This window comes from Ammospiza nelsoni, chromosome 12 (genome assembly GCF_027579445.1).
Source record: "Ammospiza nelsoni isolate bAmmNel1 chromosome 12, bAmmNel1.pri, whole genome shotgun sequence".
Taxonomy (NCBI): Eukaryota; Metazoa; Chordata; class Aves; order Passeriformes; family Passerellidae; genus Ammospiza; species Ammospiza nelsoni.
Genome location: NC_080644.1, coordinates 7,462,219 through 7,528,953, shown reverse-complemented (window position 1 = coordinate 7,528,953; position 66,735 = coordinate 7,462,219). Strand labels below are relative to the sequence as shown.

The window sequence follows — 66,735 nt, the reverse complement described above, 5'->3', positions numbered from 1 at the left end:
GCCACAGCTTGTGAAAAGATGCATTGTTTTTTAGTGTGCCAATTGCTTAAGATCAGTACAGAAGAACAATGAAACAGCTCATGAATATTGAAATATATGATTAATGGTGGAAATTTCAACTTCTGGCTAGAAATGGTTTCTTTTAAAATCTTCCAACCCAAACATAAATCACTATCCTGGAAACTTTCTGTGAAATATCTTTCCAAATTGGGAAACCCTTTATTTTCTCCACAGCCTAAGGAAATTGCTTTCAAAGGGTATGACCAGGAAGAATTCTACCTTGATTTTAGCACTCAGCATCTCTGTTGCTTCTTTCTCTCGCTTCAGGTCCTCCATTTTCTTCTCCTTCTCCTTCAGCAGCCTCATCTTTTCTTCTGCTACCAAGCTGTGATCCTCGACTATAGCTTTCTTCTCAATCTCCAGCTTTTCTTGTTGCTCCCTCCAATAGTCATCTTTGTCATCTCCTTCATCGTCACCCTCTTCAGTGTCCTCCTCCTCTTCCCCACCCTCCCTCCTCCTTTCCCTCCTCTTTCTCTTGCCAATGGACCGTTTTTCCAGCTGTGCCTTGAGTCGAGCAATCTCTTCCTGGAATTCCCGCAGCAGAGCCTCCTTTGGATCCTCGTTCACCTGCGGTTTGTTCTTGATGTTTTTGGCACGGTTGGCATACCTCAGCGTGGTCAGGGTCTCCTCTACATTGTAAGAGGCAGGGCCTATATTGGCCACCATCACAGTTTTGGCATTGCCACCTAAAGAGTCCTGAAGCAGCCTGGTCAGCTTGGAGTCCCGGTAGGGAATGTGTGTGCTTTTGCCATCCACCAGGGCAGAGATAACGTTGCCCAAAGCTGAGAGGGACAGGTTGATTTTAGTGGCTTCCTTCAGCCTTTCCCCCTGTGCTCCAGTCTTTGCCTGCCTCTCGCTGCCCGCCAGGTCCACCAGGTTGAGCTTCCCCACACGGATGTGGTTCTCTCCATCCAGCCCCAGCTCGCTGCACTCGATCGTGATCTGGAAGATGGCGTGAGACCGAGAGCTGTGCTCGTTCATGTTGGTGGCACCGACTGAGCGGTTCTGGTTTCCCAAATTCATGATGTGCTCTATCTCTTTGACACTTTTCGTGACAATGGTGGTCAAATCCTTAACAAAAACCCCCGTGTCTGGTCTCTCCTTCAACTCCAGCCGCTTGGACTGATCCTTTGATAACAAGTCTCTGATTTCTTCTTGGTATATTTCCAAATAAGACGCTCTAACTAAGTATTGCTGATTTTGAGATCTAGAGATGTGGGTGAAGATGTGCTCGAATGAATTGGGGATGACCCCTCTCTTCTCAGGATCACCACGCACCCCTTCCATCGTGTACGTTTTCCCTGTCCCAGTCTGCCCATAGGCAAAGATTGTCCCATTAAACCCCTGCAGAACAGAGTCCACCAGAGGTCTGAAGGTCTCATCGTAGAGCTCGACCTGTTTGGAATTCCAGTCATACACAGCATCGAAGGTGAACGTTTTAGGCAGTTCATGAGATGATCCCCGTGGGTTCTTCACTGAGACCTGCCCTAACTTGACATCCACATTGACAACCTTCTCATAGGAAGCCGTTTGCTCCTTGCTGTTCATGGGCCGGCAGCGCACGACCACCCGCACGGACTCGGAGTTCTTTGCCTTGGACATGACGGCGGGGCTGGGCCTGCTGTGGTGCTGCTGATGGATAATGCCCTGCTACACACCTGCAACAAAAACAAAGCAGGGATGTCTGAAGACAGTTTTCTGCAGGGGACAGCTTTTCACAAAGCCAAAGACTCGCCTCATCAATTTGAGCAGCATTTTGATTTCATTAAGTTGCAAGGGATTTTGAAGCACTAAAATAATGTGCAACACAAAAACTCTGTAAAGGCCTGAACTGAGACAGAATTACTTTACCAAAGCTGTGCATCAAATGGTATCATTTTTACAAGCTCTGCTTCAAAAACTCATCATCACAGATCACACCTTCAGACCTGGTAAAGATCCTTTTCTTGACCCTTAAAAATTATAATAAACCTTTTTAAACTATTTATGAAAATAATACTTTGCCAATCATTTGCTTTACAGTCAGGCTTTTGTTTTAAATATCCCATTTTGAAAATCTAGCACAGCCTTGCTCTCTCTGGAGCAAAAGGCTGCTATTATCTTTTCTTTTGGCAATAGACTTTTATCAGGATTCCCCACAAAAGCCAGCGCTGCTCAGCTACACTGACCTACTGCCATCACTCCTGCTCTGGTGGTCCAATTGCATCAGGTCTACAGGACTCATCATCAACCTAAACTCAAGTTGTATAAACCCAGATCACAGATCCAACTCATTCATGAGTCTGAGAAGAGAGAGAGGACACACTGGAGCATCCTCCAGACATCAGCAAGATGAGCTGCCACTGAAAATGGAGCAAGAACCTGTGTTCCTAAAGTGCTAAGGCAGTCACTGCTCAAGCCTCACACGGCAGATCTCAACGGCACAACTTGGGGAATGCCATGCAATTTCTAATAACCCTTTTTATTTCCAAAATATCTTCCAAGAAGAGCCCTGAGGTCCCTCTGCCAACTAGAACTAAGTGTAAACCTAATACACACAGGGAAGCCCAGGCAGTGCTGGCACAGGCTCAGGTGTGGCCTCCTTGAGATGTGTTCATTGCTCTCTTCCCAGCCAGACCAGCAGGAAACAGGGATTTTTGTCTAATTGTTTTTCACTTGATAATTGCACGTCTCAGGAGAGCTTCTCCAACAAGGTGGCAGAGAACTGCAGGGCCAGAGCTACTGGATGGAAAAGGAAGCACAATTGCAGCCCAATATACAGACAGTCAGACTGGCAAAAAGTAAAAGAGAAGTAACAGATAAACATGGTTCAGAATTGCACAGAAACCCCAGTATGGCCTCGGGAACTTTCTTGGGTCTGTGAGGGGAAACTCTTTGCTTCTCACTCTTCCCATAAAAGCACTGAAGTGGACACTCATTCACAATTCACCCTGCACAGTGAGTTCAAACTGTTACAGGAATTTTAGGTAGCTACTCAATAAAACCATTTCCCTTCTAACTGACAGCTCCAGATAAAGGTGACCTTCCTGTCTGACCCACAGCAAACACGAATTCTGGAGCACAAACACAGCAAGAATAAGTGAAACGAGGACAAATCTTGGCAGAATCACAAAGAACAACTCTCCCTCTGTTCATCCTGAGGACTTGTATACATTAACACACGCTTCCCCTTCCACAGCTCCAAGAGACATTCCAGTAATTCAAGTTCACAAGAGACAATTTTCTGACAAGGTCACATGACAACCACTGTGTCACGTATCTGCATGTTCACACTGGCAAATACTCAAACCAGGCACAAGTTCTGACAAGGAGAGCATGGATTTATTTTATATATTGAATATCTAAAATACTATTCTGATGAGAAGTGCTGCTTTTGTAAGGAACTATGACAAATATTAAATGATCAGAGTTAAGTTAGTCTTGCTAGAGCTACACCTTGACCAAAAATTATATTGCACATTTGCTGCTCCTCTGGGTGTACCTCCTCACCATCAGCTTTTGACACCTTTCCCCATTTCACTTGCAAGTCTCTTTTTATTGTAACAAACAACTGATTTTACCCCTGATGTGGGCTATTTTCATAACAACCCATCCTGAATCATCTCCAATTATTTTAGCTACTGTGGTGAAGTTTACTGGAAGCATAACAAATTATGGTTCTTCTCAGATTTATCCAAGTGTGTAACTGGAAAATAAAACCAATTAGCTGGCAGTGTTTGTATTCCCCAGGAACTCCTGGGCAATGTTTGAACTGCCAGAGTGGCTGGACATGAATGGCCAGAAAGCTGGGAATGCTGCCGTGCCACCCACTCTTCTCCATCAAAGATGGGAATTTTTTCATTAAATTAGTTCGGCCAAAAGTGACCTGGGCCAGGTCCCTGCAAGTCAAGGTCAAGGTCAAGGTTGAGATGGATGCACTTGCAAATGTGCCCTGGTGACCAAGAAGGGAAGATGGGCAGAAATGGAAGCATTTTTATTCATTTTAGTCAACACTGAAATAAAAGTTTATGCCTGAAAGAATGAGCAACACCACAACCTGAATTCAAGCTGGGGCAACCACTTTTCCTCAGAAACTTGCAGGATTGGGAGGTGCTGTCCTGGACAGCTGTGCTCACCCATGCCACCTGCCCTGACAGGTGACATCCCGAAGCCGCTCTGCCTCCTGCCTTCAACATCTCTGAAAGATTTTCTTGGAACTGCCCAAACCCTTCCCTTGCATCTCCACACATCCAGAGGTACCACTCAAAACATTCCATTGCTTCTCGCCATTCAAATCTTTCAAATATTTGTGGTTTCATAATGTCACGGTTGAATTGTGTCCTTCCCTCCCTCCCAAGCCAAGCCACCCTCGGCGCTGCTGTTTTCTTCTCCTCTCCCTGCCAAACGCTCCGCAGGCCGGGCAGGACATCCCGGTGCTGGAGCTGGCCCGGCGGTGCCACCTGCGAGCCCTGGTTCCACTCGGCGTCTGGGGTCACCTGTGGTCACCTGTCACCGCTGTCGCCTCAGCACGGCACCCCGCCGGTGTTCCCTCCCCCGGGAGCCGCGGATTCACCCGAGCATCACCCACCGCCCTCGCGGCTGCGGCACCGGGCGCTGCAGGGAGGGGACCCGGGGACAGCGGGGGAAGGACCGCGGGGGAGAAGCAGCGGGAGCGGGGGACACCCACCCGAACGGGGCCACCCGCCCGCGGCATCGCCCCCGCAACCCGGCCGCGGGCGGGTCCCGCCGCCTCCCGCGCCCGCTGCCCCGGCCGTGCCCACGGCTGGCACCGGGAGCACCGGGGACGCCGGGCTGGCAGCGGCCCGCGGTGTGCCAGCCCGGAGGGGTCGGGGATGCTCGGGGCGGGGTGCGGGCGCGGTGCGGGGCCGGGCCGGACTCACCTGCGCCGTCACCATGGAGCCGCCCGGGCGCTCCTCCCGCGGCCCCGGAAGCGGCGCGGCCGCTCCGCCCGCCCGTGACGCGCTTCCCTGGCAACGGCGCGCCCGGCCCGCCCCGCCCCGGCCCGCCCCGGACAAAGCGGCCCCGCCGCCAATCCCCAAAATGCCGGATTGCCCCAGCCTGGGCAAAGCGGCCCCGCCGCGGGCATCCTGCACTTCGCCAACCCCGAAAATGCCTATTTAACCCCAACCCGGACAAAGGGACCTTGCCGTGGGCATCCCGCCGCCGCCAATCCCGAAATGCCGGGATTGCCCTAGTCGGGACAAGGAGCCCTGCCGTGGGCATCCCGCACTTCATCAAACCCGAAAATGCCAATCCTGAAAATGCCAATCCCGAAAATGCCGGGATTGCCCCAGCCCGGACAAAGCAGCCCCGCCGTGGGCATCCCGCACTTCACCAAATCCGAAAGTGCCGGGATTGCCCCAGCCGGCAGGTCTCTGCCCCAGCCAGGCTGGGGTTTTTTAAACCCTCCAAAGCTCGGGAGTATTTCCAAGGAGAAAAAGACCATAGTAAAGAAGGCATTTAAGAGTTAAAGCTCCTTAATCAGAGCTTTCTGGATCACAGCATTGCACAGCAGGCTGCAGCTCGGGTACCAGAGATTCCTGCAATGGAGGAAGGAATATTGGTGCACTACAAGTGAATACAAAATCAAGTTTTTATTAGTACAAAAAATACCTTATTTAAAAAAACAGAAAAGAAACGCCCCATCCCAACATTTGGTTTTAATACTTTGTCTTCCCAACAGTGTGGGGACAGGCTTCCCCTGCTCCACAGCAAGGCAAGGCAGCCCCAAGGGCATCACCTAAGATCAGTAAACTGTATGACATAAGGAAGTTCAATCTTCAAAAGCCCAGCTTCCAAAGGCCCTAAAATGGATAATTTCCCCCCAGATCCCATGATTTTTTAAAGCCAGCCCTAAGGAAACAAGAGATGAGTTTTTGCCACACTGACACCTGGGGAATCTTCTCACTTTGCCCACTTTTTCTCACTCCCCTGAGCCCTCAAACTCCTTCAAAGCTCAGAAACATTTCAAGAAGGAAAAGACCCCCATAAAGAGAGACATTTGGAGTTAACTGCTCATAACAGCCTTGCCTGGACTGCAGCAGTGCACTGGAGGCAGCAGCTCTGGTACCACAGACTCACCCAAGAGGCATTTCTGAAAAATGAACCGTTCTGTACTCAGTCTTTGGACCGGAAAATGAAGTCATAGAAACGCCAAAAGGCATGGGTCAAGTTGAGTCTCACCATGTTGGGATTATCAGTGTTACCAGCATCAAACCACACAGGCCAAACAGAGGGGTTTGGGCCGTTGCTTCCCCATCAATGAATAATTTTCCAGAGTTACCTCCACTGGGAACTGCCCCAAACAAGGGTAATGCTCTCAGAGGGGTTATCTCATAAAGTACAAAAACAAAACAATACCATAGACCCATGACATACCCAACTCCACTACAACTATTTTAATAAACTTGGCTCAAAGTTTCTCTTCTACCACAGACCTGACTGACATCAACAGCTACAAAGCTACAAGCCCTGAACCTCCAGTTCTGGCCTGGCTGTGACAGATCTCCTCCCATGTCCTGCACACACCTTGCCCCAGGCTGCTCTCAGCAGAGAGGCTGAACAGGCAGCTGCCATGTCACACCACGTCCCACTGCACTCCTCCAGCACCACCAGAGAGATCCAGGGCCCCACAGCACAGGGTATGGAACCTCTATGGACAGGAGAAGGGACACTGAGGCACTGTGGTGACACAGGTCTGGTAAGACAACTGCAGTCCTTGATAAACCCCAGAGCTTTTTCAGTGCTGAGCTTCATCTTGTACGCCCTTTCCAGGGAACCTGATGTGCCTGACAGAAGTTTTATACTCAAAAAGAGCCAATTATGGTCAGTTTTGGACATGGAGCTTCAAAACATCTCCAGGTGAGAGTTAAGAATTAACAGACAAAGAAAAGAGGAGGAAATCTGAGCAGCTGCTTCATCATGATTGCTGGTGAATCCCAACTACTGAGAATCGAGAACTATAAAAGCTACATCTTAAAAATCTATACATAGTTTATAGTTTCCCATAAACCACATGATTTAAATTCCCATCTGAGCTCACACTGGAAACACAGGAGAGATCAGACAGAACAGTCTGGAAGGGACTGTGAGGAGCATTGGAGGGCAGGAGCTCTCCCACAGCCCAGCAATGACTGCCCACAGGGAATGCTGCAGCACCAAGGGCCCAGCTCAGAGCCCTGGCACCAGGGAGCTCCTCATCCTCCTCCTCCTGTGGTCAGAACTCATCCCGCAGCCTCGGAGGGTGGTCCATGCCAAAAAACGAGGAGGGTTTCCCATGGATGTCACGTTCTCTTTTCACAAAGGCAGTGAAGGAAGAGACACAGTTCCCAATGAAGTGGTCGGACTGGCCAAGGATGTACAGATCAATCTGAGGCACTTCTGGCTGCAAGCTGACAATCTTGAGCTGCAGAGAAACGAGGAGAGCAGATGAATCCAGTCAGCTATTATCACAATCCAATGTCTTGGCATAATGTTAGAAATTGAATACACAACAGAAAGAGAGTGAGTTTTGTCTTTCTCTGCCCTATAACTCATTTATGATTAGATCAATGTCAGAGCATTTCTGAAAATCACTTAGGTTTATTTAATTTAAACCCTTTTCATGGAAATATTTACTACCATGCCAGACAATGCTCTTCAATCTCCTGGGAAAAAAAAGAATTTTACAGGATAATTTTTATTGCTATGAGCCAAATTCACTTTGAGATGCCATTATTTGGCTGTGAATACCCTATTCCACAACTGCCTGTCTGCTATCCATGACAGCCTCGGGCCAGAAGCCAAGGAAGGTTTTTACCCAAGCACTCCTGCTAGAAGATATTTCTGGAACACTCACCTTTCCCTGGAAGAACTGCTGTATTTCTGTTGTGTAGGGCTCAGAATCAGTAGCAATATAAACAGATTTAGCTTCAATCTTTGCCACCCAGAGCTTGAGAGCCCGTTTGATCTCTCGGAGGTCTGGCAGGCACATGTCCATGGTGAGAGGCACGGCAGCACTGCGGTCGTAGCCCACGCACTGCGGTGAAGCCATGAAGTGTGGCCCAGCTGTCCCATCCTTTAACATGTTGCAGGCATTTTTCTATTGGAAGAGGAAGAGAGAATCACAGAATCATCAAAGTTGAAGATCTCTGAGATTATCAGGTCCAAACTTTGAACAGATACCCCACACCCACTGAACCTTATCAGAAAGCACCATCTCTACTTGTGTTCTGGACACTTCCATGAACGGCAATTCCACCACGGCCCTGGACAGGCTGGGCCAGTGCTCAATCACTTTTTCAGTGAAGAATTTTTCCCCAATATTCAACCTGAACCTCCCCTGCTGCAAGCTGAGGCCATTTCCCTTTGTCCTGTTCCTGGGAGGAGAGGCTGAACCCCACCTCACACAAACTTTTTCATACCACATTTAAAGGAGAAAACACCACCACATCCCCCACCTCTGCCTGTCTGAAAGAATGCCAGCACCACTGCTAACACACAGGGAGCTCCTGGATGGCAGCAGGGATCAGGTGCTGTCCCAGCACAGCTCCTTTTTGAGCAGCTTTGCCCACACCCCATTGTGCCGTACCCAGTCGGAGCCAATTCTCAGGTGGATTCCCACGTAGGGCCGGAGCAGCAGGGACTGGATGTAGGATTCCCCCTTCTCCACCATTGCATCCGACCACTTCATGTACTTCTGCAGGGGCCGGTGCTCCTCCAGCACAGGGAACTGGGCTGGAGCTCCAGGTAAGGCAAGAACAGGGTGCTCAGAGGCTGGAAACCTACAGAAAATCAAACACAGAGGGCTGCAACGTGACCTATCCTGCACAAAGATGCTGTGAAGATTAGAGCAGAAACAAGGAACATCCCAAAATATGCAGCATTTATTGCTCCAAATTGAGATAATTTTAGCTGGTTTGCCATTTGAACTGAAAAAGTCTCAGGGGCTGTATTTTGTCTCAGACCTTTTATCTGATAGACAATAAGAGAAAAGCCTCAAATGTGCAGTGAGGAGCTACCAAGCAATGGGATATTACACTTTCACCCCAAACTAGATCAATTCTGTCACCTAAAGTCACTCATGTCTCTGAAAACACAAATACAGTTCATAATTCCCAAGTGAGAACCAAATTCCTTTTGATGATTAATTACATATTTAATAAATACTTGATAAATTAAATATTCCTGGCTCAGAAGTCAATCAGCCTAATAGAGTTCATACCTAAAATATTGCCCACAAGAAGTGCTTAGCAAACATTTAATGGAAAAAGCATTAATATTTTTAACTATATTACTAATTAACCACTTCAATCTCTCCCCCAAAATGTAAAGTCACAATACACAGTCACAGCTGCTTTCATGAGTGACTCTAAATGCCCACAGTGACCTGCCAGCACTCTTGCATCTTCTTGCTACCTTTGGATCCAATGGTCCTTGTATGCAGGACTGAAGGAAATTCCCTTGAAGAGCTCAGACTTATCGAAATCCACTTGGAACTGATCCCAGAAGGGACCAAACGGATTTCCATCCTGCCAAGAAAAGACAAGAGCTCATTTAGTGCATACACAAAGCCTGAAAGGTGGATGTGCAAAGATCCTGAGGTTTTCCATCCTGCCAAGAAAAGACAAGAGCTCATTTAGTGCATACACAAAGCCTGAAAGGTGGATGTGCAAAGATCCTGAGGTGCAAAGCAGGAGCCTGTTCCAGGATGGAAGCAGCTGGGATACAACAGCCTGTTTGATGGAACAGCTCCACAGGAAGGAGACAGCGAAATACATTTATATATTTAGCTTCAATCTTTGCCACCCAGAGTATACAGGAAAGTTACTGAGAAGGTTGCAAAGGTTGTCTTAAAGAACCAGCACACCACAGTTCCCAAACTTGTAATTAAGAGAGGTTGCTTAAACATCAGCTGGGAAACAGAGAGCAAGAGATAAACTACATTCTCAATTAAATCTGAGGTGATAAAATCTACTTGCACAGACTGTATCCCTGATCCCCAAGCACTTGCAGACAAAGAAACCTAATGATGGCACAGCACGCCATTCCACAAGCGCTGAAAGCAATGCCACACAGACCGATTTGCGGCGGGTAACTCCTAAATTTGCGAATCAATGGGGACCAGAATGAGTCAGCCGTACACTTTGGAATTCAGCCGTGCCCGCGGGGCTGACGAGAAGCTCACCTTCATGGGACACGTGCTTTTATCCGCGCTTCTCTGGGCAGCAGCCTCGAAGCAATAAGCCACCCTGCTGCCGGGCGGCCAGCGCCGGGGCGCCAGCTGCTCCATGAACCGCTCCAGGCTCACCACGCGGTGGTAGCGCCGCAGCGGCTCCAGCTTGAAGAGCTCCGAGTAGGGGACGTGCAGCTGCGGGGGAGCAGAGCCCTGAGCCGGGGCTGCCCTCACCGGGCCCGCAGCTCATCCCAGCCCTGCCCGCCGCCCCTCCCTCCCGCCGGGGCTCACGTTGGTGTAGGGCGGGCGGTGGTGCCGGTACTCGATCCAGGGCGGCACGGCCAGGGTCCGGTTGAGGGCGCGGGCGAAGGCCAGGGCTCCCAGGAAGTGCTCGGCTTGGTTACCGAAACGGCCTGCGGGAAACGGGGCTCAGCCGGGCGGGACGGACCGGGCACGGAGCGGGGATGCACCAGGGCACGGAGCGGGGATACAGCGGGGCACAGAGCGGGGGATGCACCAGGGCACGGAGCGGGGATACAGCGGGGCATGGAGCGGGGGATACAGCGGGGAATGGAGCGGGGGATACAGCGGGGCATGGAGCGAGAATACAGCGGGGCATGGAGCGGGGGATACAGCGGGGAATGGAGCGGGGCATACAGCGGGGCATGGAGCGGGGGATACAGCGGGGCATGGAGCGAGAATACAGCGGGGAATGGAGCGGGGCATACAGCGGGGCATGGAGCGGGGGATACAGCGGGGCATGGAGCGGGGGATACAGCGGGGAATGGAGCGGGGGATACAGCGGGGAATGGAGCGAGGATACAGCGGGGCATGGAGCGGGGCATACAGCGGGGAATGGAGCGGGGGATACAGCGGGGCATGGAGCGGGGCATACAGCGGGGAATGGAGCGGGGGATACAGCGGGGAATGGAGCGGGGGATACAGCGGGGAATGGAGCGGGGCACGGACCGGGGATACAGAGGGGAATAGAGTGGGGCACGGAGCGAGGATGCGACGGGGAACGGACCGGGGATGCAGTGGGGAACGGAGCGGGGATACAGCGGGGCACGGACGGGGGAATGCAGCGGGGCAAGGACCGCGGACTGCGCCGGGGGATGAACCGCGGTCTGCAGCAGGAACCGCACCGCGGGATGCAACCGGGAGATGCACAGGGGGTCTGCACCGGGAGAGCCTCACCCATGCAGGGACAGTAGAGCAGGTACCCGGCCTCATCCCAGGCGAGTGCCTCGCCGTCTCCCGCCGCCGTCCCCGCGAGGAGCAGGAGGAGGACGAGGAACAGCGGGGCCGGCGGCACCGCCATGGCGGCTGGTCGGCGGCCCGAGCCCGGCGCCACCATCCCGGCATGCCCCGCGGCGCGGCGCTCTGGCGGCCTCACCGAGCCGTGACGTCACTCCCACAAGGCCCCGCGCAATGGCGCCGCCGGGGCCGGGAGCGGAGCCGCGCTTGGCGGGGCCCGGGGGAACGGGGTGAGCGCGGGGGGGCGAGCGAGGGGGGCGGCACCGCAGCGAGGGGCGGTGGCACGGCCGTACCCTCCCCTCGGTGGCGGGGTCCCCTCAGGGGACAGGGGGGCGTGTGAGGAGGAGGAGGAGGAGGATGCGGGGCGGAGGGGGGGGCGTAGGCCGGGCCCGCCTCCCTCCCCTCAGCGCTGCGGGGCGGGGGTGGGATGTGCGATCCCGCTCCACCGGGGCTGCGCTATCCCCGCGGGTGGGGGTCTCCCGGTTGGCTCCCGAGGCAAACGGCGGAGGTGCCGGAGGGAGGAGCGAGTTGCCCCTCGCGGCCACCCCCCGGCACCTCCGCCGTTTGCAAGGCGGTTGCAGCAGCACCTCTGAATTCCCTAAAATTCCATATGATCGTTTATGCACCTTATTGTTAAAGACATCAAAATTCAAACTCTTGTCTTTTTCCAGGTAGCTTTGAAACTGGCCCAGATGGCCAGGCTTTTTCGGAGGGAAAGGAGCAGTTCCCCGGTGAAAGTGGTGGAGACTCTCGGGACACCTGCACAGCTCTGGAGCAAGAGGTAGAGAACACTCGTCTTTTCTGGAACATATTTCGTAGAGAGGTGAAAGAGTTATGCTTTTAGCATCTAGTAAGACAGCTTGCTCTGAACCACAGGCCTCCTGCACCCTGAGGGGTCAGAGCAGCTGTCACACCACGCTGGTTTGTCCCAAAGTGGCACCTCAGCAGTTCTGGTCCTTTATTGTTCTGCTCTGACCACGTAGATTTAACCTGCACAAAACCAAGTTTTGCTCTTAACAGGCATTCCCAAAGCTCACAGTGATATATTTTCTTGGGAGTCATCCTGTTTCCCAGTGTTTTCCTCCCTGAGGGAACCATCCATGGTATTTGGGGTGACAGTGCAGTCACAGTAATTGTCATTTCAGCTCTTCATAACGTTCCCTGAGCCCTTTCTTGGGGGTTGGTTTGTTCCCTCGCAGTTGCACATCCTGCCCACAACTCGCACTCGTGTTGATGTGCAGCAGGAAGTTCCTCCTCTGAAGCAATCATGGAGTGAGGGTTTGATGCTATTTTAAGTAGGGTTTCTCAGGCAGCCAAATTGAGTGAAAGAGGTTGGTTTTATTTCAGCTGACCGTTTACCAGTCGAGCTGGCAGTAGAACCCTGTAAAAACCAACACACAACTCAAGAATTTCCAGCTGCTGTAAGAGAGATTCATATAGAACCTCATCAATGTGAAAGCCAGAAGAGCTTACAGGAGGTGTACTTTTTTGAACAGGAAACAGTTTGAGCTTCCATTATTAATGCATGAGAGTGTCAAAGAAAAAAAAAAGAGTAAAAAATTGCTCATTGCAGTAGAAAACTTGCTGATCCAGAGAGGCAGAATCTGCCTCACAATCGAAAAGTGAAAATACAATGAGTAATCCCATCCTGAAGAGGAGCAGCATCCGTTGCCTTCCAGAAAAAGGTGTGATGTTGATGATAATTGAGAGCTTTCTTCCTCAGCCTCATTCAGCCACATCTGGGGATTCAGATTGTTCTGGAGATTGTTTTGCTCATTGCACCAGGTTGGTAGCAGAAAGGATGGGAAAAGAAAATATAAGAGAGCTCTGAGAATCTTTGAGAGGGAATTCCATGTAGGCAGAGACTAAGAGCAAATGAGAATAAAAGAAAATGGGATGAGAAGTGATCTGCAAAACGCACAAATAGAAGTATTTAGAGCTACAAATAGACACCTTTTATGATATTTCAGGAGAAAATACATCCAACATGTCACACTGGCTCTTAATAGTGGCAAAAAATGCAATTCAGAAAAAGTTTAACATAGTTTTATTCAGATAACAGGTTAAAGGGGAAGAGACAGAAGAATATTATTGATTGGAGGTCCCCATGACTGGGAATGTACACGTTCACTGTGTACACAGGTGAAGGTGTGTAACACCAGTCTTCTGTGATTTCAGATGAAGAAGTTTTGCTGTTAAAGCAGCTTGGTCACAGGGGGCTCCAACAGAAAACTGCACCAGGACAACATCACAGCCCACAGGCTCGAGTTCTGCTTGACATGGCCATGTTCTACTAGCCCTGCCATGACGGCATTTTTCCCCAGTGTTCCCAACTGGATTCAAGATGCAAAGCAGGAGGAGGAAGAGACAGGCTGGAAATTAGTCCCCAGACCAAGAGGTGAAGAAACCGACAGTCAGGGAAAATGCCAGTGTGAACTATCAGAGCCCTCCTTCCCTCACGTGGACAAGCTGAGAACTCACACGCTTTCCCACTCGGAGCAGAGGCCCTACAACTGCCCCCAGCTGCACTGTGGCAAGGCCTTTGCCTCCAAGTACAAGCTCTACAGGTAGGTATCTGCAAGTGCCTCTGCCCAGCAGTGCCAGGAGAGAGGGGAAACCCCCTCCCTCGGGTGTCTTTGCTTGAATTTCTGAGAAGCTGGAGGAGGGGAAATGCCCTTTTACCTTGCAAAGCAGTTGAGTCCCAGACATTACCATACTTGGCATCTTTTTAGGTGCCTTCCAGAGAACTTCAGCTAATGCTGCATCCTGAGCTCAAGCTGCTTTATGTTTCACTGAGGAGGAAATAGAAACAGAAAGTGAAGTTCACAGATTAAAAAACAAATTGAAAAGCAAAAATAGCATTTGCATTCATAAATCCTACTTCTAACCACAGGGATAATTCTGTGGCAGCTGTTGCTCCAGTATGGAGAACTAGAGTTTCCATTTATGTAGTGAAGTACAAGACAAAATAGTTAAACAGTGATGGCTGAGAACTTCAAACCGAGTGAACCACAGTGGGGGAGAGTGTGAGGTACCAAGGTGAAATCAGACCACAGTGGCTGTCAGCAGACTTGGGCACAGCCTGACCCTCCTGATGAAGTGATGTTTTCTCACCTAGTGTCACAAACTAGGGAGGTTTTCTTTGGCAGCCTCAGCAAAGAGCAGGAGCTGAGGAGAGACAGCTGCTGGGACAGACTGTAGGTTTTGCCTGAAGCATTGTGCTCCTGTGCTCCTTGTTTAATGGAGGTAAAATGCCGTCTGGGATTTTTGTGGCATGAAGTGTAGGACACAAGGAAAAGTTTGGAAAACCAGCTTGTGTTCCCTCAGGGGCTGGATGTTTGTCTGACCTTTCCCTCTTCTCTCCCCTAAGGCATATGGCCACGCACTCTGCTCAGAAGCCCCACCAGTGCATGTACTGCGAGAAGATGTTCCACAGGAAGGATCACCTCCGGAACCACCTGCAGACCCACGACCCCAACAAGGAGGCCCTGCACTGTCCCGAGTGCGGCAAGAACTACAACACCAAACTGGGCTTCAGGCGACACCTGGCCATGCACGCGGCTGCCAGCGGTGACCTCAGCTGCAAGGTGTGCCTGCAGACCTTCGAGAGCACCCAGGTCCTGCTGGAGCACCTCAAAGCCCATTCCAGGCGCGCGTCCGGCGGGGCCAAGGAGAAGAAGCACCCGTGTGACCACTGCGACCGGCGCTTCTACACCCGCAAGGACGTGCGCAGGCACCTGGTGGTGCACACCGGGCGCAAGGACTTCCTGTGCCAGTACTGTGCTCAGAGGTTTGGGAGGAAAGACCACCTGACCAGGCACATGAAGAAAAGCCACTCCCAGGAACTGCTGAAGATTAAGACGGAGCCGGTGGACATGTTGGGTCTGCTCAGCTGCAGCTCCTCTGTGGCAGTGAAGGAAGAGCTGAGTCCTGTCCTGTGTATGGCATCCAGAGACATGATGGGTGGTAAGAGCTTCCCTGGCATGCTGCCCGTGGGCATGTACAGCACACATCTCCAAACCATGCCAAGCTCAGGGATGCCCCATTCTTTGGTTCCTAATTCTCTTCCAATGGGAATGAGCTATCCTCTGGAGTCTTCTTCTCCCATCTCCTCCCCACCGCAACCTCCTCCAAAGTATCAGCTTGGATCTACCTCATATTTGCCTGAGAAACTACCCAAAGTAGAGGTGGACAGCTTTTTGTCAGACTTCCCTGGCAGTCTGTCTCTCTCATCTGGTGATCCTCAGTCCTCTTCGCCTCAGCCACCCGCCCTGGATGAGGCTTTGCTTTCCAAGAGCCCTGCTAACCTCTCAGAGGCTCTCTGTGCTGCTAACATGGACTTTTCTCATCTTCTTGGCTTCCTTCCCCTAAACCTTCCTCCTTGCAATCCACCTGTCTCGTCGGGGGGATTGGTCATGGGCTACTCGCAGGGGGAGGCGCAGCCACTGCTCACCACTTTGCAACATCAACCTCAAGAGTCTCCCGGAGCCGGGGCCTCGCTGAACTTTGGGCCCCTTCACTCATTGCCCCCCGTCTTCACCTCCAGCTTGAGCACAACCACGCTGCCACGGTTCCACCAGGCGTTCCAATAAGCTGGAAATAGCACTGGAGAACAGATCTTTCAGTCACCCTTTTGTGGAGAGCCTTAAAAGCGCACAACTCTTCCTTCCTTGGGGGTGTGAAAGCTCTGGCAGAGCTGGGTCAGACAGGAGGTTTCTGATCTCGGAGGGAGCACTTGTAGACTGGAACCTGTGCAAGTCCCAGTCCTGTACAGCAGAAAGATTTCAGCTGATAGACTGGATATATTTTATCTAATTTTTAATCTGTGAATCAGGAGCCGCGCTTAGCACTGACCTTCCCTGAGAATGCTGGAGCTGTATTCCTCTCTGGGAAGGGACTGTCCCTCAGAAGGAGCTGAGACTCTTTCATCCTGGGCTAAACTTTTGAAGAGTCCAGCTTCCATTTCATGTTACCACACTGCAATTCTGGCAAACCAGCCAACACCTCCACATGGAGAAGAAGTCATGATACCACTCTGTATGAAGCCAATGGGGAAGAGCTGTCCTTCCCTGCTACCTCTCATCCCATCACCCAACACAGCTTACTCCACATCAGTGTTAAGCAACAAGCCCGTTTACATAGTGAATTCAACGCCGCCTCTTTGGAGCTGTTAGGATAAACTCGTTATGGTGAACATTGTTTACACAACACAAATCTGTTTCTGCCATTGCAAAAAATAGGAGGCACCAGAATACACTGGGTTCATCTCTGGTGTAGCTAGAACACTGTTTACACAACGAAGTCAGGTTGCACTGATTTCTCTTCACTTATCATGTTCTTCCCCCATGGGGAAATCCACTGCTTTTGGACCACTTCAGCCTCTGCCCCCGCAGGCAGCAGCTTCCTGCCTTTTCTGGCTGGCTGTCCCGAGTGAAGGGGATGGAGCAGCTCTCACAGCTCAGCTTGGTGTGTGGTGTATGGACAGAGCCCTTTTAAATCTCTCCCCCAGGCAAACAGATCTGGAAACCAAAGCACGTCAGAGAGCTGGGTGAGGAGCTCGGGCCATCGAGCACTGGCAGACCAGGCGTGGGTGAGAACAGGCTGCAGGCCCTGCTCCACACCTTCCCTTGGGATGAGGAACAGAGTATGAGTTTCTGGGGTTTGGGCTTTTTTTAACCACTCATTGAAGTCAGCACCCTTTTTGGCTTGTCCAGGAAGGAGTCTCAAAGGTGTATTTTAACCTCAATGGTGATAACATGCAAGAATCAGGGAAAAATTGGTCCCAGCTTCATGTACACACTGTCAGTGTATTTGAAGCATTTCTCCCAACACCAATAGTTCTAACAAATGCTGAGGTTTGGGGCCTGCAGTCAAGTTTTCACTTAGGATTTGGTTCCACTGGCCTTTTTTGTTCTCTCCTGCTCAAGCCTTGCCTCCTGAAGTTAAAGTCCTGCTTCCCTTGCTCCCTGCCCTACCTCTTCAACTCTTCCATGGGCTGTCTACCTACCAGGGCAGGAGGGTTATACTGGGAAGAGGCAGCCAGCTGCTAGTGTCACTTAGCACCTGTATTGTCTCCTGCTCCTGTTTTCCTGGGCACTTCTACTGCAGATGGGGACATATGGAGGTCTCTCTGCACTGGTGCATGTTTGTGACCATGGATGGGCAGATCTTCATACCTCAGCATGGAGGAACCATTGTAGGCCAATATAAACCAGGAAATCTGTCAATATTGTTCTCCATAAATCTAGGAAATGCAAAATCTACCTCTACTCTGTTATCTCAGCTCCTTGGGTGAAGCCAGATGCTGTCCTCCCCGTCTCCCCAGAGCACATCCACCTCAGTTGATGCAGATTCCTTCCTGCTGAGCCATGATCCCACTGTGTGACATCAGCTGTGCCTCTTTTGGTCACAGGCGTGTCCCCCTTCCATTTTACTCCAGAATTTTATTTTTAATTTAGCTTAGTAATTCTTCCCAGAATGACTCTTTAGCAATCCATTGATTCTCCAGAACATAGATCGGTTGTTTTAGGTTAGCCAGCAATGCTGCAAATGAGACTTTTGTATCAAAATGTAATATAAGATTTATTTACCTCAGCAATATCCTGTGGCAATGATCTCCCCGAGTTGAATGCAGTACTTTTTCCTTTTCTCCACTGGAAAATGTTGCCTTTCCAAGTCCAACGAGTGCCTTCTTGTTCTCTAACCTAGCAAAGGTAAACAGGGCATTGCAGCCAGTCTGTTTACCAGCATTGAATACCTCAGGCCTGTCTTCTATTGCTTTGCTCTTTGCAAATTAAAGAGTTTCACACTGTTATCAATTATATGCAAGCCTTATCCCTGTCTTCAGTTGAGAGGATTATTATTTTTTGAGAAATAAATGGTCAGAACTGATCACTCACTGGCAGTGAGGATTATCAGATTTATGCAATGCCATCACACACCTTCTCCCACTGCAGAACATTCAGCTTTTTTGCTTCCTGCCTGCATTGTACTCTGAACAGATGTCATCACTGGAATTCCTTTAGCAGTGGTAGCTAAACTTAGAGCCAGGCATCTTTTTCCTACCAGTAGTCTGTCAAAGAATAAATGGAATTCATTTTGCTATGATTTGCATGTGTGATTTGCTTTCCACAGCTACTTTAACAAGCAGAACTGCAGTAACTTTTGTCAATGCAAGGAAAATCAAACCCAGCTAGGGCAGCGTGGTCAGAGACAGCACTGGAGCTGATTCCAGGTGTTTGCACAGGAAAATGGATTCCAAGTTCCTCTACCACAACAGCGTGTAACCTGAAGGTATTTTACCAGTCAGTCTAAAACTAACAAGAGTAATTCCATTTGAAATAGCAAATATGCAATTCACAGAACAAATTACAGTGAACAACTTTTACCTGTTTCTAAGAAAATACCTGGAGCATCCAAGCTTACAGCACTTGGGAATCCCAGTCCACAAGGACATATGTACCAAGCTCTTAGGCAAGTCAGTGGAACTCACCTTAGCCAAGCTCCTGCTGCTGCAGCTGGAGGTGAGGGACAAGGGTAACTCTGGCATGCTGTGAGGGGATTGCTGCAGCACAGCCTGCAATCTGTTCTGTGGTGTGTGCAGGGCTTTGTGGCAGCCACTGTGCTGGTTATGTGATATAAAAAAAATCATCCCAGAAAGAGTTTGGGTTTGGTTTTTGTTTTAGACCATAAATTTGGGGCTGCAGGTCCAGGACATAGCTGTGAGTCAGGCAGGCAGAGCACAGGAAACCTTTCCACTGTGATCCCTCTGTTCCTGGCACACCTGTACCACAAAGAATGCACCAGAGCCCAAGGACAGCAAGTACAGCACATAATTGTTCAGGAGGGTTTAATTAAATAAAGGGTTGTTTTAAACTGGCTGGCTTGGGGAGGATCCAAAGCAGTAGGAACACTGCAGTCAGCTAAGGTATAAACCCACAGACCTCCAGTTAGTAAAAGGACAGGACATGAATGTGCCAGCCCTTAGAAATCAGACTCTGGATTCTCAGAAAGCCAAGGACCCCCTGGAAATAAGAACTAACAAAGAGCCAAGCCACTCCCTGGCAGCAGAGGGTTAACTCCTGCCCATCCTTCCAGGCTCAGATCACCAGAACCCTGTGAAGGGCTGAAGATCTTTTTTCCCCCTGGGATTACACCTCACTCAAAATCCATTTGTAGGAAGGAACAACATGTTATCTTGCATTTGCTTCCAGTGAATTTCACATGATGGAATACTCACACACCATGTTGTGACAGACCCTGTTCTCTGTCTCACAGCATTGCTGCTCTTTAGCCTCAGTGTTGAAAAATGGTGTCACTTCAACTGGAATCCTTTTTTCACCTCTGGTAGATTGATGATTTCAGTACTTTTGTTGAGCTCAGCTCTTTGTTCTTTAATTCCTTCCTTGCTGACAGGTGAACAGCAGCTGCTGGGAAGATTTCCTGCTGAAATCCCCTTTTCCTTTCTCTACCATTGCACCACCTTTGCTCTCTGTACAGAACAACCCCACAGAGGCATTTTCTGCTGCCTGCAATTAACATTTCCACAAATAAATCTTCAAAGATGTGCTTCCCATCACCCTACCTTCTTGCTTATCCTCTAATCCCCGTTAGTCAGGCTGACAGAATTCCCCCTCAGGTGCCTATTTTTAGTTAATTGCCTGCCCAAGCCCTGGAGCTATTCTGCCACTGTAGAGTAAAGTGGATGAATAGCTCAAACAGAACCACTTCAGCTTTCCATCCTCATCCAAAATTTGCGTCTTTTCCATAACTTCTGGTATTTTTCCCAGTTCCTAGAGATGGGAGCTGCCACCTGAAGCTGTGAATCCCCTCCTGGCTGACTCCTGTGCAGTAGGAGAAGGTGGTTTGGTTTAGTCTGCTGGTCTGCTGAAGCCCAGGTTTTCACCCTAATCCCCAGCTCTGGCACTCTCACCCTTTCCATGCCTGTTGACCATAACATGCCACAGCCATGCTGAGCCTGTCCTGGAAAGCAGCTGGAAGCTGCCAGGGAGATGCAATCACAACTGATCCAGATTTGCAGGACCACTGTTCCTATTCCCCACCACCTCTCAGGTTCTGTTGTCCCTGCTGCACAACCCATGCACACTCAGACTCACCTCTGGCCATTCCCAGTGATGGACTTGCTTCCTTCTACTGAATAACTGGGATCCCCCAGGAATCCTTCACGTTTCAGCTGTTCTTGTGGCTGCAGGTAAGGAGTTTTCTCCTGGGGTACAGTCTGCAGTCTCTGCCTGGAGCCAGCTCTACATCTTCCCACAGGCCACACACCGCTAATCACACTGGCATGCAAACAGGTCGAGCAAAACCAGAACTGGAGCTCAGAAATGAGACCAGAGAACAGATCACATTCTGCTTCTCACACACCCACAGAGATGAACTTGGCTTTCCTGTTCAAGGTACATTTAATTTCCATGTGCACAGGTGGGCTGCAGGAGGAGCCTGAAGCACTTTCCTCACTCTGTGCTTTGGTTGAAGCCAGGTCTGTGTGGTCCTTCCCTATAGTGCCTAAATGCCAGCATGGAAATGGAGCATACATGACACAGAGGGAGCTCCTCTGGATCAGAACACACTGACAAGGGAAGTTAAAAGCATTGCAAAAGATAACCAGGGAATTCAGAATTAATTTTTTTATTACTATAAATAGGTCAGCTCTTCAGCAGGGGGAAGAATCCTCAACATTTAAGTGTCTTGTTACAAACCAACCATTCCTCACTTTTGTGTCTTTGTTTTGAACTACTGTGCAAGGGGATAACCAGCTCTAGCACGGAATGCACTGAGTGGACTGGGGACAGCTCCAGGGCCTGCAGGACAGGGACAGCCCAGGCTGGCTGAGTGTCCAGGTGAACAGGCCAGGGACCTGCCTGCAGCCCTTCTCCCTCTGTAGTCACTGTCTTGCAAGAAGGGAACACAAGCTTGGCTCATAGCCCTCAGAACCCACTTCAGGGTGCCACACCAGGTGCATGCTACAGCACATCCAAGACATCTGCTAGAAGCCTTTCAGGAGTTTGAGATCTCCTCACCCTGCTGAGTACCTCAGCCTTGATGCTTTGTGGAGCTTTCCCATTTCAGTGATTCCTGATATCTAGGAGCAATTTTTTGAAAGACTGTTTTGTAACATTTGAACCAGTGTTTTCCTTGAATGAATATTGAAGAGCTGTCAGCTGATGTACTCTTGAGACCTGGGGTGGCTACAAGAAGGACAAAGAAGAACCTGTGGAACCCCTGGGAGCAGCCAAGCTCCAAAACTGCTGCTGGAAGAAAAGCTACAGAGTGGCCTTTGCAGCCACAAGTCATGCCAAGAACCCTCTCCCAGCACTGCTGAGATCTCTGCTGTCCCCCAGAGGAGCCTATACACATCCCACTGGAAGGTGAATGGTTTGGGATCAGCCATGGCAGGGGAAAGCCACAGTGTCCCTCCCTTCCCACTGTCCCTTCTTGTGCTGGTTCTGGCCAGGCCCCGTGCCTGACCTCCCTCCCTGCAGCTACAGCTGCCAAAGCCAGAAACTTCCCATTGTTACAGTTCCACTGGTTTTCTAAAAACAAACTTTCTAGCACTTTTACACAGAGTGAATAACCTCTTTTAAAGGAGTGTTTTGGGGGCTGTAAACAAGGTTTTTAAATTCTAATTAAGTGCCATTAGGAAATGTATGGTTCATCACTAAAATTAGCTCTTGCAAAATGAAGTTCAAATTGAAAGCATCTTTTATAATGAAGTTGTTTATTAAAAGCATTTGGATCTACCCCAGGTGTCTTCATGGAGGGGAGTTCAGTTTTGGTTGGATTAAGACAGGATAGAATCATAAGGCAGGTCAAAGACACAGTTCCCTACATGAAGCCAGAGAGGTTTTTAAATTTCTGCCAAGCAAAGAATTAGACCCACAAGAAAAACCCAGCACCCACTGGGGAGGCAGCCACAGCAGACACCATTATCCCCTGTCAAGGAGAATAATGTTTGTTAGACAGAAAGTTCTGGTCCCTTGGTTTCACTAGAATTTCCAGCCCATGTGGCAGCATTTAGACAAATTCAGCCCCTCCCAAATAACCCCAACATGCTCTGCTCCCCACAGGCAGGAGAAACAGGAGCAAACCTCAGCTTAAGCTACAACTGGCTGCAGGCACCAGCAGCATTTGAAGATGAAACAGGGCAAAGCACACAGGGCCCTCCTGGGATTCTCCTTCAGAACATGGATTAAAAGCTGACAGCCACAATCAGTGTTAGGTGCTTGTCTAAGAATGATCTAGTTTTCAGTTCTAATTTTCATTCCTAATTCAGCCACCATTAAAACATGACCTTTCCTCAGCAGCTTTCCCCTGGCACTGGGGACTGTGACAGAACATGAATACACTCATCTGCCAAAAATGAGAAATAACTTCAGCATGGATTGTCCTGGTGCTGGAGCTGAAGCTTCTTTTGCCTTTTTAAAGGGAGAAGGGATTATTCTGATGATTTCTGAGTTTTGATTCAAGTATTTGCCAGCTCTGGTCTCACTCACAGACACTCAGCAGCCCCCAACATTGGACTCTGTAACCTGGGGGAATCACATCCATTGCTCTGTTGGGCAAACCATCTCAGGAAAAAAAGGGAATTCACTTTGCCTCCCTCAGCCAGCACTCCAGCAGAAGCTCAGTGATCTCCTGCCACACACCCCCCAGCAGAAACACACAAGCTCTGGGAAGCCAATGGAGCTGGAAGCCAACGCTGAGGGCTCAGCTTCTGCAGCACCAGCACTCCTCAAACTCCCTTGTGAGCTGTCCTCTTCCCCTCTGCTGCTCTGAAGAGCCAGCACTGCCATCCAACAGCTCTGCCACTCTGCCCCTCAGTGCCACACGTCAAACAACATGTCCCACACCAGACACGAGGTGCTGAAGTGATCTTACCCAGCAGCACAGCAGCAGCAGATCCAAATGCCACAACTGGTGGCATAATCACAATATATGGCAGCATTCAGGGCATGCCACACTGGGAGAAACTTAGTTTACCAGGAGAAAAATATTACAAAGAAAGCCAGAGTATTCCAAGCTCTGCTTCTGGCTGAAGCCACACGTCACAGACAGACCAAATGTTACAAAAAGAAATTCTCCAGAAGTGGCTTAGGAGAACCCAAGAGAGCAGGACGACAGGACAATGGCAGATTTATTTACAATAGGACACAAAGAATACATACATTAATTAAAAATTACAAAGAATACAGAGAAAACACTTCAGGGAAGGGAGAGAAATCAATGCTGGCTGAGCCTCTCCACTGGGGCAGGGGCAGAAGAAAAAAAGAAATAAAAATCAACAAAAATCTCAGAGAGGGACCTCAAATCAGAACTGACACAGGATTCCACAGCACAGTTGGCTCACACATCCCCTCCTCCTTTTTTCCATCCATGATTCCTGGCTGATTAGATTTGGGCATGAAGGGCAGGGCCAATGGGAAGGGACACAGGCCCTTGCATGGACCTGGTGGAAACTTATGGCAATTGGGGTTTAAAAAGGCCCCAAAGCCCTCCCTGGGATCAAGGAGGGCTTTGGACAGCTTTGGGTTGGAATGATGTGACCTGTGGCAGCTGGTCATTGGAAGACCTTACTCCAAGAAGAAAAATTTTCATAGATCTCACTAGAAAAAACCTCTTCTCTGTAGTCCTGGCTGAATCCAGTGAGTCTGGGGATGGAGGGAGCCTTCACTGCAACATGGAACCTTTTTACTGATAAACATCACTGAAGTGACCAAAACAAAAGAAAACAAACCACAACCCAACTTTAACCTCTTTTAAAAAGAGCTTCCCATGGTCTGATTCAGGCATCAAGCCATGGGAAAAGAAGAGCCCGTGTCAGCTATCCAGAAGAGCTCTGTTTTTTGTGGAGAAGAACAAAATACAGCTATGGGGTGTACACTTTTCCTGTTCCCTGGAGGTAGAGAATTTCAGAGGAGGAGCAGAGAGCAGCAAGGGCAGTCAGAGCACAGGGCCAGCGAGAGAGCCCCACTCCCAGCCATGGGACAGCTCACGGGGCCACCTGCCTGTGCCAGCCCCCTCAGCATGGCCTGCACTGCCCTTGGGCAGCTCGGGCCCAACACTGCCTCAGATCACTTGGCACTAACACCACGGCACCAGAGCCATCCCTGCAGGCTCTTCAGGATCCCAGTGGCATTCCCAGGAAGGAGCCTGCCCTGATTCCTCACTCATCCAGAGCAGAGCTATTGACAGAACAAACTCTGGTAATTACCTCACACATCCTTCCAGTCCTGTATATAGCACAACCACGTCACTTCCACCAGGACCTTTTGTCCTGCCTTCTGCAGGAGAGGCAATCCCACCCTCCCACACGGCCTGTGCTGTCCGAGGCTGGAGGGAGCAGCGGTGCTGAAGGTTGCTCAAGCTCTCTCAGGGTGAAATTGCACTTCCCAGGCTCGGAATGGCACCTCCAGCAAATTGTAAACGAGCCAAAGCCGGGACTTCGGCGATCGGAGCGCGCCAGGCTCCAGCTGGGTGAGCCTTGAGGCTCCGCTTGTTCTGCCATAGTCAAGCTCCCTCTTCTGTGCAGACACGAAGGCAGGAGAAAAACCCAGTCTGATACTTGTCTGAAGAGTCTCCCTGAATCCTAGAGCACCCCAGGGGCTGGAAGAAAACGTTTTCACAAGTGTTTCCACTGCTGTCTCAAATCCGTTCATCATCAACATAAAAAAAAGGATGGATTAGCAAAAAGGGGGTTTACTTATACAGAGGGACATTTCTCTGCTAAAAAACTCCCTCAAATATGGAACAGGATAATAAAGTTAAAATGTAAGGTATCTACAGACCCCTTTTCCCCGCAGAAGTAGCCCAGAATCCATGTACACTGTGCCAAAGTTACATTCCAAATCGAGGAGTTAATTATTTCTCTTGTGACTCTCCCACTGGATTTTTTGTTTCCTTAAAAAGAGCTGGGAGAAGATGTCCCTGTCCCTCCTGGGAGGACACGTGTTCAGAGGTGTCTGATTCCTGCTGGGGGCTCCAGCTTCAGTCGATTTTCACGGCGGCATAGATCTTCCTCACAAACATGTAGGCTGCGTAGAAGCCAATGGTGCCCGTCAGGAGCCAGAAGGACAGGACCATGAGGGCAGTGTAGCCAAAGTACAGTAAGGAGGGAATGAACTCAACAATATCCAGCTGAAAGAGAAGAGGATGAAAAAAGTCAGCGAAATAACGCACACAGATGACAAACCAACCAGTGCCCTCTGCAAGGAGAGCGCTGGCAAAGGGAGGAAAATTTTCATTTTTGTCCAGCTGAAGGGAGATTCCCTATGAGGTGGGGTCAGGGAATGCTGCTCTGTGCAAGTCCTGTGTGGAGAGTTTAGTTCAGGCATGGCTTGAGGAAAAAGGCCACGAAGCCATGCAACTGAGAGAAAAGTAACAGGTAGCTGTGAAGCAGTTTCAAAGCAGTTCCCAGCCTGACTTCTATAAACAATTAGTCTCTCTCAGGCATCCTTGCATAAACAATAAAGTTCTCAGGCAGTCTTCCCATAACAAAGGTAACATCCTCTCTGGGAAAAGATGGCACCCTGGGAACAGTTATGGAAGTTTTGAGAACCGTTCGTATCACAGTGAGAACACTGATTTTGTTTGATGTAAACAATCAACAGTATTGTAAAACAAAAGGAGTGGTTAGAGTTTTCTCTGTTAGCCTATCGTAAACCTGGATTTTGGAATATGCATGAAGTTAATTAACACTGTTATTTAAAGTGACTGATCGATCAATAAATTTGGAGTTCGATGCATTATAGGATGGTCGTTCTCCCCCTCACTTCAACAGTCCTGGGGCACCTACACCCTCCTCTCCTGTCTGGAAGGGCTGTGAGCACTGCCTTGGGCTGGCATGGGCAGATTGGCCCTCAGCAGGCCCACTGTTTCCTTTCCCAAATCCCACAGTCACCCCAAAAACGTGGCACTTCCACCCAGAGGAATACCTTGTTCACAAAGTAGAAGACAGCATAGATGAGCACGTAGAAGGCAGATCCTCCAGACACCAGGAAGGTTCTCCACCACCAGCGGTAATCCTGACAGGATAAAGAGCCTCATTATCCCCCCCCAGGACTTTCTTCTCCCCAGGCACTGCCTCAGGGAAGCTGTGACAGGGAGAACACCACCCATCTTCAAAGGAAATCCACAATGTGGGACTGGTGAACTTTTTCTGTTCAAAGCACCTGCTGCCCAAGGACATGGCTCACCTTTGGTCCTGCATTTTGTTTTGTATGTGGGGGGAATGGAACAGTTTGGGAACAGCTCAAAACACTCTGTGCCCAGCAAAACTCCTGGTATGGAACCACAGTTCTCAGCCTAACAGATAACCAAGGAGCTTTAACTCCCTTTACAGTGCAGAGATAATCACACCTGTGAAGCTGGGCCACACTGATCTTTGCTGAGCAGCAGCAATAATGTGATCTGTGCTTTTCCAGGAGCAGAGCACCTTCTGCTATCCAAATTACAAACATGGAAATCTCACCTCAGCACAGAGCTGGAAATACACCATGACAATGCTGATCTGGGAGCAGGATACCACCAGAATGATAAACACCAGGAAGAGGAAGCCAAAAAGGTAATAGAACTGGTTCTCCCAGATTGCCTGAAATAAACACACAGCAGGAATTGATTTCCATGTTACTGTCATCAATCATTGAACATGGGACTCACTCCTGGCAGCCAGACAGGGGAAAATGAGGAGCCCCCTCAGCCTCACCTAGATGGAACCACAGATCTAATGCATTTCACAACGTCACTTTAGACGATTCAGGTTGCCAAAAGGGGCACAAGGACCTCTGAGATATCTTGTTCATTCCCCTACATCTCCCAAGCAAATTCTTCCCCATCCATACAAGGTGAAAAATGGGTAGCAGCAGAACAGTGACTGTCTCAAGACCAGGACTCCTCCTTGATGTAATGTTACAGTAAATTTTCTCTTTACCACCAAGTCACCAGGAGAGTCCCATAGCTCTCCCTGGGAACTACTGAATGGCCTGGAAGAGACCAGCCACCCCTTCAGAGAACACAGGAACAGGAGACTGCTCCAGTGCAAGGCCCCTCCCTTTCAAAAGCTTTGGCATGAAAAGAATCCCATTGAGGAAGACAGTGGGTTAAATGCTTACACTGAAAATGAAGAACAGCTCAATGAACATGGCTCCAAAAGGCAGAATACCAGCCATGAGGATCCTACAGAGCAGAAACAATTAAAAATTCCTTGTAAACACACAGCACAGTCCAAGCAAAGGCTCTACATTTCCAGATTACTAAATTTCACAGGCAATGGCACAGCTGCTCCCACTGCTAAGTACCCCTCATACCACATCCAAATTATCAATGTCGTCTCAAGGAACCCAATCTGCCATCTGTCCATGTCCAGAGAGCAGCAGGTGACCCTCAGCAACCCAAGGGGACCAAGGGGAGGGGATTTAACTCACCATATTTCCCAGACACTGATCACTCACCCCACAAATTTGTTCATATACCACCTCTGCTCCGGGATCTGCCTGGGAATCTGATTTGTCCGTACAGGATTGTCATAGGGCTGCTTGCGAAATCCAAAGTAGTAACCCAGGTAGACCAAGGGCAAGGAGATCCCAAACCACATGCACAGCAAGGCCACCATGGTAGGGAAAGGCACCTGGAATCACACCAAGAGCCACAGAAGTGAGGCTGACAGATCTCCTGCCCTGGGGACTGAAGTCATTGGCCAAGCCAACTTGTCACCCACTTGGAAAGGTCTGGGAAGCCAAGTGGGTCCCTCTCAGCCCAGTGACCCTGTCCCACCCAGCAGGCCCCAGGCTGAGGGTGGCACCTACCGCACCAGAGGAGTGTTTCCCCCAGATGAAGCAGTTGAGGACAAAGCAGATGCCAAAGACAACGCCCGGGTACAGCGTCGCTGTCTGCAAGAGGAACCACAGCATAAGAGAAAGCACCTGATTCCTCAGCCAGATGTTCCTATGGAATGAGTCCATCACTGAGACAAGGCACTTGTGGAGAAGTGTCCCTTTTGTTACAGGAAAAGGACACAGAGCTGGGCTGTGGGGAGGATCTTGGACAATCCTCTTTGCTCTGGTGGTGCCTTTTCTGTACAGCTACAAGAACTCAACCCACAGCAAATGTGCACCTCAGCCAAACTGTGTCCAGCTACCACAAACATGTGGAGTTTATCCAAAGATTCTGCCATCAGCAAACCAGGATAAACAGCACAGAATGTCCAAGACTCACACAAAAGGCTCCCTTCTTCCATCGATGGCCCTTCAGAGTCCGGTATAAGCGGCCAGCAAAGAATCCACCAAAAACCCTGCACAGAAACAAGCCAAATCAATGAAAATGAGCTGCTGTAGCTGGGGGAAGGCAGGACAGCACAGGGGGAAGCTGTGGAGGCACCTACCCCATGAACATGAAGAGGAAGCAGGCAGTTGTCATCAGCGCGCCCCGGCTCGAAGGCGACAGCATCCCCAGCATAGCCACAACTGCAGAGGGAACAGGACAAGGAACAGCAGCTCTGAGGGACATGTGCTGCAGCAGCTCAAGGACAGGGGCCTGTCCCATCTGCAGCCCACAGCTGCCTGCAATGCCTGCACAGCCTGATTTCCTTCACAGCATAATGTATCCAGAGCCTCCAGCACCGGCCAGAGAGGAAGGCACAGCTTTGATTTCAGCTACAGACCATGCTTCAGCCCCAGCTTCCCCAGGGATGGGAGCAGGTGCAGCTCAGCAGGCAAGGCACACCTGTGCAGAAGTCCCCCAGTCCACTATCAGCTAGGGCTCACAGCCTGGCAAAGGAAATAAAATCACACAAAGCTGCCTTCAGCTGGGCAATGTCATCCAGCAGTTCAGTATCTGCCCAGGCTGATGGCAACAGGAAGCTGCTTCATGGGCCTCATTCCAGCTAAAGTGAGCACAGGGTGAAATCAAACATCCTTGAGCATCATTCGTGTCACAGCCACCCTGTGCAACATGTGCCACTTACAGATGACAATCAGGATCATACAGAAGAGCTGAATGCCAGAACCCAGGAGAGAGCTGAGGATCATAGGATACTGTGGAGGCCTGAAGACATCTCCATGCACAAGTTTCCAACCAGATTCCTCCATTGTATCTTCCTATAGCAACAACAGAAAAAGGAAGTTATTTAGATGTGATACACTAGTGGAAATTAAGGTCCTACCACAGCAGCCTAAGAGGTTAACTTTCCTGGATCCAGTTTTTCTACAGAATTTTACCACTCTAGCCAAGAAACTTCTTTCCTCTTGGGCTAAAAACAGCTGAGACCTGAATTGTCAGTGCCAGGACACACTTTACAGAGCTGTCTGCAGTCACTCCTTAGGTCTGAAGACATCCTAACTAGTATATGACTGTTCAGGCAGAAAAAGGTGTGTGACAGCACAACACAACTGCCCATCCCATGGCCAAGGCTCAAAGGAAAACAGGGGCAAGGGAAGAGACAATACAGCCAAGTCTGCACACTGGATCCCTCCTGGCCTGTGCTTCCCTCCCTCCAATCCCAGCCCAAGGAACAAATACATACAATGTCATCCTCTTTGTTGTAGTTGGCAATGTCCTTCCGCAGAGTCCGGATGATGATCATGCTGAGAATCCCTGAAAACAAGCACAGAGCTCAGCTCAGAGGCTCCCACAGGGCTGTGCTGCTCTCAAGCTGTGCAGCTACATGGCTCCCACCAACACTGTTCTGGCTGGGAGAGGAGGTCTTGAGTCATCAGCAAAGACAGACACAAAACCCCAAGGAGCAGGGAAGGCAGTATTCCAGCAGAAATGGGGCATTGTGGCTTTCTTGTGGGTTTTTTTGCTCCGTCAATGACCCCAGTATGAGAAAGGCTGGTAAATGCCTGACCCCACAGGACACTGTTTGAACTGGGAGGCTTTAAATTGGTTCCTGCTCCTTCTGACCAGGTTCAGATATTGCCACATGCTCCTTGAGCCATCTGCAGCTAAGGCTTAAAGAAAATTCCCTGCAGATAATGGTAAAGCTTCCCTCTCCCCACACACCCACTCACCTGAAAGGAAAAAGACGACCACAACCGAGTTAATGATAGAGAACCAGTGGATCTGCACGTCACTCATGGTCAGGTACGTGTCCCAGCGGGAAGCCCACTTAATGTCACTTTCCTGAAAGAACAGGAGAGTTCTTCTCACACCAGCACACTCCCAATGTCTTCTACAACTCCAGTGACAGACACTTGGAGCATCACTGCCAGCCAGCTCCCCAGTAGTGCCTCACCTCCCAGTGCACAGAGTAGGTGAAGAGCAACTGGTTCTCTTTAGTAGGATCTATTTCCTGAGGGGCAGAGCCCGTGGCTTCAGGCAGGGTGCACATGCTCTTCTCATCAGCCTTCAAGTCTGTGAAGGAAAGCAGAGCACACAGTGAGCCCTTCCCTCAGGCACCACCTCTCCCACTGAGCATCACCCTGAGGGCACTGGGTTGCAGTAATTCCAGGTGGGGAAGCACTCGCTCCTTGCTCACCTGCTCTGCAGTTTGCAAAACTACTCTCCTGACCAGCAGTGGAGCACCATTAACAAGCTTTCAGGAAAGCTATGCACAGGGCTCTCCTTAACTGGAAGGATAAAAGCCAGAGGTTCTGAAGCCAAGGATCTAGACCATGAACAAATCCTCTATTCCACATGACATGGTGAGAATCAAGACCTCTGCAGCAGTGTCTGCCCTGCCAGAGGGAGCTGTGTGGGGTGATCCACATCATGAGCAACTGCCCTTCTAGACACCCTTTTCCACTGGGCTCACTGAGGTAGGAGTTATTTCCCCTAAGCATTATTTTTAAATTTCAATTCCCCAGAACAGTTCCAAACATCCTGTGTGTCCCTGAACCAGCACAGAGTGTCCCAGTCAGGGAGATCTGTGCCACAGCAAGAGCCAGAATGCCAGACATGCCTCATACCAGATGACACAGTGCAAAAAAATCCAACACCAAAACCTCAAATTCAGATCTTTTTACAGGAATTGATTTTCCATGGATTGCAGTTCATGGATACGTCTCTATTGTTGGTACTTCCTTAATAACAAAGTGGTTTATTATTCTTGTAATTTAGACTCATTTCTGTGCCCTGTTAAGCAACAATTGGCACTCTGATACATTTTGTCCATATAGGAGATTGTTCCCTCTTGCTCCCCTCCTCAAGGGTCTCTTACCTTCCAGTTTAATGCTTTGGGGAATCACCTCAAAGCGCACCACCCTGTAGGTGTGCTCCTGGCTCTCTTCCACATCCTCTCTGTGGTAGTAAAGGATGAAGGAGAGGTGGTTGTGCAGGTAGAACTGAAACAGTGACATAAAATAAAACATCAGCACCCTGTGGGAGGAAGAAGCAAAGCTGAGAAGTAACAACTGCAGAAAACATCTTCAGTGAGGGAAAACTCAGTCTTGGGGGCACAGTGCCTTTGCTCTGCTGAGGGGAAGCCACTGCATGAGCCTGTCCAAAGTTACACGGTGAACAAAAGCAAGGACTCCTGCCTTTCCCACCTTCCCACAAGAGACCCTTCTCTCATATTTCCACTATTAATAAAACCTTTTGCATTCCCAATTCTGATACTCTCTGGCGGACCTCTAACAGACACCCAGATCTCCTCCAGGCACCCCCACACAGCACCTCAGTTCTCTACCTTGTTACCATCCATAAAGCCAAGCCTGTATCCATGCTCGAACTGCACATCCTTCTCCTTCTTCTTCTCCTCTTCCTCACGATTGGAATAAAACTCCAGCCGTGTTGCCACAGGGAGGTTATCAGCAATGCTGAAAAGATGAAATTTGAACAGATTTCAGAACAAATTTGTCCACAGCACCAAATCCCCCTAACACAAACCCATGCCTCAGTGACTCACAGGTGGACGTAGTAATCCTCCCTGATGCGCTCGGCGATGAGCTTGCTCTGCTCCACTGTCAGAGTCACTGGCTTGTTGGGAAAGTTGCACAGAACTTCACATTTCTTCTCCACATTCATGGAAACCTGGAAAGGCGTATTTACAATTCGGTCCCCTCGAAGAACCTCACCTGGAAAAGGGAAAACACGGGCAGGGTTGGAGACTGACAGGCTTCCTGCTGCTGATCCTGCTGCAGGGACCACAGGAAGCTCCTTTGCTAGCCCAGGTGCAAGGATAAGATTGCAAGTCAGTACAGCTACTTTGTTGGAAGTATCAAGGCCTGCTTATGGATCAGGTTACAGCTCTTCATCAGGACAGGCATTTCCAGTGTCCAGCACATGGACACTGCTGTTTGCAGACAGCCAGCACACAGTGAATCAGAGGAAGAAGCTTCTCTCAGCTCAGCAGAAGGGACACTTGCAATTGCATTTACCCCTGTAAACACCCCCCTACACACAGTCTGACAGGTACACACCGAGGTTCTCAGCCTTGTAGGTGATCTTGCTGGGCTGGCAGAAGGGCAGTGAGTAGTACTCATAGGGCAGCTGGGTCCGGGAGCTCGTCAGCTTCACAGCCTGCAGGAGGAATGGAAGGATTATCCCCAGGAAAAAACTTCAGATAATTTCCTGTCCTCTCAGCATCATCTAGAAGCTGATGCTTACTTCAAAACACCTTCCATAAAGCTCACTTCCAGAAGATACTACTACTACTACTATTATTAAAAATAGTAACAAAGACAGATGTTCCTGAGAGACTTCCAGTAGCAATTCATTCACAGAGAAACACTCAAAGAACAAAACATGGTGGTTTCACAAATTTATGTCTCAGTGGAGTCCTAAGAAACAACAAAGACCTCAAAAGAGATTCAAGAATCACATTTCATACAAGATTTCCTCAAACAAAAATTCACATCCCACTGGACCTAGAGGTCTGGCCTCCAGTGCTATGGAGAGTTCAGCAATTTTAATCTCTGCAAGGAAAGCCAGAGAGCCATCAATCTGGGAAGACAAGGTGACCAACCACAAACATTCCTGGAGAGTTTCCACAAATCACAGGGTACAGGGAAGTGCAGAGACATACTACAACAGCCAAGACCACAGTTGCTCAGAAAAACAGAAGTGTTTTGTAACACAGCCAAGCTTGTTTATTGGAAAAGTGCTGGCAAACACGCTGACTTGCCTAAGCACTTGAGGAAGCATTTAGCTCCTGAAATCCCTTTGAGAACAGCTATTCCAAAACCTTCTTCTTCTGGGAAGCTTACTGTAGCCACAGGCAAGTCTCATTTACTTAAAAATAGCCTATGTCTGGCAGTCTGTGGCCAAAGAGAAAACTGTGCCATGCTTCACGTGAGAGCAGCCAACCTCAGCAGCCCCAAGGGTGCTGCATTTGCTGAGACAGAGGCCACAGCTTTAGAAAAATAAATGAAATGGGCTATAAATCACTGATGTCTGAAAGCAAAGCCTGCCTTCCTCGTGGATAGGTGCAGCAGCTCTGTCACTGAGTACCAGCAATGCTGCACAGGAACAGCCCTCAGCAAGGCTGGGCAGAAAGATCTGCAAGGCCCAAGGACAAACACCTCCACCTGGGAAGAGCTTCTCATTAATTTCCCTGAAAGCACAACATGAGCAAACTGGGTATTGAGAAGGTCTGATTCAGACCTTATTCCACCATTCACCTTCCACCCAAGGCACAATCTGCATAAGTACTTTTAGAGTCAGTATAATGCTGGAGAAATTAAATTCACTTCAAAGCCACAGTGAGAAAGGGACCCTTTTCCCCAACAGAGCAACATCTTGAGGACTTTGAAGGAATTTGACAGAAGGAATCTTGAAGGAATTTGGTAGAAGAGATCAGGGGCAAGAACAGGAATCATGTTGGGACCCGAACGCTGTGAAGCAGAGAACACATCTGAACACAAAATTTGCGCAACAGGATCCCCAAATTTAACTTTGCAGCCCATTTTAGCTGCTATGGTATAAAAAAGAAAAAGACAAAAAACCCCCACACCAAACAGACTCACAGCACTGAGTTTGTCCTACCTTTATCTCTACGGGGTCATTGCGGTGGAAGTTGATGGGAGCCACCCCGGGTACGTAGAACGAGTCTGTGCTGTGTAACAACAACAGCAGGCCCAGCACACATCTCAGCCTTTCCTGCAAAAAGGACAGGGAACAGTAAAATACAACAGAAACAGCATTAGAGATGGGCAACAACACTGGAAATGTTCATCCCGGACATTAGAAAGGCTGTGCAGTCAGGTGATTAAACAGAAATGAAATTCACAAAAGCTGTTCTTGGCTTTGTTTTGTGACTCTCATCACGTCACTTTCCACTCAGCATGTTTCTGCCTCTTCATGTGCAATCAGGAAAACCTTGGCTTTGCTCAACCATAAGAAAAATGCCATTTTTATCTGCACCATGGGGCATCAAGCAGGCCATCACTTCACTTTTCTGCTCACCCCCACTGAGCTCCCTGTGCTAGAAAACTCCATGGATTAACAGAGAAGAGGGCTGTAGCCCTGGCTGTGGGTGTGTGTCAGCTCTGCACAGCAGCAGCTGCCCTGGAGCTGAGTACAGATGGCTGCCCACAGGCCACTACCTGCAGAGGAGCAGTTACTGTGATGTGACACCAGTAACTGCACCAAAGGGACAGTCACATCACCACTCCCTCCTGCTGCATCACCACTCTGCTTTCCTCACCCCTCCAGGCCACAGCACAGCTCAGTAACATGGCACATCACTTTTTCATCCTTTTTTAGCGAGCAGGGTGACAAGTCAGGCTGGAAGGTTCAATCAACTCTATAGGGGCTCCAGGAGAACCCAGATCCTACCACAGCCACAGCAAACCCTTTATTTAACACACCTTGCTGCCTCCTCAGCCCCTCCCATTACCTCAGGTAACCCAGCTGAGCATGGGCAGGAAGGCTGTGAAATGAAAATCGAGCTTTAAAGAGTATTAGCCAGCAGCAGCTTGCCTGGATTAGGACATCAGCCCTGCTATAATCTCACAGCACTACTGGCTTCAGGCTCTTCTCCTGAACTCCCAGTGGTATGGCACTACTGGAAAACCAACAAAACCTTGTTTGGTTTGGGATAACTCTTGAGCTAATGCTGTAGATGTAAGAAACCAAATCCCCACTGTCCCTGTGCCTCCTCAGCGCTGTCAGTCTGTCTGACAGCACCAGAGGGAACACTCCACAGGCCAGGTGTGACAAACAGCAGCTCTGTCATGGGGATCTTTCCTCAGGTTGGGGGAAAAAAATAAAATAAAAAAAATCTGTGTTTATTGCCCCCACACCCCTTCTTCTTCATCACCTTCCTCCTGTCTCATTCTAAGGCAAGGAAAGTACCTGGGCCCAGACACCTGTAAGGGCAAACCAGAGCATCCAGAATTAATGAAATTGAGCAGGATTAAAAAAAAAAAAGGCAGAAGGGTCAGGGGGTTGAAAGTCTAAAATTTAAGATGCAAATGCTAGGCACCTACAGAAAATATGAATACTGAATCATCAGATACATGTGGGCTTCCAGTACCTGAAGGGAGCCTACAAGAAAAATTGAGAGAGACTACAAACCATGGAGTACAGGACAAGAGGGAACAGCTTTAAACTGACAGAGTAGGGATATCAGGAAGAAATTCTTCCTTGTGACGGTGGTGAGGCATTGGCACAGACTGCTCAGAGAAGCTGTGGCTGCCCCATCCCTGGAATTGCTCAAGACCAGGCTGGATGGAGTTTGGAGCAGCCTGGGATAGTGGAAGGTTTCCCTGTCAATGGAACAAAATGAGTTTTAAGGACCCTGCCAGCCCAAACCACGCTGTGATTCTCTGATCTTTTTTGCTTACAAAGGGGATTTTCAGATCTATTCTAAGCACAGCCAAATACACTTGGAGCAGGCATAAAGCCCCAGCTTGGAAACACTCTTGTTAAAGCTGCCTGACATTCAATACTGATCTGCCTTCAGGTAACATGGGGATTATTCTCTGTGCTTCACTAAATTTTGCCTTTCCAATCTTTAAAGGAGAGCTCAGTGGCTCTCCACAGAGTAGGAAAATGTCTCCTGCACAGGGGAAGCAGTGGAAGGAATCTGCACTCTTGTCCCACACTGCACTCCAGCAACCTGCAGCCCTTTTCTCATTTGTCACTGAAGTGACAGACCTACACAGTGTTACTCCAAAACCAGAACCACACCACTGCCACCCCTGCCCCAGCAGGCTGGGAGGTGAAAAGACCAGGACAGGACTTTGGCAGCCACTCAGAAGACACATGAGCATGCAGGAGATGAAATTTTTGATGACAATTTTGGCAGAAATCAGGCTGTCTTTGCATACAGATGATGATGACTCAGGCAGCAACAGGAAAGACAAGAGGGTGACTCTAAAGCCTTGCCAGGAAAGAACAGTTGGTAGCAAGAAAAGAGAAAGCTGCTATGCAACAGGTGGGGAAAGCTTTGGGAGTGAAATATGAAGGAAATGCCCAGTGCAGGCTCCTGAGCTGGCAGAGCACAGGGAGGCTGAAGCCAGGGCCTTACTCACCAGGACCTTTGTGCTTGTACTGACAAATGTGCCTCATCCTCTCCAAACAAAGGCAGCAGCTTAGAAATGTCAACATGGACACCCCCCAAAGCATCTGTGTGACTCATGGGCCTGGCCAGGTGATTGTATCACACAGGGGATTCCTGCAAGCTGAGTTCTCCCCTGTGCCAGGTCAGAACTTCCAGCAGGGAGCTCTGCTTTGGTTCAGTCACAGAGCCCTGGCAGACTCCCAGCAAACAGGACACACAGCTTCACAGCCTTTTCCATTTACATTTCAAAAACATGCAAAAACCCCCTCCAATGATAATCTTGCATCTGAAGTGCCAGGAAATCATGTTATGGTGCAACAAGTAGCACAACAAATATGCACAACCCCAGACTGAGAAAAACCCAGCTGCAAGTAGGCAAAAATAGTTCAGATTGCCTAAGCCTGATTGTTTTCCCATAGGCAGACATGCAGGGACACCCTTAGGAGAATATGATCTCAATAAAAGAAGTAACTGCAGGAGCACAATCACCATTCCTGTCCCTCAGATCACAAGTTCACACACAAAACCTCTCCAAAAAGACCCTCCTGGATAATTATCACCAGTCTTGGGGTTTGCAGACAACTCCAGGTTTATCCCATTCAGAAAGACTAAAAACAACATTGCCACTTTCTGTGAATTCACAGAAGGCTCACAAACCATGCTGCCAAAACAGAGGATTTGTTCTCCAAACCCCAGTCTGACCCAGCATGAAGAGGCCCTAAAATATCCAGTTATTACCACACTTGTCCCTCCCTAGGACTTGTGGTCCCTCCAGCCACCACTGCCAGAGTCTGACATTTATTTAAGGGAAAGGGGAAACAGCAGCTGCTCCCTGGGGCACTCTGCAACAGCTCCAGCTGCTCCAGAGGGTCCATGGCCTGGCCATGTGCACCCAGGACATCCCTGCCCAGGTTACTGCCAACAACTTGAAGAAACTCTCAAACAGCAGCAAATTCAACCATCAGAAATGCGCCAGTGCTGTACCAGGGTTGGTTTAGGTCTTAGGAGTTTCACAATCCACATAGGAACTGAAGAACAGAACACAGGATTTTTCAAAGACACAAAAAGGAATGAGGAAGTGACAGTGATGGATATCATGAATTGTCCCATCTCTTTTTGGCAGAGAAAGGCAAGAGGGACATCAAAGAGCCATAATCAAGAATTGTTAATTTTCAAAGACAGCTTTGAAGAAAAACAGGGAAAACCACCTGTGCAGAGCCATTTGTCCAAATGGATTCACACAGCTCTCCCATTCCACTTACTGAAACATTTTTTAAATGGTCACAGAACGGGAGGAAAGCCACAACTCACTACTCTGTGGGAGCAAAAAAACCCAACAAGCTCCCTCACCTTGCAGAATGTAACCTTCATTCTGCCCTCAGGCACATTAGCAGGACAGAACAGTGCTAAAGGCACCCTGACCCTCATCCCCTTTTCCATGGGCTGCCTCCTTGGATGATCCTGACACCTGTTTGGATAAGCACATCTTTATTACATCCCTGCCCTGCTCACCCTGCACTGGAGGAGCCACCAGAGCCCTTCAGAAGGAGACAAGTGCTGCATTCACATTGACTTCAGAGCTCCTTTGACACCAGGAGAGCTGCTGGCAGCCTCCTCTGCCCTTCACACAACAGAGAGCCACGAGGAAATTCCCAGTAGGACCATCCCCAGCTCTCAGAGCCAGCTGAGCACTCCCTCCCCCGTGCCTGGGGGAAAGCCAGCAGGGTATAAAGATGCTGAAAGCAAATGAAAGGGAAACCTTGGCTCTCCCAGTCTCTCCATAAGTCACCTCACAGCCCAGCCAGCAGCGACCTTTGTATCAGCACACATCATTTATCCACACCGCTATTCCTGCATTGTCCTGCCACTAAAATACCCTCTATGAAAGCAAGGAGGAAATCCGTTTGACTTCTACAAGACTTCAAGGCAGATAACAAATGTCTCAGCAGCTCGTTTTCTGCTCTGCGAGGTGGCACTGATGCTCCCCGGGAACACCTTCAGTTCTCTGAGGATTCAAGGAATAATTCAATAGTAATAACAGGGATGCTGAGACGCGGGAAGCGAAGCAGCTGCTCAAACCCGGACCCGATAACCACCACCAAGCATTTGTGAAACCACAGAGCAAACAGAGCAACCGGCTCGGTGCTGGCATCAGCGGCGGGCCCAGGCTGGCAGCTCGGAAGGGAGAGCAGAGGATGTGCCGGTGCTCCCTGCAACCCGCCCGGCTCCTCCTGCCCCGACACCGACGCGAACCGCACAAAGGAGCCAACTCTGCCGCCGAGGGAGCGCGGGGCAGGCGGGACAGGAGCCCGCCGGGCTGCCCTGGGCACCGAGCGGCGGCCCCAGCCCTGCCCTCCACAGGTGACACCGCCGGGAGACGCGGGGCAGCTGCCAGGCCCCGGCCGGGACCGGGGAGCCTCCTCCGTCCAGGGGCCGGGCCCGCATCCCTCCCAGCGCGGTGCAGATCCGGCCGCAGCCCCCGAGGCGAGCCCTGCGCCGGGAGCGCCGCCGGGCCGGGCCGGGCAGAGCGGGCGGGACGCGGGGCCGGGCCGGGCCCCGCCGCACTCACCATCGCCGCCGACGCCGCCATCTTGGATCCACGTGTCGGCGCTGCCGTCACCGGAAGCGGCGCGCGGTTGGCTGCGGGGCCGATCGCCATGGCGACCGCGGCGGCCGCGCAGGACCGCGCCGGGCGGCGGCGCTCCGCGCTACCGGGGCCGGGCCCAGCGCAGCCCCGGATCGGCACAGCCCTCCTGCCGGGAGAGCCGGGGCGGGGGTCTCCGCTCCCGTCCCCAGCGGGTCTCCGGCCCCGCGAAGCCGGCTGGGGAGGGGGCGGGCCGCACCGCCATCTTTGCTGAGGGCAGCGGGCTTTGCACGGGGAGCGGGCGCGACGCTGCGGCCGCCATGTTTGGTGAGGGCGGCGGGGCCGGGAGGCGCCCGAAGCGTTCCGAACCTCCCGGTCCCTCCCGGTCCTTCCCGGTTCCTCGCGGTTCCTCCCGGTCCCTGCGGTGCCACCCGGGCGGTCCGCGGCCCGGGCCTGCTCAGAGGGCGCTGCGGGTCTGCCCGGCTGCGGGCCCCTGCCCGGGCTGCGGAGCAGCAGGAACGGCCAGGAGAGGAAAGGTTGATAAATATTTTATTGATTACAAAATAAAAGATCCCAAAGCAGAAGCGACGGCGTTTGCCTCTTGGTATCAAAAATGTAATCACAGGCACCAGTCTCTTTGCTGTAAGAGGTACATGGCTGTCTTTAAAATATACTGTTTACTCCTTTTCCCCAAATAACCTAATGAAATACTAAAAATAAACAGTAACATTAAGTGAGTGTGCAGGGAGCACCTGGCCCTTGCTGACACTGCAAATGCCCCAGCAGACAACAAATGCTGCCTGTAAGCTTTGCATGGGGGAGAGGGCTCCTTTTGCCATGGCTTTGGGCTCCAGAGGTTCCTCCCAAGGCAGGTGGAGGAGGATCCATGCAGGGATGGCCTGGAAAAGCCCTGTCTGTGTCCATCTGCCCCTGTGGCACAGCCTCACCAAACCTGCACTCTGCACAGGGGCTGCCATGAAAATACCGGGGAAGGAAACCCAGGAGGGAGAGAGGAGGTAAAGGGTCTGTGACACTCAACATCCAAACCCCAGGATCCCGTGCTGATGCTGAGCCCAGGGGCTGCACTGCAGTGTGCCTTAGGGGGATCCCCTGGGCTCAATCACACAGGGAGCACAGGCACTGCAGGGCATGTCCCCAAAGCCAGCACCTAAGGCACATACTGCTGCAGAACAAAGTCATAAAATCTCAGAAGGATTATAAAAATACTGATCTGGGTTTTTCCTTGCAGCAAAAGCAGGCCTGGCCCCATCCCTGTCCATCCTCCTGGGGTCTCAGCACCACTGTCCAGCCAGCACTTCCTGGAGCCACTGCCCCAGGGACGTTCAGGCTCCTGGGAAAGGCACAAGGTGTGGCCACGTCTCTTCTCCCTCCATCATGTGCTGCTCCAGCCCAGCCACTCCAGCAAGCCTGAGGTTCCTGGGCCAGGCTGGCAGGGAAGCAAGGCACAGGTGAGACAGGGAAGAGGTGGCAGTGTCCGCCCCAAGCATCCCGTGCTAGGGCTCCTGCTGGTACTGGCTCTCTGTGGCAGTGAAGAAATCCTCCAGAACACTCTGTATGTACTCAAAAGTGGGGCGATCCTCGGGTTTGATCTTCCAGCACCTCATCATGATGTCATAGAGCTCCTCAGGGCAGTTATCTGTGCGGGGCATCCGGTAGCCACGCTCCAGAGCCCTGATCACCTCCACGCTGGACATCCCTGGAAAACAGGGACAGGAGAACATCACCTGCTTTATCACTGCTGTCTTTGAAAGTCATAAAATCCCCAAACCCAAAACTTCTCTCCTTTTGGGCAATGTTTCCAGGAAGGGAAAAGTGGTTAGAGGGGCTGGGAAGGGGAAACTGCTGCTCCTGGTCAGGGAAACGTGGACAAAGGAGATGCTGGGTTATTGTAGGATGGAGTTTTGTGCCCCAGGACAGATGGGGCTTATAATCACTTTGAATAAATTAAAATCACTTTGCATAAATTCAAATGGTAAGTCTGTGATGAGCCATTGCTTCCAATGAAAAGTCAGTGCAAGGGCAGAGCTGCTCCTCAGAACAGCCTGTTGTGCCGCCCAGATCCACCACAATCCATTTGTGGTAGCATTTACAGAGTAACTCCCCATTGAAAAAAGGTACCAAAATAATTATTAGTATAAAATTAGGGTGGTCCCTAATGATAAGGATTTACAGGGTTTTCCCATGGAGCTGGAGAAGCTCAGGTCACATGCATGGGGCCCAGAAGGTGAAATGTCTTTTGGAAACAGAGGAGGCATTTAAGCTCCTTACCTGGGTAGGGGATGCGTCCATAGGTGATGATCTCAGTCAGGAGGACCCCAAAGGACCAGACATCTGATTTTATAGTGAAAGATCCGTAGTTGATGGCTTCTGGTGCAGTCCATTTAATGGGAAACTTGGCACCTGGGCAAAGAGATCCAATGGGAATCATGAGCCCAACCCCAACTGCTGAGAAATGCGTGGTGAAATATGGGGAACAAGAAACAAACAGAAGAGGAACAAGTGAAGTGATGCAAATGAGAGGAGCTTCCCTCTGCCCATGTACCCAGCACATCCCTCCCGGGGTCAGGACCACCATGGGGGCAAGGGAACCCCCCAAGCTGTCACCCCCAGCACCTTCCCGGGCCGTGTACTCGGTGTCCTCGATGACCCTGGCCAGCCCAAAGTCTGCAATCTTGCACACCAGCACTGCTGACACCAGGATGTTGGCGGCTCTCAGGTCTCTGTGGATGTAGTTCCTCTTCTCAATAAAAGCCATTCCTTCTGCAATCTGCCACAGGGGAACAGGGCAAATGCAAACAGGCTGCTTGAAATAACACACACCCCCTCAGCACCAGAGAAGTCAATTGCTTCTGGCCAGCACTCAGAAAAGGGTGAAAGGAGGCAGGAGATGGATGTCCCATCCTGGAAGTGTTCAAGGTCAGGCTGGACAGGGCTTGGAGCAACCTGGTCTAGTGGAAGTGTCCCTGCTTGTGGCAAGGGGTTGGAATGAGATGAGCTTTAAGGTTCCTTCCAACCCAAACCATTCTGTGACTTTCCTGTATGGAAACTGCTCTACAAGCAGGAAATCCCTTACAGAAGAGGTTGGGGTTTGGGTGAGCAGCCCAACATGACACCTGTGATCACCAGAGGCTGTGAGTGTTTGCAGGGCAAGGTGTAAGTGGGCTTCATCCACAGCCATGAGGATGTAGAGGAGGAGCAAATAATTCTCTACTCAGGGAAGACATGAGGCCAGTCTCCAAATACAGCCACAGTGACTCACTAATTGCTGCAGGAGGGTCAGTATTCCAGAGCTTCCTTAGCTGGGGCAGAAAAGCATAGTGGAAGATGCCTGAGCTCTTCCAGATTAGTTTCTGAAGAGTCACCTGTGTTTGTAGACAGGATGGCTGTGATGGCCCCTGACAATCCCCCCCACCCCTGTGCCTTCTGAAGTCCCTGCACTCGGTGCTGTGTGTGCAGGTCTCAGCCTGATCAGGCAGAGGTGACCTGGTGTGTGCACAACCAAACCCCAAAGCTGCCCTGTTACCCCATACCAGAGTCCAGAATGTGAAGGGGCAGGAGCAGCCAGAGGGGAGATCCCCCCTCCTTATCACACCCACACAAGCTGTGGGTAAGGTGCAGCTCCCACAGAGCTCTCCTCACTAAATACAGAAGTAGCCAGGCAAGAGCGGAAGGATCATTTCCATGACCACAGATGCATTTCTGCCCGCAGTGACTCAGCCCCAGCCCAGGGGCCAGGCTGCTGCCTGCTGTGACAGCCCTTCAGCCTCTGCTCTCCCCAGAGCTGCTCCAGCAGCCCCTCAGATACATGGGCTGAGCTGGGGCTGGCAGGAGGCAGCTTGCTGAGAGCAGATGGTGCAGGAGAGCACAGCTGATGCACAGACCCCAGCACAGCCAGCTCCAGCAGCCAGTGACCTGGTCTCAGCCCACAGCGCTCCCATCCTGGATTTCCTATTGCTCAGGTGCCTCTGTGAAATATTTGAGCTCAGCACAAAGGGTCCCTGGGTTCAGTCCTCACCCAGGGGCACTGCAGAAGCAGCAGGGGCTCAGTGGTTGTGCAAATGGTTGCACCTGGAGTGAAGTGCTTAACATCCTGTTCTGCTGTACTCAAAATCAGCTCCTGAATATATCCCTGAAATAATTATCTGTGAGTCCTCCTGCCTCTCCAGCTGCCTTCTCCTGCTGTGACAGCCCTCTGTGACTTTATTGAACCACAGGCCTCCCTAGGCATTCCCCTGGGACAACACAGCCTGCTGTCCTCCCTCCAGGACACTGGGAACCATGCCTGGCTCAGCCCCTCGTTTATTGGGAGCACACAGGATCATGCTGCAGGATTCCTGTAAACCCACAGGGCTTCACACCCCTGTGGTGCTGTCCTGAAGCAGTGCTGAGGGGGTGGGCTGGGTGTGTGGCCATGCTGGGTTTGTGGAGCTTTGGCCAAGTTTGCAGGTAAGGTTTGCAGGTAGCTGTCACAGCAGCAGCAAATTAGAAATTATAGTTACCAGTATAAATAGTTATCAATCATAGAAATTGATAACATTGTCCTGGGCTTGGTCAGACCACACCAATCAGCACCAGCACATTTGCAATTGTGAGCTGTGGAATTAAGCCCCATCCTCATCCTCGCTTCTCCACAAAGCAGAGTCGCCCATGGGCTGTGAGGGCTACAGGAACCATGGCAAACACAGAAATCAGCAGCCAATCCTCCCCAGGATGTGTGCAGCTCTGCTGTGCACTGCTCAGGTGCAGGTGGGCTAGCTGAGTGCTGCAGATATTGGTGTGGTGAGGGGGAAGCTGCCACTTCTCCTTTCCCACAGCCCTGCTCCTGTGAGGTCAGCGGGATGGGGATGGTGAGCAGGCAGTGGCTGCCCACAGGAAACCTCACTGCATCCCCAGCACTGCTCACAGCAGGCTCCTGGCTGGCCCTCCACAAGCTCCAGGTGAGTTCCCAGGCTACTCACTCACCCTTTTCAGGGATGCAAGGGGCACTCAGAGCTAGGGAAGGTCTGCTCCTTCCTCACCTGGGCAGAGAAGTCGATCAGCTTCGGCAGCGGCAGCTTGTTCCCCTCATCGCTCTTCAGGAAATCCAGTAAGCTCCCTGCAGGCAGGGAAAGGTGCCAGGGCTGTTGGTTTAGCTGGAGTCTGCACCCCCACTTAGGGTGGCACAGAGTCCTGAGGAGCCAAGCAGGACAAGGGGACTCTGGAAACAACTTGATCCCCATCCCACTCCCATGGATAGGCACTAGTGCAGGCTCCCTCTGCCTTGCAGAGTGCTTGTTCTCATCTGTCCCCTCTTAGGTGTCCCTCCTCTCCCAGTGCTGTCACCACATCCACTCTCCCAGCACCCTGCCCCAGAGCTGTGGCAGGAGCAGAAACTGCTCCCAAAGCCCTGGGAGTGGTGCAGAGCCCACAGCCAAGCCTGGGGATGTGGAAGGGATTGATCCTGCACCACCCCAGGAACCTGAGTGCCCACAGACATCCCTCAGGATGCAGACTGCACCTTTCTCCATGAATTCAGTGATGATGAAGATGGGCTCCTCCCTGGTGACCACTGCATGCAGCTTCACCAGCTTGTCGTGCTGCAGAGTCTTCATCAGGTTTGCCTCCTCCAGGAAGGCTTCCACAGACATGCTGCCCGGCTTCATGGTCTTCACTGCCACCTTGGTGTGCTTGTTGTAGGTGGCTGGGGGTGGCACAACAGAGCATTCCCACACTGCCCTGGGAGCCCTGGGCTTTGGAGCCACAGTCCCAGCCCTCCTGAGCTGCTGTGGGAAGGCTGGAGGCCACACACAGCCCAGGGCTGTCCCCACATGCCCAGCCCCAACCAGGCCCTGCATCAAGGCAGGGTCACCTCCATGTCCCTCTGCTTCTCTCCCTCCCTGCCTTTTCCACCCCACCATCCCTCTACCTTCTCAGACATCCCCCACTCTTCCTCCTTCACCACCACCTTCATCACCCTCCCAGCAACCTCCCCATGACTCTCACCCATCCACACTTCTCCGAACTGCCCGGCTCCCAGCTTCCTCTCCAGGCTCAGGGACTCCCGAGGGATCTCCCAGGCGTCTTTCTCCCAGGGCTTCTGTGGTTTGGGCACTCGGCACGGGTGGGTGAGCCTCTGGCACAGCCCATCGCTCTGACCTGGGGGAGCATCCAGGGCCATCAGCCAGCCTGTCCCACTGCCACACTGTGCTTCATGGGGAGCTCTGGCCACCGTGGGTGTGCAGGGACACCAGCACCACCGCTGTGACAGCCAGCAGCGGCCATGGCAATGGGGGAAGGCATGGAAGTCACTGCACGATGGCAATAGGGGAAGGTCTGGAAGTCACTGCATGTTACAGTCACAGCCCAGGGGTGATGGGCAGGAGCCCCTCAGCCTCTGCACACCCCCAGCTGCTTGGCTCAGGGACAAAGCCCCGTTTGGGAAGGGGGGCCGGGCACCCCAGGGCTCACCCTTGTAGTGCTGGACGAGCTCCTGCAGCGTGTTGAAGTTGTTCCGAGGGGAGATGTAGAAGCCGCCGCTGTCCAGGGTCCGGATCTTGTAATGCTTCACTGCCCCGCCCCGCAGCTCGTCCGCGTCCCGCACCGAGAGCGAGTAGGAGCCTGCGGGAGGGGACAGCTGGCACCTCCCCGGGAGCATCCCACGAACATTCCTGCTGCTGCTCCCGGCCATCCCGGCTGCACAGAGCATCGCCCAGCAGAACCAGCAGCGCCCACCCCACTGTGCTGCCACCACCCCTTCAGCCCCAGGCCTGCACCCAAACACCCAAAGCAGCCCCAAAGGGACACATCCCTCATCCCTGCAGTGGGATTTGGACATGTGGCAGCACCACAGGACATTGCAGGGGCACCTCCACGCAGAGCATGGGCCCCCCAGTCCCTCCCTGCAGCACAGCACATCCCCAGGGCTGGGGAGGGAGCTCCTCTTCCAGGCAAAGGGGGCGAGGGCAGCCCTTGGGGCAGCTGTTCCCCAGCACTGTGCCATGGACACCCCTCACACCTTTTGTTGTCTCGCTGTCCCTGATCATGAAGGAGCCAATCATGTTCCCAGGGCCAAGGAGCTGCCGCTCCGCATCCTTCCTGCTGACATCCTTGAAAAACCACCTGCAGCAGAGCCAAGGGAAGCCAGGAATGCTGGATGGGGCAGGACAGGAGGCAGGAGCGGGGACAGCGGCAGTGGGGAGGTGGGGGACAGCATGGGGACGGGATCTGGCATGTAGGGATGGACTCACTCCTCTGTCTCCAGCGAGTTGTCTTGGGCAACGTAGTTGCTGGGGATGAAGCCTTCACGTCCTGTCACCAGCGACCGTGCTCGCCACCATTCCCCTGACCTGTGACAGAAGTGGCATTGGGTTGGCTCCTGCCACCTGGACCTGGGCACCAGCAGCTCCTCTAGGGCAAATTCCATCAAAAAATCCCAGCAGGGCCACAGAAGCCATCAGGAGACCCTGGACAGGGGTCTTCAGCAGCACTTACTTCTCCAGGACCTTCATGCGCTCGCCCTTCTGGAAGCTGAGGTCCCCAGCGTTCATGGCCTCGTAGTCGTAGAGTGCCAGCACCACGCTGTCCCCCGGGCCTGCAGCAAGGGAGCTCCCTGGGCACCCTCCCTGTGCTGGGATGGGGTGCCAGCCACTCCTGCCATGAATTCTGGCCAGGACATTGGCCAGGACCCCCACAGCCCCAGCACCTCCATCCTCATCGTGTCACGTCTGGCCCCTCAAGGGAGCCCAGAGCTCCCATCCTTCCAGGATGTGCTCACCCCCAGGTCAGAGAGGATCTGGCCACGCTGCCCCCACACACTCCAAACCCCTGCACCCCCTTGCAGCCCCCTTGTACCTACCATCCACGGGCAGGGGGACAGCCATGCTGGGGACATTGGTGTTCTGGAAAGTGCAACAAAACCACAGAGTGACATCACAGGTGGCAGAGACCTGTTTCCCATGGGGGGGTCTTGGCCCCAACAGCAATGGCAGGAACAGGAGGGCACCCGAGGGGCAGCACCAGCACCACTTGACACAATAATCCACCCAGCACCAGCATCTCCACCCCCTCCCAACACCTTCCTTTTTTCTTCCTTTCTCCATAACTCCTGGATTCCCATCAGGTCCACCCTGTGCTTTGTCCCAGTGTGGCCTGGGCTCCCACCCCATTGCCCAGTCCCTGTCCTGGAGCACAGGCACTGCCAGTGCCCTCAGCTGTCTCCACTCTCGGTGCTGGTGGCACTGCTGAGGAGAGGGCCTGAACCCCCTGTGACAGCTCAGCCCTGAAATCTCTCATCACTCACCCTCTTGTTGGTGGCTGTGGGGTCTCTCACATAGTGGCCCTGCTGGATGGTGGGGCCAGGATCAGGATCAGGGTCAGTTTTTGCTATCTTCTCTTGGCCACCAGCTTCCTTTGACCTCACACAACCCATGCTGCAGCCAAGGAAGGGGAAGTGAGGCCATTGCAACAGAGGTGAAAGCCCCGCTCCAGCCCCAGTCCAGCCCATTCCCATCAGCTCCCACAGCACAAGGCCCCAGTGCTCTGCTGTGACAGGGAAACTCTGCTCCTCCCACAGCTTCAGGGCACTGGGGTGCCCTGTGACACTGCAGAGGAAAAGAGAACTCCTGAGATGCCATTGGAGGTAAAGTTTGGGGAGACAACAGCAGCAGCCATGGAGCAGCTTCCCTGCCCTTGGGGGATGCAGGACAGGGTGCAGGCACGGGGCACCACGGCAGCAGAGTCACACTCAGCATCTTCTGCACAGAGAGGCCCTGATCACTGTGAGCTCTGCTGCAGCTTGGAGGTCCCCACACAGCACCCCCATCACCACAGGTCCACACTGTGCTCCCCTATCTCTGCTGGGTAGGAGCTGCCCCAAACAGCCAGTCCAGGGCAAAGACAAATGCTCAACCTTCTCCAGCACCCCAAGAAATTCAGTGGGAAAAAAAAGCTGCAAGAGGCAGCAAGAGTGGTAAACCCCTTGCAAATGTACTTCCCTTGGCCAGGGAGACCTGGGTGCAGAGAAAGCAGAAGGTGTTGGTGGTGACAGTGAAGGAGGAAGCTCAGGGCTGAACCCTGGATGTGCACAGCACAGCTCTTGAGGAACATCAGCCCATGGTCATTCCTTGCCTTTCCCTGGGTCAGCCCTGCTCCCGAGGGCAGAGCAGGAGCAGCAGTGGCAGCCAGGACAGCTCATCGCCCTCACGGGGCACAGGCTGGGGACTGTGCCAGATCCATCCTGGCAAACCCAAGGTGCCCAGCTGAACCTCAGACGTGGCTCACACCATCACCATCACCATGCAGGTATTTGCTGCTCCCATCCCACTCCATCCAGCCCTACAGAGCACAAACACCCCGGGCAGTCCAAGGGTCATTTCCCCGGCTCCTGTGGCATAGCTGGCATTCCTGATGTGTCCCACCCCGGAGAGCCAGGTCCCAGGGCTCATGCGGTGTCCCCAGCCAGGAGAACCAGGTTGGATGAGGGTGCATCAGTTCCCGGAGCAAGGCTGCCCGCAGCCCTCTGCCCTTGCCCGTGCCTTCGGTCCCCGACAGCGCCTGCAAAGCCACGGGCGGGGACCCCCTCGTCGGGGCTGCACTGTGCCCAGCCGGGGCTGCACCGGGACCCCTGAGATTCCCGGCCATCGCCTCATCCCGGTCACCCAGGGTCAGCCGCTCTGACCGGGACCGGCCCGGCGCGGGGTGGGACCCACCGGGCTGCCCGGGACCGGCCGCGGGGCTCCCTCGCCGCCCTCAGGGCTCCGCGCACGGTTCGGATCCCGGAGCTCTCACCTTCGCTGCCGCCCTGGGGCACGTCCCCGCCGCCGGTCCCGCTCCCAGTCCCCGTCCCGGAGCCCGGGCTGCCGCCGCCGCTTCGCTCTGCCCCGCTGCTCTCCCGCCGCCTGCCCGGTACGGCCACGCCCCTCCCGGTACGGTCACGCCCCTCTCGGTGCGGTCCCGCCCCCGACTCCGACGGGGCGGGTGCGGCCGGTGCCTCCCGGGCCGGGCTGGGAGCGGGGACCACCATGCCTCGAACCGCACCCGCAGGAACATCCCAGCCCTGCGTGACCCCACTGCCCTTAGGGACCCCCGACGGATGCCAGAGCCCGTGTGTGCGTCTGCCGTCCCCGGGACACCGGACGGGTTTGGGTCCCGCACCCAAGGAGGTTTCCCCGCCTGGTGCAGGGCCATGAAGGGCGAGGGCACGGGGGGAGCACAGGACACGGCCTCAGCCTGGGTCTGTCCCAGGAAGGAGAAAAGAAAGCCCTGAGCATCCGTGGTGGGGTGCAGGACATGAGGGAGTGCAGGACACACAAGGGTGCCTGGGACTGGCTTTGTGAGGCACAGCTCAGCGAGGTCCGGGTATCCCTGGCTTTGTAGTGTCCCTGCTGGCCCCGGTATTCCCGTGCCAAAGCTCCCCTCAGAGCCCTACCCAGCTCCGCAGTGCTCCAGCCTTTCTTTTGAATTGCCCCTGAATTCAGGATGGAGGCAGCATCAGCAAGGGGACCCACGGCTCTGTGTGACCCTGGCCATCGGCTGCTCGCGTTCGGAGGAAGTAGCCAGGGTGGGAGAGCGCCACACCTCATGAGGGTTTGCATATGTAATTTTTTTTTTGTAGAAAAAATAAGTTGCTCCGGTAGCCCCAGCGCTGCTGCCCGCACACCACCCTGGGGCTGCAGAGCCGTCCCGCAGTCCCCACCAAGGGACACGGGGCCAGGGAATGTTGGCTCGGGGCCATCAGCCAGGGGCCGGCAGCCGTGGGATGTTGGGATACAGTGGCCAGGGAGAATCGGCTCGGGGACGGCGGCCAGGGAACATCAGCTGAGGTCCATGGGGCGGCCGGAGCACGGCCCGGGCCCCCGGCGGCGGAGGGGCTGCAGGGCGGGACCGCAGGAAGCCGGGCCCGGGCAGGAACTTCCTTTTATGAAACACCCGCAGCCCGCGGCCGGACGAGTGTCGCACAAGCGTCGCAGGCAGCAGCGGGCCAGCTGCGGCCACAAGCCCTTTCCTCTCCCAGCACATTCATGCTGATCCCCTCCATTGCTCTGAGCATCCCCTGGAGCCAGCCAGGAACAGCCGGCAGCACCCTGACCCTGGTGGTGACCTTCAGGTGACACTGGAGTGGGCAGGTGCCCAGCCCAGCCCAGTTCAGCAGCCCCCTGCCCCAGCTCACCCCACACCACAGCGACCCCTTTCCCCAGCCCCAGCATTTAATTGAAATCCGCAGAAATTACAGCACGTGTCTCCCCCACAGCCACAGCTGCCCTGTGATTCCAACAGCCTCGACAAGAGCTGACAGGGCAGTGCAGAGACCTGTCCCCTCCCACAGGGACAAATTCACCCTCCCTGGTTCTGGGGCAGAGCTGGGCACCTGCTGAGGCTGCTCCTGGAGGTGCAGCACCGCATCAGCGAGCAGAGAGAGCACAGCCGGGTTTTGGCTCACAGGTAGTTGTCCTCTTCCTCCTCCTCCTCCTCCTCCTCCTCATCCCGTGCCAGCGCCTCGATGTCGTGGGTGATGTCGGTGATGATGCGGTTGAAGGACTCGCTCTCGGAGCGCAGGGACCAGCTGTCGTAGCTGCGCACGGCCGACGCCGACGTGTTGCTCATGCTACGCTTGATGCGGCCGAAGCTGTCGGTGAGGATCCCGCCCTCCCGGATCCCGATGCTCTCCAGGAAGGTCTCAAAGTACCCGATGTCTTGGTCAGGGATGAAGGGCCTCATTCCTGTCACAGGCACCGTAAGCCTCAGGAGGGTACCCAGCCCTACTGGTTTGTCCCATCCCAGTAAGCAACAGGGTCCTGACATCCCCTGAAGCACCAGCCCCATGTCCCCAGGGGATGCACAGACATCACCAGGGGTGGCTGCAGACACTCACCCAGGAGGAGGAACTTCCTGCGGTCCCCGTAGAGGCGCAGGAGCTCCGTGCAGTATTCCTGCACCGGCGTGCCCAGCCGGTACTCACGGAGCAGGATGGCAAACTGCTGGATCTCCTGTGGTGACAGCTTGTTGCGCAGCTGTGGTGACACAGGGACGGGTTTGGCTTGGGGACACCAGCAGCACACAGCCCCCAGCCCCCCACCCTGTGTCCCACTGCTGCTCTCTGCACAGGGAGCTCACACCAGCCTCCTCCCCTGCCCCAGCTGCTGGCGCTGCCAGCCTGCTGCGTGTCCCTGTGCCCGTCCCTGTGCCCTCACCGTCACCATATAGTCCTGCAGCTGCTCCAGCCCTGCGCCACTCTGGTCACTGCCACTGCAGGCAGTGGCCAGGCTGTGGTGGGAGCGGTGGAAGGAGGGCGAGGAGGTGCCGCTGTAGTACGCCTCAAAGGTCTCGTGGGAGCCATTGCTGGGGAGAACACGGGTCAGTGGGTCCCTGTGCCCCCTGTGTGCCCAGCTGCCACCCACCCACTGCACAGCACCCACCATCACATGGGGCTGGGGCATCACTGCAGTGAGCACCCAGCCAAGGGCAGGGGTACCCACCCAGGGGCACCTTGGGGGTCCAGTGGCACCCACCCCAGTCCAAGGGCACCCTGGGGGAGCCCAACTCACAAGGAGCTGCAGCAGCTGTAGTCAGCATCGTAGCCATATGTCCCATCTGTGCGGCAGCTCTCGCCTGGGAAAGGAGAGCAGAGACCTCATAGCAGAGACAAACCCCCCACCATGTGTCCATGTACCCCCACCCGTGTGCCCCATGACACCCCATTCAATGTTCCCACTCTTGTCTGCATCCACTCACTCCTGCTGGAGAGCCAGGGCCGTGTGGGCGTGGAGGTGTAGTGGTACCCGGCTCTGTCCACGCACTCGATGCTCTGGTCGCCGTAGATGATCTGGAACACCTGGCAGATGAGGGCACAGGACTCCTCCCCAGCATCCTGCAGGGGAAGGGCGGCGGGCAGTGAGCGCCGCTGGGTGGGCGAGCCCCGGTGGGCGGCACACGCCGGGACCGCTCACCCTGTTGGGCACGGCGAGGATGATGAGGTTCGAGTAAGCGTCCGGGCAGGGCTCCTGGGGGTCCAGGGGGTTGCTGCCGGCGTGCCGCCGCTCCCAGCTGCCGAAGCCGGTGCCGCGCTCCCAGCTGCCGCCGGCGGTGCCGGCCCGCCGCCGCTCCCAGCTGCCGCCGCACGGCTGCCGCCGCTCCCAGCTGCCCGAGGGCCGCCCGCGCTGCCGCCGCTCCCAGCTGCCGCCCCGCCGCCGCTCCAGGCTGCCGCCCTGCCGGGCCTCCTGCCCGCCCCGCGCCGCCCGCCAGTCCAGGCTGCAGATCGTGTGCCGCCGCTCCATCGCGCCCCCGAGCCGCCCCTCCGGCCACGAGCCCCCCGCTCGCTTCTCTGCGGGAAACGCCTCGGGCAAACCGGCCGGGGCCGCCTCGGGGTGCGCCCCGGCGGGGACCGGGTCCACTCCCAGGCCTGGGGAGCGGGGACAGACAGGGCGTCAGGGCGGGGGACTGCGCTGCCCTCCCTGCCGGGTCCCCAGCCCCTGCCCCGACCTCCCTGTCCCACCAGCCCAGGGGGATGCAGGGGGATGGGGATGTGGGAGCCTCAGTGGGCTGGGGACACCCCTCCGGTGCTCGTTATGTAGGAGAGGATGGGACACACCAAGGCAGGGACAAGGCGGGATTTTGCCGCCCTGATAGACTCTGACACCCATCTCCAGCCCCTCACAGCCCCTCGTGGCTCGGCTGGTGGCCCCCGGCCGGACCCCCGCACCGGTTTTGAGGATGAGGAGGTGCAGGGCATCGTCGCGCAGGTAGGAGGCGGCTGCGATCTCGTGTGTGGGGATCCGCAGGATGAGCTCCTCGTTGTCGCGCCAGGTGAGCAGCAGGCAGCGCGCCGAGAGGCTGAGGATGCTGTCCTGCTCCGGCGTGGTCTGCAGCGGCAGCTCCTTCAGCTGCTGCACGGACAGAGCGCGGGGGCTGCGTGGGGCACCCGGCAGGGTGGGGTACCCCGTGCCCACCCTCTGGGGAGCGGGGACCCCTCTTACCCTGGCCGTGTCCAGCAGCTGCAGCACCTCATCCCGGCTGGAGGGGTTCAGCGACGATGTCACCCATGTCAGATGACCTAAAAACTGGGGGAAGGAAAGCCCAGGGCAGCTTGGGGAGGCTGGGGCATGGCCCCAAGGTCAGGACACATCTCCCTGGGGTTCGGGGAGATCCTGCATTTAGGGGTTCCTCCCTGCACACGCACGGCACCACCCTCCACCCTGGGTGCTTGTCTGAGCAGGGAGGGGACCCGGACCCCTCTGGCCACTCTGAGTGTGGATCTCAGCACGGTGTGGTGGCCTCATGACCCCGCCCCAAGCAATCAGTGACCCCGGGCACTTTTGGGGATCCCTTTACCTTCACCTCCTTCTCCACGTAGTCGTGCAGCAGGATCTGGGGGTCGATCAGGTAGTCGGGGGGGTAGAGGGGCACGGAGTGCAGCGGGCGCCGGTAGACGCTGCTGCGGAGCGCTGCCCTCCGCGCCGCCTTGGGGAAAACCAGCCGCTTGATGGGCGACACGAAACCCTGGCAGGGGAACGGGCACGGGGACGGATCAGCACAGGGTACCCAACCCTGGCCCCCACACACGGGGTTTGTGGCACCCAGCACCCGGGGCGTGGGGGGTAACAGCTGAGAGCCTCTCTGCTGGCCCTTCGCACTGTTTGGGTGGCTCCATTCTCCCCGCCGTGTTGTGGGAGGGGTGCGGGGCCTCTCAAACCTGTGCATGGCACCCTCTCCCCCCTCCTGGCCGCCCCCCGGACCCCAGCCCCAGCCCCACGCACCTTCTTCCCCTTCTTGGCCTCGCTGTCCATGGCAGGACGCGGTGCTGCGGCCGCCCCCTCTGCCCCGCTCGGCGCCGCGGCGCTTTCCTGTGTCGGAAACTCCACCAGGATCGCTGGGATGTGAGTTCCTGCCTCTCCTGGGGGGTGCTGGGACTGGGCTGGGCTGGGCTGGCACTGAGACTGGGACTGGGACTGGGACAGGACTGGCACTGGGATGGGGGCTGAGCTATTACTTGGGCAGAAGTAGGGGCTGAAGTTGGCTGAGATGGGACTGGAACAGGGACTTAGACTGGTGCTGGGGCTGGGGTTGACATTTATACCAAGATTGGGCCTGGGATTTGGCAGACTGGGGTTGCAGTGGGCTGAGATGGGACTGGAGCAGGTGCTGGGACCAAAGCAGGTGCTGATGGTGCCTGTGAGACTCTGCTGCTATGGAGCAGCCCCTGCCCCTCACTGCGGGGCTCTTTCCTGGGGCTGGTTCTGCTTCCCTATGACCCCACATCAGCCCCGTCCTCATGGGGCAGCCCTGGGGGCTCCCAGCCCTCCCTGCCCACATCCCGTCCTGTTTGCACGGGGCCCTGGCACTGGGAACGGCCCTGGCACTGGGAACGGCCCTGGCACTGATAACAGCCCTGGCAGGAGCCCACACAGCTGCCTCCAGCGCTTCGTTCCCACAGCTGCCCACGGGGTCTGAACCCACCGTGATTCTGGGGTTTGCCGGGGGTCGGGGCCTCCGGCAGGGGCAGGAGGAGGCTGAGGCTGGCCCGGCAGTGCCGTGTCCGGCAGCTTCCTCCCCGAGATGCTGCATCCTGCCTGTGCACCCCTTCCCTGCCGGCCACCACGCCAGGGCCACCACACCAGGCAGGCAGCGCTGCCACAGCCACCCTGCCCTGCTAATGATGTCCCCGAGCAGTCCGGGACAGAGAGGAACCATCCTGCCCTGCTTTGGAGCCCCAGCTGCGAGCTGGAGGTGCCGACAAGGACAGGATCCCACAGGCGGGGCTTATTGAAATGAATTTAATATCTCATGTTGCAGCAAAATTAAAAATATACAAAAAGTTTGTGGTATACAAAAAAGTCTCGGGACGGACCCCGGCCTCCCGCTCGCCCCCGCCCGCGCCGAGGGTCCCAGAGAAGAAGGTGGCACACAGAGTATTTACAGTACGCGACAGCAGCCGCCGGGTCCCAGCGCCGGGGGGTGCAGGGATGCGGCTGAGACCCCGCGGCAGCCCCTGCCAGAACGAGCTTCTCTCACTCCCTGAAGCTGGAGCAGCCCTGCTGCCACTCTGGGTGACACTCCCAGGGACCAGAACCCCACCATCCCCAGTGGGAGCTCGAGCACCCCTGGAGCTGTGCCCATCCTGGCCCCGGTCGTGTCCCCTGTCACCCCAACGGGCAGGGGGGGACAGGGCGCTGGGTTTGGCTGCTGCTGCTGTGGCACAGGCTGGGAGGGGACAGGGGGGTGGCCTGGGGCAGGAGTGAGACTGAGGGGTCCCCCCGAACCCCACACGTGGCCAGAATCCTCTGCCCAGAGCAGCCCAGGGCTGAGGGTACCGTGGCTTGAGTGCATAGAAAAGTGTCCCTCCACCCACCAGCGTGGCCCTGGGGTCCCCACACGAACCCCGGCGTGAAGGGCATGCCCGAATGGCGTCTCTGCCCTGGGGTGGGCACGGGCAGGGGCAGAGGGAGCCCAGAGGAGCCGCCCGATGCTGGCACCCAGTCCCCACATGGCCCTTCCACAAATCCGCTGTGAGCCGGACCCAGGGAGGAGCTGCCACCGCCTGGGCACCGCTCAGGGGCTGCGGTGACACTGCTTGATGCCTGCAGTGAGCCCCGGCACCCCTGGCTGCTGCCCCCACCTTCCCTGAGGAAAAGAGACCCGGCCCCAGAGCCGCCCCAGCCGGGGCTGCCCCTGCCCGACCAGCACAGACCCCCGGGGCTGCCCCAGCCCCACCAGCACCAGCACGCACCCCCGGGGCAGCTCCAGCCCCACCAGCACCAGCACACACCCCCGGGGCTGCCCCTGACCGACCAGCACAGACCCCCGGGGCTGCCCCAGCCCCACCAGCACCAGCACGCACCCCCGGGGCTGCCCCTGACCGACCAGCACAGGCCCCCGGGGCAGCTCCAGCCCCACCAGCACCAGCACGCACCCCCGGGGCTGCCCCTGACCGACCAGCACAGGCCCCGGGGCAGCTCCAGCCCCACCAGCACAGACCGCCGGGGGCTGCTGTGACGGAGGCAGTGGAGGAGCCGTGCAGGTGACAGGGGCCCAGCCCAGTGCCCAGCCCCAGCCATGCTCTGCACCCTCCTCCAAAGGGTTTCCAAGGCTTCCAGTTAGCACCAGTTAGCACCAGTGAACCCAGTGATGGCCAGCCCAGCCTGCTGTCACCCCAGTTACCAAGAAATGGGAAACAAAAGCAACATGATGCCACCCCACTGCCACCACACCCCTGCCAGCCCGGCCATGTCACAGGGCTGGGCACCCACAGTGGCCCTCAGGGACCCCGCATCCCCACAGCTCCCAGGTGCAGCTCTCCCATCCACTCCTCCCAACCTCCAGTGCCTCACACGCTGCCCCATGGCACAGAGGGGCTCTCAGTGCTGCCCATACTCCCCTGCCCAGGCAGGGCTTGGCACTGTGGCTCGGGGCAGACAGAGGCCAGAACCCTTTGGAGCCATGGCAGGGGCACAGGGGATGCAGGGAAGGCACAGGGGCCGTGGGTGTGGGGGCAAGGGGGGCAGCACAAGACTGGGGGGTCCAACAGCTCCCCTGCCCTGCAAACCCCTGTCAGCCCCTGCACACACACACACACACACACACACACACACACACACACACACAGAGCCCCCAGGACAGTCCTGGCCAGGGGGCACAGGGTACATTCAGCACAGCCCCTCTGTGGGAGCCGGTGGATCTGGGCAGGACCAGGGACACATTCAAACCCAGAGCCCGAGCAGCCCCACTCCTCTGGGGAGGCAGGAGCAGCCAGGGCAGGTAGGGCAGGGTCTGGGAACAGGCAGGGGGGACACAGGGTGAGGTCAGGGGAGGGAGGGAGGGAGGGAGGGTCCCAGCTCAGGTTGATACTGCTGGAGTGGGGTGATGCTGATGAAGGAGTGAATGGAAATGCTCCCGGCTGGGAAGGGATGCCAGCCCAGGAGGGGAGAACGGCTGGGGGTGAATCCCACTTTGGGGAACCCGGGGAACGCCGGCGGCCCCGCACAAACCCCGCAGTGGTGCCAGCCAGGCCCTGCCACCCCCGGCCCCAGCGGAGGTAGAAAATGTCACACAAAATGTCACCATTCAGGTGAAAACAAACCCAATGAGATGAAGCAGTTCCTGTGGGGATTGGGGGAGGATGGGGTGCAGCCATCCTGGCCTCAGCTGGGGACCCAGCTCCGAACAAGGGGTGCAAGGTTCGTGCCCACCCACGAGGGGCCCCCTCAGGTCAGGATCTACACCCCACAGGATATTGGAGACCCCATGGAGTTGGGGACATGGCTCAACCCTGAGCCGGGGGGACTGAGGATGGATATGAAGGGGCTCACTTCGGGTTGGTGTGGCAGAGCTGGGGGAAGTGGGAGACATGGGGGGGACTGGATGGACCCCGGCTGTCCCTGCCCCAGCTCCCTGGGGGCCACCAGCCGCATGTACGCCCCAGTGCAGCCAGTTCCATCCCCACGGCTCTGCCGTGGCACAGGCACCTGTGTGCTACCCGCTGTGCCCCACCGTGCCCCACCATGCCCCTGGCAGCTGCCAGCTCCCATGCCCCATCCCAGGGTGTCCCCGGTCCCCATCCTGCACCACTGATATGGGCCACAGCACCCACCGCCTGGGCTCAGGCACCGGTGAGGTATTTTGGCAAGGACGAGCCCTGGAGGGCGTGGGGGCGGCCGCCGTCGGGTGGGACGGGTCTGGGCTGCGGGAAGGCAGCGCGGGGAGGGGATAGCACCAAGAGACCTCCCCGGCCACGGCCCACGAGATGCTTGGCATGGCGACACGGCAGCGCCGGCGAACCCGAAGGAAGGCAAACAGCTGTGGAGACACAGGGTGGCCCGGGTGGCACCGGCGCTCCCGCCGCAGCCTCACACCCCTCAACCTACACGGTGGTCTCGTACTCCAGCACCTCCTGCGGGGCGCCGGGGGTGCGGTACTGCAGGCGGGGGGTGGTGGGCGACGCGTACTCCAGCGCCAGGATGGTCTTCCGCAGGCGCCGGTCGATGAAGTGGGCATCCCAGGCCGGGTACTTCTTCCTGGGCAGGTCAATGCGGATGACGGGCCCCTCTGTCCGCGGGGCGCGGGCGGCCGGCGCCGGCGGGGCGCAGGGTCTCACCTGGAAGACGGGCACGCAGCTGTCCCGCTCGCCCGGCGCCCCGTCCCGCTCGCCCCCTGTAGTCCGCGGCAGCGAGCGCGGGGGGCTGGTGACGGCTTCCACGGGGGACCCCGGCACCACCGGGGGCGGCTCCTGCCGGAAGATGCAGCCCACGGAGCGGTGGCTGAAGATGGGGCCGTTGGGGTGCAAGAGGCAGTAGTAGATGAACATGAAGAAGATGCCGAGGGCGAAGCTGGAGCTGACCACGCAGACGAGGATTAAGGCGTTGAAGTCGGAGGTGACCTTGCGGTCGTAGTAGAGGAACCAGAGGATGGTGAGGGCGGCGTTCTCCGACAGCGTGATGATGTAGTAGATGCACATGCGGTAGCGGCTCCGACCCTCCTTGACGTTGAACCAGCAGAAGATGTAGATGATGCCCACCACCATGTTGTAGATGATCTCCTCCCACTTGGACATGCAGAAATCCGTCTCGCCCTGGATGATCCAGAAGGTCATGATGCACCAGTGGGTGACGATGAAGATGCCGAAGTAGAGCTGGAACACGGAGGCGAAGAGGGCGAAGGCGATGGCACGAGCGGCGATGGTGAAGAGGTGCCAGAGGATCTGCACCACGGCGCCCTTGTAGGACATGGGCATCTTGTCCTCCCGCGAGTCCCGCAGCACCTTCTGGTAGGACGCGATCATCCAGGCCAGCGAGACCAGCGAGGCCGAGGCTGAGAGTCCTGCGGGGAGTGGCCGTCAGAGCCCACACAAGCCAGGACCTCCCTCTCCCCACCCTGTCCCCTGTGCCAGCGCTGTCCCTTACCCTGCAGCGGCTCGATGCTGTTCTGCTGCACCATGATGCTGAGCTGCAGCACGAGCTGGGGCGCGCTCTTGAGGAAGGCCTCGAGCAGCCGCAGCATGCTGATGTCGGCGCTCTCGAACATCATCCGCCAGTAGAAGTGGCGGCGCCGGTGCTCGGCCTGCCACCGGCTCTGCAGCCCCAGGTACAGCGTGCGGAGGTACCTGTGCGAGGCAGGCCAAGGGTGAGGTGAGCCCACGCTGCCAGGTGAGCTCACCCCACTCTGTGCACACCAGGAATGCCCTGTGACCACTGCCAACCTGCTGCTGTTGATTTGGGACCATGGAAAGCCCCCCTAGGCCAGGGGTGCCAGGAGCTGCCATGTGAGCTCACTCCACTCTGCCCACACCAGGAATGCCCTGTGACCACTGCCAACCTGTTCCTGCTGATTTGGGACCATGGAAAGCCCCCTAGGTCAGGGGTGCCAGGAGCTGTAGGGCAACAGCAATGAAGAACACATCTCTGTCCCAGGCCAGGGCTCCAGTTTGGGAAGAGGCAGCTTGTGCAAAGCCAGCTCAGCACCCCAGAGCCCTGGGCCATCACTACGGTGCCCACCCAGCCATACAGTGCCTACCCACCCATCACTCCAATCCTTGCCCACAATTCAGGGTCTGGCTTCCTCACAGGGACCCCATCCCCAGCTTCACTTTCCGGCCCCCCATGGATTCAGGCTGCCCCAACCCAGCACCACATCCGGCTGCTTCTCAAAAGCGATATTTTGGTCCCAGCTGGCGCAGAGCCCACTCTGCTTCCTCCTGCCCCGGCCGGGATGGAGGAACCAGCTGGTTGTGCCGTGCTGCCCACAGGAAGCTCCTGGCGCTCATGCCGGTGTTGCCTGGGCTCTTGGCAGGGCTGTGGGCTCAGCCACACGCTGGTGCCGGCCATCTGGTGGTCGGCCGGGGGTCAGCAGAGCCGTGCGTGGCACGGACGCACGCCCGGCTGAGTCACCGCCACCAGGGACCCTCCCCACGGCACCGGGCCAGAGCTGGCACCACGGGAGGGACGCAGGGCTGGCCAGGCAGGGCTTCCCCGGGCAGTCCTGCCTGCACCACGGCCAGGGCTCTGTTGGCCAGGAGGAGAAGGGAGCCGGGTGAGGAGGAAAACAGGTGCGGCAGGAGGACATCGGGCCACAGATTCCTCCCAGAGAGTAAAATCCTCTGGCAGAGCAACGGCTTCTCCATCAGCTCCAGAATGTGCTGCCAGACAACTCCATCAGCCCAGAGCATGGGAGAAAGCCTGATGGCAGCACTTTCAGCTCATCCGTCAGCAGGAGGAGGCAGCAGCCAGCCCTGCTCCCGCTGCAGGGACAGCAGAGTGCTCCCACCCCGGGGCTGCACAGCCCGGAGAGCACACTGAGGGCCATCAGCTGGGGCCACCGAGCCCCCAGGACACCCTGCTGCCATCTGCTCTGCCCTGCCAGCCCCACTCCCAGCCCCCACCGGCCTCTCTGTGCTGGTGTCAAAGTGACGTTTTAACCTCCACCTCCGGGGCAGCGCCTAATTTTAGCCTTTGCCGCAGCCTGTGCCTCGCTGCTTGGGGTGGGGAGAGGCTGTGGCCACCTGGCTCCTGGCCCCTGGCACAGATCTGCATCCCAGTGCCACCTGCTCACGGCAGCCAGACCAGCGCTGCCACTGTGGCACCTCCAGGGCCACGGCCCCTCAGAAGGGCCCGGCGAGGGACCCTCCTCTCTGGTGGGGAGCAAGTCAGCGGGCAGCCAGGGGTGAAGGCACAGCATAGGGGGGAAACAACAGGGGAAGCAATGTAAAGCCCTGGCTGCTGTAGGGCATCACTGCTGTCCCAGGGTGCCCATGCAGGAACCAGGCTTGGGAGCTGGTGACCTCATCCTGTCCCTGTAATTAGTCTTGATAATTGGGCTCATCAGTGATCCCACTGTCCACAGCACAGAGCAGCCCCCACACACAATACAGAGCCCCAGCCCTGGGTCCTGCACTGTTCAACAAGTGACCCGTGGCCTCCCCAGCTTTCAGCAAGGGCACAATTATCCCTCTGTCTGCCAGCTCCATAGGTCTCATTAAAATGAGATTTCATCTCCCATCAAGACTCCCGAATGAAATGTTGATTCTTATTTGTTCTGCATTTGATCATGCCGTGGTGTTTCAGCCCAGCGAGCGATCCCGGTGCTGCCAGCGCGGCGGGCGCTCCCCAGCCCCGCGCCACGGCAGCTGCACGGGAAACACAGAATCAATCACTTGAAAAAAAATCATTTAATTTTCAAAAAAAAACTGATGATGAGGCAGAAACCGACAGCGAGAGCTCTCAGGGCTAATTGCTCCCTCCTTTGTATTGCAAAGAGTGATCCAACAAAAACCCTGCAGCAGGAAGGTGGTGGCTTGGTTGGGCACTGGTTTTGTCAGAGCCCCACTACAGCTGGATTGTCACCAGTGTCACTGTTTGCCCCCAAGTCCCAAATACTGAGCCCAGTTCTCAAATGTGGGAAAAAATGAATGAAGAGAAAAGCCCAGCTCTGGCTGCAAACAAATCCCCTAATCATCATCCTCAGATGGAAAAGGATGAGGGGCCCTCTGGTCCCAGAGTGAGCAGAGGGAAGTGTGATTTTCCTAGAAGATAATTTGGGATCTCATCCCTTAATCCTGTATTTAAACAAGGAGAAAATTGCTTCTCTGTTACAGCCATTTTAATCCCTTACACATCCTACCAAGTCAGGTCATGAGGGAGAGCTGCACATGTGCCCATGTCACCGCAGCCACTGTGTCCCACCAGCCCCACAGCCCAAGATGCCCCGGCTACTTGGGGCAGATGGGAGTACCTGAGGGCTCCCTGAGTACCTGTGCTCAGAGAAAGGCTTTGTCTGGCCCTAAAAACCTCTTGTCCTTTGCACCAGGGCCAGGAGGGGACTGCCAGCACTGGGCCCTGCAGCAGGACAAGCCAACACCTCAAAGCTGGGGGCCCCAAGAGCTGGGAGGGCTCCTGCCCCAACACAGACAGAGCAAAGCTCTAGGGAGAAGAGTGGTGGGGAAACCTGCAGGCCCCAGCTCTGCCACCCCTCATGAGCCCACCCAGGATGACCTTGCCCTCCTGGTCTGCTACCAGACTGGCACCAGGGCTGAGGGGTGGCACTGGGTCCCCGAGCCAGCAGAGGATGGGGGTACACAGGCTGTGAGGGCTTTCAGGAAGAGAGGGAGCCGCTGGTCTGGCCCCAGTGACCTCAGGCAGCCAAACCATGTGTGACCCTGGGCTAACACAGACACAGGCACTGATAGGGCTGTCCCCAGCCCGGTGGGACCTGCAGCACACTCTGGCCAGCTGCCAGCCCACAGAGGGGGCAGGGGACCCTGGCACACTTGCAGGCAGGAGGACACTGGCATGAGCAGCATCCCTGCCCTGCAGAGCTGCTTTGGAGAGGAAGCTGGGGACTTTGTGAGTGGATAACAATTCCTGAGCTGCAAAACCATCGAAGCATGGCCCACAAGCACAGTGGTGGTGTGGGACCAGCTGGGGACAGGCCCTTGCTGCTGCTGCTTACACGGACAAATGGTCATGCCACAGCAGCATCTCCGGAGACCACTGTGATGGAGCTTGTGCATGTGCACCATGAACATACCAATGACTGCTAACTTCAACAGATTTAATCAGGAATAACCACAGAGCCAGTGCCCAGAGCTGCTTTTGCAGGTGGGAAGCAGCTTTCTTTTTGGGGATTGGGGGTCTTTATCACAGGTGGGGCTCAGGGCTGTGCAGTGAGGTTGGTAGAGGTGACATCTCCAGAGGTGAGGGAAGAGGCAGGTAAATCAGGAAGGGGGAGATGTTTGGCAAGGGGCACAGTGCTCTGACCAGGGAAAATGCTTTCTTTCACCTGCAGCATTTATCCAACACTTCTTTAACTGCCACATCCTCCTGCACCAGATCCAACCCCACTAATGGGTTTAACAAACTGCATTTAACTGGTCACCCCAACTAATCCCAAATCCAGAGATTAGAAAGAGCCTCAGCTGCTGCTTGAGACCAACATGTCCTGGAGGGTGAGTGCTGAGAGTTACCGCTTTAATTGGCTTAGGAGTCTCCATGGCTCAGCCGATCCGAGAGCGGGACTGACATCCCCAGGAGCAAAGCCCCCGGCTGCGGCTCAGCTCCAGCTTGGGCTGGGATCAGGTGTGTCAGGCTCACTCCAGCTGCAGGCAGGGCCAGAGAGCTCCTGTCCTCTCCCTCACACACCAAAGCAGGTTTTGCACCCACCCTGCAGCCAGAGTACCCTGAGAGTGGCCCTGTTGTCAGGGGGATGGGGAGGGCAGGTGTGCTGAGCACGGCACACGCTGCTCTGTCAAAAAAAGTTAAACACCCAGAGCATCCCAGAAGGAGGAGTAGGGGAATGAACATGCAGACACCAACAGGGAATGAGCAAAGAGCCTCTACTACAGCACTCGGGAGGGGAAACAGGATGGAAACCCGAGCAGGGAGTGCTGCTGGCTCCAGGCATTGTTCTGGGCATTGCCTTTGTCTCCCCTCCCGGCCCTGGCTCCTCCAGAGCTGCCTGGTGGCCAGCCCACAGTGGGGTTTGGAGCTGGGAGGGCGCAGGGCTTGGCCCGTGGCACAGCAGGGGAAGGTGCCAAGAAAACATCACCTTGTGCAGCTGGGGGGTCTGCAGAGAGGTGGGTGAAGGGCCTGGAGCTCCCTCAGCCTGTCTGTCTGCTGTTTGCCCTGCCCACAGCACCAGCCTGTCCCCAGGACTGGGATGGGGCAGCCTGGACAGGCTGGGGAGCACCAGCACCTTCTTGCCCACCACCCCACATATCCAGTGAGATCAGGACAGGAGCCCTGAGGTGTTCAGGGCCCAGCATAGTCATTCACACGCCCAGAGCCACACTGCCATGGCCAGGCAAGTCCCCAACAGGCCCAGCACCACCAGGCAGCAGGGCTGGCAGGGCTGTGGCACCGAGCTGGGCTGCGGCTCCTCACCCACACCCACAGCTCCTACCCACACCCACAGCTGCTACCCACACCCCCCTGTGCCCATGGCTGGGAGCTCTTCTCCATCACCCATCTTTCTGGGGCTGCAGAGACATTGATCCCTGTGCCTCCTCAGCTGCCTGGCCCCTCTCCATCCCCACCCATTTCCCCATGCCTTGCCAACCCCTCCTGGAGTCTCCATGCTGTTATCCCCACCCATGTCCCTGCTGCACTGTGCCGCTCCCTCCAGGCCCCGCCTGGCTCCATGACCCCCATGTGCCCCCTCCCCACGTACTTCCAGCCCTGCCCAAGCTTTAGCAGGAGGATCAGGCCCTGCAGCAGTCCCATCCCAGCCCCCTGTACCCTCACCCCCAGGCACCCTCGTACCTCCAGACCTGCCCCAGCTGCAGCAGGTGTGTCAAGCCCAGAAGCATCCCCATCCCCTCAGCACCCCTATCACCCCAATACCCCCATGCCCCCCGTTCTCCCATACCTCCCACGCAGCCACACCTGCCCCAGCTACAGCAGGTGAATCAGGCCCTGCAGCCGCCCCATCCCCGCTGTGCCCCCACCCCCCGGGCACCCCCACGGCCCGGGTCCCCCCGTACCTCCAGACCTGCCCCAGCTGCAGCAGGTGGATCAGGCCCTGCAGCAGCCAGACGCAGAGGCGGCAGCAGCCGCGGGGGCCGCTGTCCTTGGTGCCGCCGCCGCTGTCCTTGGTGCTGGCGGCGAAGTCGTACACGAACCACCTGAGGCTGAGCATCTGCACCACGAGCGAGGGCAGCAGCACGAACAGCAGCGTCAGCCCGAACCACCAGCGCTGCCCCCGCACGTAGTAATGGGCCGCCAGCCACAGGTCCGAGGCACCGTCCGCGAAGCAGACGAGGAGCGCGCAGAACACCCAGCAGCCGTCCCGCAGCCGGTACCGCCGCGCCGGCGGCTCCGCGCCCGCCTCCCGCCGCCCGCCGCCGCCCTCGGGGCTCTCCAGCAGCACGGCCGGGCCGCCGCCGCCGCCGTCCGACTTCGCGGCCATGTTGTCGGGGGAAAGGAGGAGAAAGGAGGGAGCGGGAGAGACTTCCGGAGGGATGGAGCCCGCCCCGGCAGCGCCCGCCCCCGCCGGCCTCGCCCCGCGCCCGCCGACAGCGGCTCCCCCCGCCCGGCGCCGGGAGCCCGCGGCGGCTCCCGCCGCTCCCCCGCCGGAAGGGGCAGCCGCCCCCCCGCCGGCGCCGCGGGGTCCCGCAGGAGCGCTCGGTGCCGCCGGGCGCCGCCCCGCGCTGGGAAGGGCAAGCGGCCCCTCCCCCGGCCGGCCCCCAGCCCCGGGCCCCGCCGGCACGGACCGCCCGGACCCGCTCGGTGCACCCAGCCCGTCCCGGCGGAACCGCGCTGTCCGCGCTCCCTCCTTTCTCCTCCTTTCCCTTCCCAGCCCACCGAGTACCGGAGCTTCCCGGGAAGCTCCTGGGTAGACCCGCGGTCCCCAGCCCCGAGGCTCCGTCCAGGCAAGACCCTGCCCATGAGTCCAGGCTTGGCCTAAGGTCCGGGTGAGTGTAGATGTGTGTGCCTCCTCTCCCCTTAGGCTAAGACAGGACCACAGACCACCAAAACCTTGCCCAGCGCAGCCAGAGAGGGTCTCAGCAGGGACTGGCTGGGCTCGACATGAGCCCTGCTTTGGAGGGAGAGACATAGAATCATCATAGGATGGTTGAAGGACCCTCAAAGATCAATAGAAGGAACCCCAAAGATCAATTTGTGCCAACCCCTTGCCAAGGGCAGGGACATCTTCCACTAGACTAGGCTGCTCAAAGCAGCTGTATCGTCTTTGAGAAGACCAATGATGGGGTTTGGTAGCAGGCTTTTGTTGTTGCGAAATGAAACTCGTGAAAGAGTTACAGATGTTATTCTCCAGCCTTGGGAATGTCCCTGAAAGTGAAATGCCAAGGCCACTGGAGTCTGGGCGCGCAGGATGTTGCCCTACTCTGCCGCTCCGCCTCTCCTGCTTGTTTTCCTCGGGAGTTTGGACACAATGTGTCGGGCGGAGCGAGGGGCCGCGTCCCGGGATGTGGGATGTGTGCTCACACGAGGGGCAGCGCTGTGCCGGCATCCCCGGCACGGCTGCAGGGAAAGGGCTGCGAGGGAAAGGGGAAGGGGCTTTCTCGCCTTTGTGGCGGGTCTCCAGGGACGGTGACTGCACACGGGCAGCTGCCTGCTGCAGGCAGCCCCAGCCCCCAGCCCGCGGGGCCGGCTCCGGCTCTGGCTCAGCCCCGAGGCTCAGCCTGCTGCGGGGGAGCCCGGCTGGAGCCTGGCCCGTGGTCAGCACACCACGGCACACTGAGAGGGGGAGCGTGTTTGATCCCAGGAAACACAGCTAACTTCCAAA

General features: G+C 55.1%; 7 protein-coding genes across 9 annotated transcripts in view; 1 reads left to right on the top strand and 6 right to left on the bottom strand.

Annotated features, from left to right (window-relative positions):
* KIF3B (kinesin family member 3B) overlaps positions 1–4,979 on the bottom strand; it is an 11,839-nt gene extending 6,860 nt beyond the window's left edge. Inside the window, exons 1-2 of the mRNA XM_059480959.1 lie at positions 4,941–4,979; positions 280–1,718 (exon numbers count right to left, since the gene is read on the bottom strand). Of these exons, the coding sequence (XP_059336942.1) occupies positions 280–1,662 (1,383 nt within the window). The 5' untranslated portion in view covers positions 1,663–1,718; positions 4,941–4,979. The remainder of the gene's footprint in view (positions 1–279; positions 1,719–4,940) is intronic.
* Positions 4,980–5,639: 660 nt separating this feature from the next.
* POFUT1 (protein O-fucosyltransferase 1) lies at positions 5,640–11,570 on the bottom strand. The gene is made up of 7 exons (XM_059481107.1): positions 11,411–11,570; positions 10,505–10,626; positions 10,226–10,408; positions 9,457–9,569; positions 8,630–8,822; positions 7,898–8,140; positions 5,640–7,465 (listed from the first exon to the last, which is right to left on the bottom strand). The coding sequence occupies exons 1-7, from the start codon at positions 11,568–11,570 to the stop codon at positions 7,277–7,279; spliced, it is 1,203 nt and encodes a 400-aa protein (XP_059337090.1). The 3' UTR covers positions 5,640–7,276.
* A 570-nt stretch (positions 11,571–12,140) lies between these two features.
* PLAGL2 (PLAG1 like zinc finger 2) lies at positions 12,141–18,572 on the top strand. The gene is made up of 3 exons (XM_059480821.1): positions 12,141–12,251; positions 13,649–14,037; positions 14,841–18,572. Exons 2-3 carry the CDS (start codon positions 13,775–13,777, stop codon positions 16,060–16,062), a joined length of 1,485 nt encoding a protein of 494 aa, XP_059336804.1. The 5' UTR covers positions 12,141–12,251; positions 13,649–13,774; the 3' UTR covers positions 16,063–18,572.
* A 5,034-nt stretch (positions 18,573–23,606) lies between these two features.
* TM9SF4 (transmembrane 9 superfamily member 4) lies at positions 23,607–39,585 on the bottom strand. Of its 2 annotated transcripts, none has more exons than XM_059480800.1 (18): positions 39,496–39,585; positions 34,406–34,519; positions 32,842–32,941; positions 32,328–32,496; positions 32,109–32,238; positions 31,641–31,764; positions 30,717–30,835; positions 30,493–30,604; positions 30,006–30,076; positions 29,448–29,580; positions 28,866–28,947; positions 28,700–28,775; positions 28,291–28,374; positions 27,937–28,112; positions 27,598–27,661; positions 26,958–27,077; positions 26,422–26,511; positions 23,607–25,624 (listed from the first exon to the last, which is right to left on the bottom strand). In XM_059480800.1, the coding sequence occupies exons 1-18, from the start codon at positions 39,583–39,585 to the stop codon at positions 25,475–25,477; spliced, it is 2,004 nt and encodes a 667-aa protein (XP_059336783.1). In that variant the 3' UTR covers positions 23,607–25,474. The 2 variants fall into 2 exon arrangements, with proteins under 2 accessions (XP_059336783.1, XP_059336784.1); XM_059480801.1 differs by lacking the exon at positions 39,496–39,585 and adding an exon at positions 38,277–38,297.
* Positions 39,586–40,042: 457 nt separating this feature from the next.
* On the bottom strand, positions 40,043–49,323 carry HCK (HCK proto-oncogene, Src family tyrosine kinase). 2 transcript variants are annotated; one of them, XM_059480593.1, is made up of 13 exons: positions 49,297–49,323; positions 47,810–47,939; positions 47,366–47,408; positions 47,002–47,101; positions 46,758–46,856; positions 46,526–46,629; positions 45,979–46,128; positions 45,514–45,666; positions 45,029–45,211; positions 44,550–44,626; positions 42,145–42,331; positions 41,800–41,931; positions 40,043–41,227 (listed from the first exon to the last, which is right to left on the bottom strand). In XM_059480593.1, exons 2-13 carry the CDS (start codon positions 47,936–47,938, stop codon positions 41,025–41,027), a joined length of 1,560 nt encoding a protein of 519 aa, XP_059336576.1. In that variant the 5' UTR covers position 47,939; positions 49,297–49,323; the 3' UTR covers positions 40,043–41,024. The 2 variants fall into 2 exon arrangements, with proteins under 2 accessions (XP_059336576.1, XP_059336577.1); XM_059480594.1 differs by having other exon boundaries at positions 42,145–42,298.
* Positions 49,324–50,715: 1,392 nt separating this feature from the next.
* CCM2L (CCM2 like scaffold protein) lies at positions 50,716–54,323 on the bottom strand. The gene is made up of 10 exons (XM_059480921.1): positions 54,261–54,323; positions 53,836–54,003; positions 53,481–53,564; positions 53,207–53,390; positions 52,455–52,906; positions 52,240–52,375; positions 52,053–52,116; positions 51,699–51,846; positions 51,380–51,518; positions 50,716–51,227 (listed from the first exon to the last, which is right to left on the bottom strand). Exons 1-10 carry the CDS (start codon positions 54,288–54,290, stop codon positions 50,944–50,946), a joined length of 1,689 nt encoding a protein of 562 aa, XP_059336904.1. The 5' UTR covers positions 54,291–54,323; the 3' UTR covers positions 50,716–50,943.
* Positions 54,324–58,360: 4,037 nt separating this feature from the next.
* Positions 58,361–65,394, bottom strand: XKR7 (XK related 7). Its single transcript, XM_059480993.1, has 3 exons — positions 64,970–65,394; positions 59,400–59,599; positions 58,361–59,316 (listed from the first exon to the last, which is right to left on the bottom strand). Exons 1-3 carry the CDS (start codon positions 65,392–65,394, stop codon positions 58,361–58,363), a joined length of 1,581 nt encoding a protein of 526 aa, XP_059336976.1.
* Between the last annotated feature and the right edge of the window lie 1,341 nt (positions 65,395–66,735).

Bases quoted from the DNA above. Each gene is read 5' to 3' on its own strand.
- PLAGL2 (XM_059480821.1), top strand. From the start codon at position 13,775: ATGACGGCATTTTTCCCCAGTGTTCCCAACTGGATTCAAGATGCAAAG. The intron at 14,038-14,840 runs GTAGGTATCTGC...CTCTCCCCTAAG, and splicing joins TCCAAGTACAAGCTCTACAG to GCATATGGCCACGCACTCTG.
- HCK (XM_059480593.1), bottom strand. From the start codon at position 47,938: ATGGGTTGTGTGAGGTCAAAGGAAGCTGGTGGCCAAGAGAAGATAGCA. The intron at 44,627-45,028 runs GTGCAGTCTGCA...CCCTGCCTGCAG, and splicing joins CACTGAATTCATGGAGAAAG to GGAGCTTACTGGATTTCCTG. The intron at 41,932-42,144 runs GTGCTGGGGGTG...CTCTTTGCCCAG, and splicing joins CGAGTACACGGCCCGGGAAG to GTGCCAAGTTTCCCATTAAA.
- CCM2L (XM_059480921.1), bottom strand. From the start codon at position 54,290: ATGGACAGCGAGGCCAAGAAGGGGAAGAAG. The intron at 52,907-53,206 runs GTGCGGGGGTCC...CCCGCTCCCCAG, and splicing joins CCTCCTCATCCTCAAAACCG to GCCTGGGAGTGGACCCGGTC. The intron at 51,847-52,052 runs GTGAGTTGGGCT...TGTTCTCCCCAG, and splicing joins TACAGCTGCTGCAGCTCCTT to CAATGGCTCCCACGAGACCT.
- TM9SF4 (XM_059480800.1), bottom strand. From the start codon at position 39,585: ATGGCGATCGGCCCCGCAGCCAACCGCGCGCCGCTTCCGGTGACGGCA. The intron at 30,836-31,640 runs GTAAGAGACCCT...TTTCCTTCACAG, and splicing joins CCAAAGCATTAAACTGGAAG to ACTTGAAGGCTGATGAGAAG. The intron at 28,113-28,290 runs GTAGGTGCCACC...GTGTGATTCCAG, and splicing joins GGAAACACTCCTCTGGTGCG to GTGCCTTTCCCTACCATGGT.
- POFUT1 (XM_059481107.1), bottom strand. From the start codon at position 11,570: ATGGTGGCGCCGGGCTCGGGCCGCCGACCAGCCGCCATGGCGGTGCCG. The intron at 10,409-10,504 runs GTGAGCCCCGGC...GCTCCCCCGCAG, and splicing joins ACCGCCCGCCCTACACCAAC to CTGCACGTCCCCTACTCGGA. The intron at 8,141-8,629 runs GTACGGCACAAT...CTCTTCCAATAG, and splicing joins TGAGAATTGGCTCCGACTGG to AAAAATGCCTGCAACATGTT.
- XKR7 (XM_059480993.1), bottom strand. From the start codon at position 65,394: ATGGCCGCGAAGTCGGACGGCGGCGGCGGCGGCCCGGCCGTGCTGCTG. The intron at 59,600-64,969 runs GTACGGGGGGAC...TGCCTCGCACAG, and splicing joins CAGCTGGGGCAGGTCTGGAG to GTACCTCCGCACGCTGTACC. The intron at 59,317-59,399 runs GTAAGGGACAGC...CACTCCCCGCAG, and splicing joins CAGCATCGAGCCGCTGCAGG to GACTCTCAGCCTCGGCCTCG.